The sequence below is a fragment of the Nelumbo nucifera genome, chromosome 1, assembly GCF_055504915.1.
Source record: "Nelumbo nucifera cultivar China Antique chromosome 1, China Antique-T2T, whole genome shotgun sequence".
NCBI classification, from domain to species: domain Eukaryota; kingdom Viridiplantae; phylum Streptophyta; class Magnoliopsida; order Proteales; family Nelumbonaceae; genus Nelumbo; species Nelumbo nucifera.
This window is the reverse complement of record NC_142649.1, coordinates 158,088,107-158,160,195: the sequence shown is the minus strand read 5'-3', so window position 1 is coordinate 158,160,195 and position 72,089 is coordinate 158,088,107. Positions and strand designations below refer to the sequence as shown.

Below are 72,089 nucleotides of genomic sequence, written 5' to 3'. Positions count from 1 at the left end.
CGCTGATCTATGAACCCACTAAAATCCTACCACCCTCCCATTAACTAGTTGCCCAATCCTTCCACGTTGTTCTTTACCTGACCCACTACCATCCTTCAGTCTCCTTCCACCAATAAGCTTTCCAAGTGCTTTGGCCATTTTCAGCCCTTGTAGAATTGCCTCGAATTTCAGCTATTTTTTTCAAGAAAGGTATAGTAAAATGCATTGGTATCAAAGGCATGGTCCTCTACGCAATGAGAGACTGGACATGACATCCAGTCAGGGACCCCCAAAAAAGTCCACCCTCAAAAGGGAAAAGTATCCTTTCTAAATGCACTATGGACAGACAGACAGCCCTTTAAGAATCCTACTGCTGCATTAATCACCACTGATTCTGATGCCACCTGCATTAATCACCATTTCAACTTTCAAAGAGTCACCCTTTTCCTATTGGACCTGAATAAATTGCCAAAATCTCCCTTTTTCATTTCTGAAAATTCCCCCAACATCTGATGGGTCCGAATTCCCTAGGGAACAACCATCAAATTTTAACTTGACTAGATTGGCTGCAGATGGTTGCCATAATGGTTGAGGGATTTCAAGTCTCATAATGCCATCTTAAAACCACCACAAAGAAAAAGATTTTTTTTTGAATAAAGTTAACTAATTTCACCACAAAGAAAAAGATTGCACATCTAGAACTACAATACACATCACAAAATTAAAAAAAAAAAAACAAAGGCTCAATTGCCTTCTTTATGAAGTAGTTTACAAGTAAAAATACAGATAGGGGGCTCACCATTTTTGTAGACAACTCCCCATGCCTTACCATGTCGACCATCCTACAAGAAAGGAAACCACACAATCCTATGATAATGATTCATGAAAAGAAACATAACTGAAAAGGCTCTGAAAAAGGAACCTTGTAGAGATTGATCTTAGTAATCTGGTAAGACACCCCAGTCCAGTGATTCTTTGCCATCTGATATCCAATTCCCCAATTGGGAAGAAACTGAGCAACTTCAAATAGGTTCTTCTTCATTCTGCATTTGAATTTCTTTGCTACACTTGTTGCTGCAGTTGATGAAGGAACAGAAGTACTGAAGCTTCTAATAACAGTGAACGGACGCTTGAAGAGAGCACGTGTTTTCTCCATCTACTCTGGCAATTGTCATTTAAAGGAGTTTGAGACCTTCCCTTTCAAATTTCCCCTTTTTCTAGTTAATTTAATCATGTCATGATCACTAAACACAGACGCATCATGCATGATTGCAAGCATAAACATACACAGAGTAATGCATGCAATACAATGTATTTATGTATTGACATAAACCACTTTCATGTAACCTGTCTATTTACCAAAAAAACCTACACTTAAAAAAGTATTTTACTGTCAAAAAATACTAAGAAGCCGTTTAATTTTTGTCTTATTTCTTGCTTCAGAGTATTAGAAATACGTTCAAAATTAATTTATTTTCTGGATTGACAAAATGAGACCACAAAGAATTACTGCATCTTGTTAGGGAATGCTGGAAGACCACTTGAATTTCTGTTAAGTAATTTTTGGTTTGATTTATAATTCAAATTTCAAAGGACCCTAACAAGTGAGCACATGAGGTTGAATCCACCACTCCAAGGTTCCTACCAATTAGACTCTTATGTAGAGCCTACAATTCAAAAGCTCCAGTGAGTACATTAACCGTCTGCTGTATTCTTATGAAAAAAATATGCCCACTTAATAATTTAACTGGGACATACAGAAGGGTACATCATATAAACTCTATAGGAATATGCATACAATGATAATTTTATGATAGTTTCTTTTTCCCACATGAACTGATATGTACAGGCCAAAGAAAATAAAGCAAGAAACATGGACAAGATAACAGTCAAACCAAGCAATCCACCAAGACCTTGCTGGCCCAAGTTGTTTTAAGGTTTAGTTCAGGAAGTACCTTGGATCCAACCAAACCTCATGCATTTTTTTTTTCTTTTATTTTTCTCCACAGGAGAGGGGGCTACATCTTTTACATGTTTTTTGTAAATAAATATGATCCAGTTGCCAAAAGATGCAGACATACAAAAGCTTCCATATTAATAAGTTGCCAAAGGAGATTTGCATGGGTTGGCAATCAAGAAACAACTTATACATAAAATGAGTACAACAAAGATTAGGATGTTAAGAAAGACAAGTGGAAAACTAGAGTTGATAGAATTAGAATTTAGAAATGAAAGATCCATGGGAACCTACGCGCAGGGCCGGGAATTTCTCTGTAATGTTTTTATAATCTGCTAAAATTTCTAATGTAAATTTCTGATGTTTTGTGTAAAGCCAAGATGACCTTGTATCTTTGATCTGCTACTTCTGTGGGGATAACTTGTTTTTTCCATTAATGAAATTCTGATAATTATTAAAAAAGGGACCTAGGTGCAGTCCCAATAGGTGAAAGGGAAAGCCCACTAAGATTTTTTCTTCTAATTTGGCAATAGAGTCAGAGAATTTCATTGATTATTAATGGTACAAGAATTGACATTCCCCTTTGTCCTTCCACTAAGGTGGAAAAAGGCCACTAACATGATCTCAAATATGTGTAGAAGATCACCAATTGTATCAACAAGAAAGAGCAATCTAATGTAAATTGAGGGCCCAAAAACAGCTAGAGGATACCAGGAGGAACAAAGGTTGAGGTAGTAATGGAGCTAAGAATTCACTATTTAAAAGAAAATATGACTCTTGATAGAGTGGAAATGTGAAGATTCACGTAGCTGAACCCAAATAGTTGGGATTGGGATATGACTTGCTTAAGGTGAATAGAGTCAAAACTGAAGGACAACTAACCCTAAACATCTTAAGCACAAAACAATGAAACCCAAATGTTTAATGCATAAAACATGATGGTTGCATTTGGTTTGACGGGAAATAGCGTGAGTACATTTAACCTTGAAATTTCAGTTTTGTAAGCTTTTTGTTCATGATAAAACACATAAAAAAGTGAAACATAATTCAAAACTTGAGTTAAAACAAAGTGATTGTCAAAAGCAACAAAATACCTGTGCCCATTTTATATGAAACTAATATCAACTTCTTGATTTCTCTCTTCATATATTTTCTGTCATTTAACCTGCTCTCCAAAAAGCTAACAGTGTATCTGTTCTACTCCTGAAATAGCCTTCCAACACTTAATTTCTCAGTCACTTCATACATGATATAACCATTCTTCATCACACTGACCAGCCTTTGCACCTCCTCCTTTCCTCTATTCTTCACCACAATTTTTCCTCTGGACTTCATCATCATCCTAATGAATATTTCATGCATCCAAGGGGCAAGAGCGATATTTAAGATTTTCATAGAACCAATATAATATATTAAATGGGAAACACAACATTGAAAATAAGGATATTTTAATAGTAGTTATCTGACAAAAAAATAGAGTCAGTTTGTCTGCCTATTAAATTTTTGAGAAGTAACTTATGATTCTTTTTTTTTTTTTTTTGATAAACAACAAGAAAATTTTATTAAAAAGGGAAAAAGATGAATACAAACTAAAGGCAGGTGTTAAGATAACATCCCCCAAACCCAACAACTACTTCAGCTAACCGCCTACATCAATGAAGAAACAGGGAGAGAAAACATGAGATTACACTAGCGCAGCAAACACTACTCCAGCCAAGCAGATACTATGCACAGATCAATCTTCCACCTCATCAAACTCATATGGACCTCCTTCCTCATCCCAAATTTCTCCCCCTAACACTTCAGGAGCCTTTTTCATGCTTTCAAGCTTCCTCTTTCTCTCAAATGCTTCAAAAGCTCTTCTAGTAAAGTCCTCTCCTCCTAAAAGAACAAGCCCAAAAACTTGCCGATTTCCACCTCTTTGTCAACTAGAGTCTTCAAGCCCACTCCTCTTTTCTTTATTTCCTTATCTCCCGATGTCACTTCAACAGAGAATCGGTCTGCATTGTTTTTTCTGAACAATCAGACTCTTTCAACTCCACTCTTTGAGAATCCACCAGAGGGGATATCTTTCTAGCCCCTTCAGAAGAGAGCAATGACTCCAGGCACAGATTCTCAAGACTCAGAGGTCCTCTTTTCTTTTGTAAATTCTTCTTTATGATTCATTGAGCATAAAGGTCTACATGAGATAATTTACAAGGGTATACAATATATATTTTGAAGCCCCACCTCTCAACAGCAAAAATTATGTAGGCATAGACCTATGCCCACCTTGGCTAGGTCATCAGCAGTTGGATTACTCTCCATAGTAAAGCATCTAATATCAACAGGAAATGAGGATATCAGACAACACAATCCTGATTATTGGTTGAGAGGTGAAATAGAAAACAGAAAGAAAGTTGTGAAGGTTTGTTTCTCGACCAAGTGTCTAAACTCCTTTATCTTCCCATATTTTCTTAATTTAAACTATAAATAAAAGAGCAATATTGGCACCAACTGATGGTGGTTCAGTTGGTAGAATTGTGACTCGTTAGCAGTGAACTGGGATCAAATCCTGCTGCCACCATGATTGGGTGGTTAAGGGGATGGGGGATGGGCTACCCCACATTGCCCCATGAAGCTAAAAAACACAAAAAAAGGAGCAATATTGCCCACCTAGTGATGAAAAACACTTGAGACTTCTCTCCATAGTAAGAATATCCTTGGAACCACTGTTGGAATTACCAATTCTACATCACAACATGTATTTAAATGGAGCAATACAGAGCACAAACATAGGCATTTTTCAAAGTAAATAGGGCTTCCTCTGAAAAAAATCCATTACCCAGTGTTGGTCCCAGCTATCTAGGGTCTTGGGATGGGTAGACTGGATATGGTCCTAACCTTTGGCATTTTCTCACACTGTAGCCACTCTCAAACTTGAATGCATGTTCTCATGCGTGCCAGCCCAAGATCTTGCCATTACACCAAGTAAGGACCCCTATGCATTGTACTTAAGTGAATAACGAACTGCATACCTATGATGGGAGATATGTTGAGTTCACATTTTTGGTTAAGAAACAATATCCTGAATATATATATCAGTTATAGGGATTAAAGGATGGCCAGTAAAGATTCTACATGCAGGAAGACATAAACAGGGTACCTCAGAGAAATTATTTAATTCCTATTCTATTTTTCTGTTTAAAGATAAATGATTACAATGAGCTAAAGAAACACTCTGCAGTGTGCACCAACCACTTCCACTTCAATAGATAGACCTGATAAAAGCCTCTCTGTTTCCTTGCCCGGGGGAGAGGGGCATAATGAAAATGGGTAAGTTAGCTTTGCTAGAACACACCTTCAATACACCACAGAACAACTAAGCAAAAAAAAAAAAAAAAAAAAAAAATTACATGTGTTGCCTTCAAATCTCTAAACGAGACCACGAGACCACGAGATATACAGCATGGGGAGTCCGTGACCACGAGACATACAGGCCTAATGTTTAGAGGGGCATTGATTCTAAACAGCTTGAAGAAAGTTATGTTTGCTATAGGAAAATTCTAGAATTGCAGCATACCTTTCCAATTCAAGTTTCTTGACGCATCTAAACAAAAGCTTGGGAGTAGAGTTCACTTGAGAGTAGTTGAGTTGACCCTGGAAGTGATGTCATATAGTTTATTTAGTTTGTAATAAATGCAAAACTATTTAAACTAGACTTGATTAATGATATAGTTTTTCTTTTGGTAAATTTCAGTATTTTCCTGATAACCCTTAAACTTCCAACAATTTTGCATCGAAGTTTACATTACAGAATAAACAACATTTAGAAAAATAATTGATACAATGCAACCTGCTCAACGTATTATCCCATAAATTAATTACGTCGATAATATATGAATTTTCAACGATATGCAAGGAAAACCTACTATGAGTTTTCAACAAACAACTTCACTTCAAGGCGCTCGGAAAAGAATTCTATAGTTGAAGATTCCAAGGAAGAAAAGAATATTTCACAACTAAGAACCGGAAATGGTTTGAAAGAGCTCGTATATGAGTAAAATTAACGGTTAAAAAGATCCCACCGCAGCTTCCATGCTTCCAGAGTTGCCCGACAACAAGGTCTGAATTAAACAAAACATACATTTGAAAGGGGTTCATAAGTATTCTGAAAATGAGCTCTCTGTCGAAAACGAAACAATACCTGAAACTGAAATAACCTTCAACTCCACCCGTGCCTTTCCTCTTTGATCTTGGTCTCAATTCTCAAATGCTTCAGGCCCTTGAGGCTTGAGTGAGAGAGATTTGTTGGAGAGCCGCCGGTTAACTTGTCTACAGTCTACAGGCTACACTCTCCTTTCGTTCCTCCACGGGCGGGGTGCCAACCCGACTCCGAACCGCTTGGATTTTCGGTCTTCAGGCTGAGCGGCTGAGCCTCAGCCCAAAACTTCGGACAGTTTTATTTTTCAGACTTGGCCCAACCCGACTTTTCAGGTAATCTGAGCCCAGCCCAATCATATCCAAACCCTAGTCTAATTGCACATCAGGATATATCATAGAACAAACTCAATGTTTGAAGTCAGAAAATTGGACTGATTGATCCATTACCTAGAACATAAACGGTGGGTCCATTTATATACTAACATATATATTATATGTAAATTTATAATTTTTAATTACTAAAATAATGGAACAATTATTAATACTTTTATTTTTATAAATTTTCTGAAATAAGAAATCATTAGTGATATAAATATAAATTAGTATATTTGATAGATTCAATTTAATATTATATTCTTGAATATTTTGTAAATAATAAATATGTTTTTTTAGTGTAAATTAAATTATCAATAAATAATTTATAAAAATATATTAAAATTTTAAGATACATATCATTTACAAATTTATGAATTTTAAATACTAAAGTAATTATTCTTTTGCTAATATTTGTACTTGTATAAATTTTTTGAGATTAAAAATCAATTTTTTATATAAATATAATTTTGATATATTATTTATTTTGTTAGTTTAGAAAATACTCATTTTTAATATTATTCTTTTAATTTTAACTTAAAATTATTGAACACAAACATATGGTATTTGATTAGATTGCATGTTAATAATAAAATTAATAAGCATTTATTTTATTTCACTAAATATCATAAGTTAAAAGGTGACCTAATGGCTCAAAAAGTTACAAAAAATTGTCTTAGGCGTTGGGACTTGAGTAAAAATCACACTACTCACCCTTTTTAATTGGAGATGCATGTGTATCGGTGTATAACGCCATGTATTGGCCCATATCGGTCAATACGATATGCATGACTAGACATATATCGTGCCACTCGTAACATATCTTGTATCTATTCCTTGAGATACCAATACGATACGTTTGATCGTATCAATATTTTAAACCTTCATGTATAAAGGGAAAATCAAGACAGCAAGCAGAGAGCGCGGGGGAGAAACGCTCCATCAAAACTTGTGTCACAGGTCATACATAGTTATGCATACATTATTCTGTGTATGTTTATGCTTGCAACCATATATGCATGATGCGTCTGTGTTTAGTGATCATGACATGATTAATTTAACTAGAAAAAAGGGAACGTCTTTAACTCCTTTAAATGACAATTGACAGAGTAGATGGAGAAAGCACTTGCTCTCTTCAAGCATTCGTTCACTCTTATTAGAAGCTTCAGTACTTGTATTCCTTCGTCAACTGCAGCAACAAGTAAGTGTAGGAAAGAAATTGAAACACAGAAAGAAGAATAGGTTGCTCAGCAGTTTCTTCCCAATTGGGGAATTGGATATCAGATGCTAAAGATTCACTCGACTGGAATGCCTTATTAGATTATTAAGATCAATCATGGTTTTCAAAACTGGATCAGACCGGACGGTTGGACCAGAAAAACTTTTTCCAAAATCGTTTTTTTTCCCTAAAACCGTTGAACCGGCCAGTTAATCGTTCGAACTGTTTGAATGATTTTGACCGTTTCGTTTTTCAAATTTTTGAATTTTTTTGTCAAAACGGCCAACCGTTTGACCCAGTAACCGGACCCCTGACCGGTTCGGTCTCGAGATCGGTTTTAAAAACCATGAGATCAATCTCTATGTTTCTTTTCATGAATCATCATCTTAGGATTGTGTGGTTTCCTTTCTTGTAGGATGGTTGACATGGTAAGGCATTGGGAGCTGTCTACAAAAATGGTGAGCTCCCTATCTGTATTTTTACTTGTAAACTACTTCATAAAGAAGGCTATTGCCTTAACTTGTTTTTTTTTTTTTTGTTAATTTTGTGGTGTGCATTGTAGTTCTAGGTGTGCAACCTTTTCTTTGTGGTGGTTTTAAGATGGCAATATGAGACTTGAAATCCCTCAACCACTATGGCAACCACCAGCAGCCCGATCTAGTCAAGTTCAAATTTGATGGTTGTTCCCTAGGGAATTCGTCGAACCCATCAGATATTGGAGAAAATTTTGAAAATAAAATAAAAAAAAAGAGATTTTAGCAAGGGCAAATTTCTTAAACTACTCCTAAGGCTTAGGTATTTGAGTAACTATACCTATTATTAAAAAGACTATTTTACCTATTATTAAAAAGACTATTTTAATAATGTCTTAAAGACATTAGCAAGGGCAAATGTCTTAAAGTATCTCATTAAAAAGACTATTTTACCTATTATTCATTTTTAAATTTTCAAAATGAAGATGTCCCTTATAAGTCTTTCTCTCTCTCTCCCCTCCCCCCTCCCACTCTTTTTAACCGGATGACACCCCAAATACTCTATTAATGCCGAGTAGAACACCACCAAAGTAGCAGTGGCAGTCGTTCAACTCTCTCTTAACCACATTTTCCCCTCTTTTTTTTTTTTTTATTTACTTCTCTTCTATTTCTTCCTGCATCTCCCGTCTTACCCTATCCTCTGGCTATTTTCTCCACTGTATAACAGAGCTCCAGATCTTCTCACTCTCCCTTCCATTTCACCATTTGTTCCCTTGCACCGTATAACAATAGTCTTGCATGAAACAGGATATGGTTTGTCATGCAAAGTACCAATTGGGGAATCGTGAGAGGGGAAAGAAAGGAGATCATCCATAACTTACCCATTAGATGGCCCTTTTGGGGAAAAATGTTGGGGGCCAACAGTCTTTGCCGTTGAGAGAATTTATAGGAATGTCAGTTATCATGAGAATAGATAAATTAATTTAATTATGTATTAATTTAATTTTACTAAAAAACTAAAGCATGGGTGTGAATAGGTGAATTCCTCAGAACGTACCTAGTCCAAAAACTGTCTCAACAGCCTATGCTGTTGGATCCCCCGCACTTTTGCTATTGTAGATTGTGTGCGTAGCCTAGTAAATAGTGATTTTGGTGGTTTGTTGGATATGTTGTAGTAGCTGAGTGTTGCATGCGGTGGGCCACCCAATAATAAATTGCTTTCAATTGGGCGGGTGGGTTGCATAGTTGCATGCAGCGGAGATTGCTACTACGAACAAGACCACCCAATGATGCCCCACAACCAGTAAATCACTTTTCATTTCTGTTATACCAACAATATCGTGCAGCGCGATTATCGGATATTCGGCAGAGAAGCAGCAGCACCGGCGAGAACGGAGAGAGACATGCAAGACAGCCAATAGGGTAGAGACAGAGAGAGTTACCTTGATGATTTTTACACATGTATAACTTACATCGATTATCATTGTAAAGAGAAATGAAAGTGGAGCTAGTTTTATATCGATTTTCAGCGTAAAACTACATGTTTATCAAACGTATATAAAATTGAACCGAGGCGTAAAGTTTATGCCGGTTAAATTTAGACCAAAGGTGCAGAGATAAGGGGGGGAATTCTCTGGAGATACTCTGTTTAGAAAGAGAAACCCCTTCATCATGTGCTTCTTCTAAAGCGCACCCATCCTCCAAGCATGTCCTAAAACAGCGCCCCTGTACAAGATACCCATAATGAGGCGGCCAGCACTAAGGCCGAGTTTGGAAGGATATAAATGAAAACATGTATATTTTGTATGTACATATTTGCATTTGTCCTCCTTCCAAACTGAGTCTAAAGAACAAAAAAGCCCATAACATAAACTTAAAAGAAATAAAAACACAAAGGCCCATTCGGCCCAATGATTCCAAATCCTGTTTCTTCACAATTTTCACATGTGATATAGCTCAGGCGTTAGCTCCATGTACAAGTGGTTCATTGCATTTCTGTATGACCTTTTTGCACGGCAAGTTTTGGCCCAATAGCCCTCCTAGAAAAGGCAAGGCAAAATAAGATAATTTTACAATGCTTTATCAGTAGAAGAAAACCCAACTAAAGTTGTTCACACTCTGGTTACACACAAAGCCTTAATTAGCTAACAAATGAACTTGTGCAGTGATTATTGAAATCTATTACTGTGTTATCTCCATCCCTACTTCACCCCAACATAAACTATCCCTGGAACACCTTACTATTTGTTTATGGCAGTACCCCTATGCCATGATTCTAGATGCTGATGTGCTGGAAACTTGTGGTTTTCTTGGTGTAATATATCAAGCTTAGAATATTTTAATATTTTCTTGGTAAACTAGGGGCAATGAGGCACCCTTCATTAAAGTAAAAACAACAAAACACTAGCTAGAGAAAGGAAAAGAAATTGCATTTTGGATTCAATATATATATTTGGGGTGATGAAATAAATACATTACTGTTCTGTAATAAAGTATATATGCATGGGATATTGCATCACATCATTCAATGCTAATTTTAGTAATAAGCTTTACATATTTCATGATGTTCCCACTTTTATGCTTCCTTCTATTGATTTGTTTTACACTACTTTGATATATCTTATCTGCTCCTGAAGAATTAATTAATATTGCTTAAGGAGAATTTTAGTGATGAGTTCATCAGATGTATAGCCTCTTAACAATCCTAAGTTGAAAAATTTGGGTAATTGATGTATGACTTTATATATTCTAAATGGGTCTACCATTTTCTAGCTTACTGATCCTGATCAGGTCATGGATTCATAATTTGCACAATTTATATTCCTAGCTAAGAGAATCGATATCCATCAGCACCAATATATTAATGGTAATGACAGCTGCCTCTTAACACCAGATAGCTGGATCTATAATCTTAAATATAACCATGCATGGTCAAAATACAACTGAAACTCAAAATTGGGTTAACCCAATTCCCTAAGCTCAAAATAATCCTGTTTATTCCCATTAATTACCTACTTTAATGCATTTCTGATGGTATATATATGAGTCACCAGTCGTGGAATTGAAAATAGTTTGGCTGTCTACGTTCAAGGTTCAACAACCTGTGCTGTGCTGTGCTGTCCAGCGGCTCTCTCTACTAGGCTCTAGCTATACGAATTCCATGCAACGGTAACAGTGCTAAGTCATCATGGCCGTTTGAATTAACTAAATAATTAACGTGTTGGCTGCATGGAGAGCCTGTGGACAGCACAGGCTGTGTCCACAAAACTAAAGTATTAATTCTCCCAGTACCAGTACTGAACTTGTGATCAAATAAAATGCAAAAGCAAAGCACATACATAAATGAAATTAAAGTTACAGGGGATTCACAAACAAATTTTTTTTGGTCTAAGGCGGCGGTCCTAAGTCCGCCCCCTAAACCTTTGCCGGCTTAGGTCAAGACTGCCGGCTTAGAGCTCCTTGGACCACGCTGCCTTAGGTCCATCGATATAATTTTTCCATTTTTAGGTGGTAGTCAGGACCACTGTCTTAGAGCTCCTTGGACTGCCACCTTAGGTCCATGCTTCCATTTTTAGGTGGCGATCAAGACTGCCACCTTAGGTTCGTCAATATGTTGCCTTTGTAGAGGCAGGTGCTTCAACCTCTAGTAGCGGTTTCGGTCTTCCAGAGGTGCTACGGGCAGTTGGAACTCAGACAAACATCCCATTTTCCTAATTCCCATTTTTTGTGGTCAATTTTACAACTCTATTTAAATGTGTAACACCAAAATGGACCATCTTCCTTGCCTTATTTATTTCCCCTCATGTAGGGAAGAAATCACATCCTTTTGTATCCTATCTTCTAGTTGGTTCTACTGAAGAAGAAGAAGAAGAAGAAGAAGAAGAAGAAGAATTTTTTCCGTCGTTGGTGGCTACCATGTTCACGGACATCAGTGGGTGGTGAGTGGTGAGTGGTTTAGGTTATATCTTCTCTGTGTTAGGGCTCGGAGGAGAGGAAGAAACTGATATGAACCCTTTCCCATTGGTGGAGGAAGGTCATATCTTCCCTCGAGCTATAGTGTTGAAGCACTGCTCATAAAGGGATTACAACAACTACAAGGAAGCCAAATAAGATGAAGGGTTTAGGTTATAATCGATCAATCCTTTATGGATATATCATAGGGTATTTATAGGCTTATAGCCGCTTACAACTCATTATAATTGGCAATGATTACAGGTGATCCTAATGGCATGATTGCCTTGCTAATGAACTACACAGTTGGTTGTAGATTCCCCCAATGACTCGGTTCCCTTGACAATCGGAGACACGTATGTAGCAATGAAGGTAGCTAGCAAACTAAGTCCTCTTGTAAATACTCGTAACATTCATCCTCAAAAATTGACATGTCTTCAAGGCCCATTGGAGAAACTTGCGAGTTAGCAAGTTCCACCCTTGTTGAGACAAGATATCTTTGCTCTATAATTTCTTGGGCTTTGACATTTCCTCCCCCAAGCGTAGCCTTATCCTCAAGATCTATATTAGAAAAACCTATCACCAACTCTTTCCCATATTTCTAGTTGGTATCTTTAACCACCCTTTTACACTTATGTAAGACTATAAAAATGGATGTGCGGCTTTGCAATAACACCATTGCTCCAATTCTTACAAAGCATAGTTAATGCTTTCCCATTTTTGAATTAGACTAACAACCCCATCACTTTTAGTTATTTTGGAACACTGTAAGCAAGATTCCACATCTTTCATATTGTAACCCTTTACGAAATAGGGTCCACCAAGAGTAAAAGCATTATAACTTGGAAAATCTCCCACATAATCACCATAATTATCATGAAAGACGAGAAAGACTAGTATAGGAGTAGTTTGTTTTCTAGTATCTTTCCCTTCTAAAAATGGATGAAGTGAGTCACTGTCGGTTGATGGTGGTTAAAGAAAGGGAATCTGCTACTATTGCCAAAGCCTTGATTCAGCTGAAACATATTCCACTACCCAATAGTTGTTCCCTTGATGAGTTTGGTTTTATCTCGATTAATATTTGCCTACACCCTTTCCATTTGATTAATGTTGATATCACTAAGGGTTTTGGATGTCCATTTATAGTGATTCCCTCACTTGACAATTGCCACTGCCCGCTTGCAGAAATGAGGCTCATGATATTGAATGCAGTTCTGGCTGCTCCAGTGAACCACTACTTCTCACCAAATCCGATGAAGGCATGGGTTTCCCATTTTGGTTCGTCATTAAGAACTACAATCACCCTTTGTTTCCATACAATAGCAACAATACAACCTTCAATTGTGGAATTTGGACCCACACTGCTCATCATCACTAGAACTAACAGTCGATTGATAAAGTTGGCTTGGTGATTGAGCAACTTATAATAGGATACATCCGACTTTATCATCCCAATGCCATTGCCTGTGATCAACAAGGTCTAGTTGGCCTTCTTATGTACAAGTTTAATTAACAGTCATTGTTGTGCAATGAATTCACTCATGTCCATCAATCCCTTCTTGTCCAATGTGTCGGAGGATTTGATGGTGAGTTCTTGAATGAAGATTTTCTTGTTGTTGTAGAGGGCATGGGTAATTAAGCTGAATCGTTGGGGTGGCTCCTCAATGTCCTCATCAAGTGAGTCTTCGTCAACCTCCATCAATGAGGCATTGAAAGATCTGCCACTCCAAATGAAAAGAGAAGTGTTGTGCTTTGAATTTAGAGTTCCTGAAATTGAAAAACATGGTGCCGCAATTGGCTTCCTAGAGCTCTCAATCCGCTTCAAACCTCCATCATCTTTAGGATGAGTGTGGAGGGATGAAGTCTAGCGATTGTGCTCTCCGGAGATCTGACTGGCAGCAAGATGTAGTCGAGCTTACTTATAATCTCTGTCATTTTGGCCAGAACCCTATCCTAAATCCTTTGATTATGTTCAAGACAGCTGAGACGAGCTTCAAAACTTGTCATCCACGCATCCCTGGATGAACCTAGCTCTGATACCAAATGATACGAACCCTTTCCCATTGGTGGAGGAAGGTCATATTTGCCCTCAAGCTATAGTGTTGAAGCACCACTCCAAGAAAGATTACAACAACCACAAAGAAGCTTAAGAAGATGAAGGGTTTAGGTTATAATCGATCAATCCTTATTGATATATCATAGGTATTTTTAGGCTCATAGCCACTTACAACCCATTATGATTGGCAATGATTATAGGTGATCCTAACTGCATGATTGCCTTGCTAATGAACTACACAGCTGTTAGTAGCTTTCCCCAATGACTCAATTCCCTTGATCATTGGAGACATGTATGCAACAATGAAGGCAGCTAGCAAACCAAGTCCTCCTATAAATACTTGTAACAGAAATGGGAGGGAGTTCGAATGAAATCCCTTGAAAGAAATCATTCTATGATTTTTTTTGTCTTTTTGTGGGTGGTTCAATCGGGCTTCTTCAGCTAACGGTTGAACACCCATTAAGTTATCAGAGTTTTGAAATGCTGGCGTATAACATTTTTATTGGTGGGTTCACGCATCCAATGCACCCATGGGTGCACAAAACGTAGACTCAATCTTTTCACTTGTAGATATCAAAGATGAGGTATTTCACCCTTCCAAAATCCAAAGATTTCATCTTGCATGGTCCAATAGACCCATAGGATCCTAGTAGAGAAACTAATTCTGTTATAATGTGCAATATATGCATGTGAATAAGATAAAAGTTTGACTTTTCCTTTCACTATTGTTAGGATTTTTGGCACATAATGATCACTTAATAATCATCTTTCAGATATTTTAGCACTTGTTGTCGCCTGGGGCCTTTGTGCTTGTGGTAATTACAACTTATTCATCTGTCCATTGATAAATACAGAGAGAATATTTATGAGGAAATTGAATGGAACGTATTTTCTTTTCTTATTCCCTGTAGAATGCAGATTTATGTACTAACCATATATATTTTGTTTATTTTTTCTCACAGACTAGGGATCAAGCTGGGTTGTGTCAATAGGGCGAAGAGATGGGCGTGTATCATAGGCTTCTGATACTCTTCTACCAGTTTATACAGATTCCATTGCCGAGCAAAGGAGAAAGTTTGCTGAAAGGGCTCAACACTCAAAATCTGGTTAGCCTTATAGGTATGATACATGCATTATACTTAGATTTCATGCCTAGTACTTCAATTCTCACATAAAAATGTATTTTCGACACTAGGTGCCTACATGATCAGAACTTCAGCTTGTCAATTCTTCAGATACAAAATAACTTTATTACAACAGGAAATGGCATAGACCCAGCAATCGACCTAGACTTCCTCAATTACAAGCTCCTTGCCCTTTTGACAAAAATAGATCCAGATCCAGACGTGTGGGATTAGACAATGGCAGCTCTAATAGATTCTATGAGTCGTCCTTTACAAATTTGAGGAATGGGAAGGAAATACTTGAATATGATGAAAAGCTCTGTATTGACGCTTCAACTAGAACATACATATAATATATTTATTATATAAAAAATATATAAATATATAATAAAAACTAGAAATATATACAAAATATTATATTTTAAATAATAAATAATATATTATACATAATAAATATATAATGCATATTTATTAATTTATAATATATAGAAAATACAATATATAATATATTATATTTAAATATACATAAAATCTATAGAAATATAAGTATATTGGTCAGTTCTGTTAATTGGATTTTTTGTTCAGTTTTGGTTGGTTTTTCGGTTTGGTTCAGTTCGGTTTTTTGGTTTTTCTTGCTCACCCATAGTTTCAACCATTGGACTTAGATCTTGAGTCCAAGCTCATCCCTTATGTGAAGCTCGAAGTCTGGGCCTGAAATTAGGCAAAAATATATATAAGTCTACCACTAAACCCATGGGAAAAATTGGGCCAAAAATTAAAGAAAATGGATTAGAACTTTTAGAGCCATAAATTCTACTCCATACAACAAAACGACACATTTAGGGGGTGATCGAAAGCATGGTTGGTTTTGTTTTTGAAAATGAAAAGGAAAAAAAAAAACAATCCAAAAAAGCATGAATATATAGTTTTGTTAAACTAGGTAGGATACGCTTCCGTATCGGTGCTATCAGAGAGTATCGGACTGTATCCACCAATACAACACAATACGGCCCAATATGGAGGTGTATCATGCCAATACACATAACTCATAGGATATGTACCCAACTATGGCGTATCCCATATCCATGGTCATGGATACGGATACGATACACCCCGTATTGGGAGTATTGTATCAATACTTTAAATCTTGGTGGGGCCACAATACAACAATGAGTAGTACATTTGAAACCATGATTTATAGTTTTAACCCTATGCTAAAACCATGTCAAAGAAAAATTGAACTTCGAAGGGAAGGAGTCCTAAAATCTCTCAATCTTCTACTCCTGATTAATCTTTAAACCTCTATCTTTTTCCTTCCTCTACTAGCTAGTGGGGACCCATGGGATGCATAGGCTTTTGTTAAGTGGAAGTGAAATAATAAAAACACATAAGAGTAAATAAATTGTTTATATTTTTACTTATTTTAGAAATTTAAATAACAATGGTTTAATCTCCAATAATTAATAATTATTAAAAATATTATTAATAAATATTATTTTTCTAAAAAATATTTTTTAGAATTATTAATTATTATAAGTAAAATATTGTTTTTATAATTAGTAAAATAGTAATTGTAATTATTATTTTATGTTTAGTATCTATAAAAATATTTTCTAAAAGGTTTTATTTGAAAGCTTCAATACCTATAAATTATTTAATCTATTTTTCATTATTTCAATAATATTTAATATTTAATTATTAATATTTTATATTCTTATTATGATATATTATAAATATGTTATAATTGATTTTGTGTTTTTGATAAATTTTTTAAACTTATTAATTAGTTTTGTTATTTAATCTATTTTTTGTTATTTAAATAATATTTAAAATTTAGTTATTGAAATAATTTCGTTATTGAAATTTAAGAATGTTAATTATTTATTTAATTGAATAATTTGTACTATTGTTACATAAATTTTTTATTATTTTTGTAAAATATAAAATTATTATTAATTTGAAAATTTTAAAATCCAATATAATTATTTTTCTATTTGTGAGATTTTTCTTAAATTTATTACTTAATTTTGTTATTTTGAATATTTAAAATTTAGTTATGTTAAATATTTAAATATTTAACTTAGTTATATAAATATTATTTAAATTATTTTTCATATTTTTATTTAAGCTTTTATTTATTTTAAAGTTATTACATAATATTAAATTTTTATTATATCATTATTTAGCTATTTTTAGTATTTTTTATTTAAAATATTTATTTGTTGAAGTATATAAATAATTTTGTAGTTTTTAAAATTTTTTATGTTTTAAAAAACTTTTAAAATTTTAAAATGTTATTTAGTTTTTAATTGAAAATTATAATTTATAGTTATTGCATAATTTCGTTATAAATTTCATAAAAATAAAATTATTAATAATTTGAATGTTATTAAATCTATTACTATTATTTTTATGTTTTAATAAATATTTGAAACTGATTACATAATTTTGTTATAATATTTAAATATTTTTAATTCAATATTTCTTTAGATAAATATAGATGAGAAATTGGGGGAAAGGATAAATAAGAATTAGAGATAGGATAAAATAAAACCAAAAATTAAAAAAAAAAAGAGAAAATATGGGCTTCCTTCTTTTACTATATATATAGATATTTCTCCAAAAGATTTAACCCTTTTTTGGGTTTGTATGCCTGTCAGCGGTTGAGCATTTATTACTTCAAGGAGGACAAGCTGGTAAGTTTTTCCTTTGATTTTTCATGTTTAACTTCCCGTCTGTGTTTTTTTTTTTTTTTTGAATGGTGGTCTGCACTTTGTCTGATCCTACTGCTGTATACGTTGTTTTTTTTTATGTGAATGAATGTTGCTTTGAACATTCTTTCTGCAAATCGTAGAAAGATTTGGCAAAGGGTTTCATTTATTTATTCCTAAAGATTTGATCAAAATCAGTAAACTAGGTAGATAAAAGTATTGTTTATATTATGATTTACAGATGTGTTCTTCTTGTTTTATTGTTCTTGAAGGAAAAACATTCTTTGTATCTTGAAGTTGAGAAGATAGAATTGCTTTCTCCTTTTCTTTGTTTCTTTCTTTTTTTGAGATTTGCGGTGAACTTGATTTCTAAGGAACGTTACAGAAAGTTTGGTTCTAGTTGAGTTTCTTATTTTCTATTAATCTTAATCTATTGGTTATAAAATATTAAAATTATATATATAAAGAGACGTGTATACATTCATATTCATTTAAGCACTTCCATATCCATACATATATCAATGTGATGATTGATCAACTTTTTTGGCATAAAAGCTTTGCATCTAACTAAACTAGGAAAACCATAAAATCCTAATTTGTACTATAATTACATAATTTTGTTATTAATTTTGTAATATAATAAGTTATTATTAATTTCAATATTATGTTATAATTATTTTTCTGTTTTAAAGATTTTTTTATTTATTACATAATTTCATTATTTTAACTATTTAAAATCTAGTTATGTTAAATATTTTGCTATTTAAAATATCTAATTTGTACTATTTAAAATCTAACTATGTTAAATATTTAGTTATTACATAAAATCCTAATTTGTACTATTATTACATAATTTCATTATTAATTTTGTAATATATTCAGTTATTACTAATTTCAATATTATGTTATAATTATTTTTTGCTTTAAAGAAATATTAAGTTATTTAAATACTTAAATAATATGTGAAATATTAGTTATTTTATGGAATTTAATTATCCATAAAATCCTAATTTTTACTATTATTACATAATTTCATTATTAATTTTGTAATATATTAGGTTATTATTAATTTCAATATTATGTTATAATTATTTTTCTGCTTTAAGGAAATTGTTTAAATTTATTAGTTAATTTCGTTATTTTAAATATTTAAAATATAGGTATGATAAATATCTAGTTATTTAAATATTTAAATATTTTATAAAATATTTAAAATTTTCTGTTATTTAAAATTTTATTTATTTAATGCTATTACATATTATTAAATGTTTGAAAAACATTTAAATTGATAATCAGAAAAAATATAATTTAAATTGTTAGTAAATAATTTTGTGATATATTTTGTAAAAATATAAAATTATTTATTAGATAATTTCGTTATTTTAACTATTTAAAATATAGTTATGATAAATAATTATTATTAATTTCAATATTATGTTATAATTATTTTTCTAAATTTTAGAATTTTTTTAAATTTATTACATAATTACTTTATTTTAACTATTTAAAATCTAGTTATGTTAAATATTTTGATATTTAAAATACCTAGCTATTTAAATACTTAAATAATATGTAAAATATTTAAATTTTAAAATATTAGTTATTTATGGAATTTAATTATCCGTAAAATCCTAATTTGTACTATTATTACATAATTTCATTATTAATTTTGTAACATATTAAGTTATTATTAGTTTCAATATTATGCTATAATTATGTTTTTTCTTTAAAGAAATTTTTTAAATTTATTACATAATTTCGTTATTTTAACTCTTTAAAATATAGTTATGATAACTATATAGTTATTTAAAACTTTAAATAATCTATAAAATATTTAAAATTTTTTGTTATTTGAATTTTATTTATTTAAAGGTATTACATATTATTAAATGTTTGAAAAACATTTAAATTTATGATCCAAAAAAACATTATTTAAAATGTTAGTACATAATTTTGTGATATATTTTATAAAAATATAAAATTATTTATTAGATAATTTCGTTATTTTGACTATTTAAAATATAGTAATGATAAATATTTAGTTATTTAAATATTTAAATAATCTATAAAATATTTAAATTTTTTTGATATTAGAATTTTATTTATTTAAAGCTATTACATATTATTAAATATTTGAAAAGCATTTAAATTGATAATATGGAAAAAGATAATCTAAATTGTTAGTACAAAATTTCGTGATATATTTTGTAAAAATATAAAAGTATTTTTTGTGTTTTTAATAAATATTTCAAAGTTATTATATAATTTTGTTAGAATATTTAAATAATTCTTAAATTTTTTAATCCAAACTTTCTTTAAATAGATATAGATAAAATGTAGGGAAGAGGATAAATAGGAATTAGAGATAATTTAGGAGAGAAACTCTCTATTAATTAGAGATAATTGTGAAGATAAATAGGAATTAGAGATAGTTTTGGAGAAAGTGGGGGAGGTACTTTAGGATAAATTTTAGGAGAAGAGTAGGTTAATGGGAAAGTGCATTTCATTGGTTATTTCAAAAATGACATGAAATAAAAAAAGTAAAAAATCAAAATATATATATATATATATATATATAGAAAATTTATAGCAAAAATACACTATAATTGAAAATATATTGATAATGAAAAAAAATACAATACTAAAAATATATTAACTTAGTCAATAAATAGTATAATCTCAAATAATAGTTTAATCTCTAATAAATATTAATCAATAAGTTATAACAAAAATACAATAAATTAAATTTAAAATTTCACTAATAGTAATTTAATTTCCAATAATTATTGAAAGTTTTCTATTAAATAACAATCTAAAATAAATTTATACATAATCATTGAAAATACATTTATGACAAAAACGATAAATAATTACTAAAATACATAAATATTAATTTTAGTAAATATAATTATATAATAAATACAGATTAAGAGTTTAAAATTATTATTAATAAATATTATTTTTTTTGAAAGTTACTTTCTCGAATTATTACTTGATATAAGTGAAATTAGTTATTTACAATATTATGTAAAAATATTAAATTATTATTAATTTCAATATTATGTTATAATTATTTTTGTACTTTTTAGAATTTTTTTAAATTTATTACATAATTTCTTTATTTTAACTATTTAAAATCTAGTTATGTTAAATATTTTGTTATTCAAAATACCCATTTATTTAAATACTTAAATAATATGTAAAATATATAGATTTTACAATATTTGTTATTTATGGAATTTAATTATCCATGAAATCATAATTTATACTATTATTACATAATTTCATTATTAATTTTGTAATATATTAAATTATTATTAATTTCAATATTATGTTATGGTTAATTTTTACTTCAAAGAAAATTTTTAAATTTATTACATAATTTCGTTATTTTAAATATTTAAAATCTAGTTATGATAAATATGTAGTTACTTAAATATTTAAATAGTCTATAAAATATTTTAAAAATTTTGTTATTTGAATTTTATTTATTTATAGCTATTACATATTATTAAATGTTTGAAAAACATTTAAATTGATGATCCAAGAAAAACATAATTTAAATTGTTAGTACATAATTTCATGATATGTTTTGTAAAATATAAAATTATTTATTATATAATTTCGTTATTTTAATTATTTAAAATATAGTTATGATAAACTTTTAGTTATTTAAATATCTAAATAATATCTAAAATATGTATTTTCTTTATTTGAATTTTATTTATTTAAAGCTATTATATATTATTAAATAATTGAAAAGCATTTAAATTGATAATCCAGAAAAACATAATTTAAATTGTTAGTACATAATTTCGTGATATGTTTTGTAAAAACATAAAATTATTTTATGTGTTTTTTATAAATATTTTAAAGTTATTATATAATTTTGTTAGAATATTTAAATAGTTCTTAAATTTTTTAATCCAAACTTTCTTTAGATAGATATAGATAAAAATTAGGAGAGAGGATAAATAGGAATTAGATATAATTTAGAAGATAAATAGGAATTAGAGATAATTCTGGAGAAAGTGGGGGAGGTAGTTTAGGATAAATTTTAGGAGAAGAGATTATTTAGGTTATTGGGAAAGTACATCTCATTGGTTGTTTCAAAAATGACATGCAATAAAAAAACAAAAAATTCAAAAAAAGGAGAAAATTTTTGACAACTTTTTTTTAATATATATATATATATATATATTTTTTTTTAAATTTATTTTTTAACAATTGCACTATAATTTTTAAAATTAAAATTTAATTTTTAAGTTTAAATATTTTAAACCAACTTACCAAAGCAAAAAATCGACCCAAATCGATACAACTTGAGTGGGTCGGTTTTCACAAATGGTCAGTTAGTTTTAGCTTTACCAATTCCCCATCCTAACCAATTTAATTTGGCTGGCCAAACAACCTACAATTGAACTGAACCATCTCATGAAAACTCATAATTTTAGCTAAATTAATAGGCTCATCTCTGATAAATAACAATAGTTTAATCTCCAATAATTATTAAAAATTTATAGCAAAAATACACAATAATTGAAAATATATTTATAATGAAAAATACAATAATTACAAAAATACAATAAGTACTAAAAATATATTAAAATAGTCAATAAATAGTATAATCTCAAATAATAGTTTGATCTCTAATAAATATTAATCAATAAGTTATAACAAAATACAATAAGTACAATATAAAAATTTCAATAATAGTAGTTTAATCTCAAATAACTATTGAAAGTTTTCTGTTAAATAACAAAAAAAATAAATTTATACATAATTATTGAAAATACATTTATCACAAAAACAATAAATAATTCTTGAAATTTCTTGAATTATAAATTGATATAAGTGAAATTAGTTATTTACAATATTATGTAAAAATATTAAATTATTACTAAAGTTATTTCATTATTAATTTTGTAAAATATTAAATTATTATTATTTTCAATATTATGATTTAATTATTTTTCTACTTTTCAGATTTTTTTTTTCAAATTTATTACATAACTTCTTTATTTTAACTAATTTAAAATCTAGTTATGTTAAATATTTTTTTATTTAAAATATTTAGTTTTTTCATATTAAATAATATGTAAAATATTTAAATTTTAAAATATTAGTTATTTATTAATTTAATAATCCATAAAATTATAATTTGTACTATTTTTAAATAATTTCATTATTAAATTTTTATGATATTAAATTATTATTAATTTCAATATTATGTTATAATTATTTTTCTATATTTAATAAATTTTTAAAATTTGTTAGATAATTTCATTATTTTAACTATTTAAAATATAGTTATGTTAAATATTTAGTTATTTAAATATTTAAATAATATATAGAATTTTTAAATTTTTGTTATTTACTGATTTTAGTAATCCATAAAATTATAATTCATACTATTATTACATAATTTCACTATTAATTTTTTAAGATATTAAATTATTATTAATTTTAAAATTATTTTATACTTATTATTATTACATTATTTTATACTTATTATTTAAAATCTAGTTATGTTATATAAACAATATGTAAAATATTTAAAATTTTTTTGCTATTTGAATTTTATTTATTTAAATCTATTACATATTACTACATATTTTGTTATATAATTATTTATATATTTATAATATTTTTTAAAATATTTATTTCTTAAATTATTAAAATAAGATTTTATTTTTTAATGTTATATTTTTATTATTTGAATAACATTTAAATTGTTGATCTGGAAAAACAGAATTTAAATTTTTAGTAATTCTTAAAGCTTTTTAATCCAAACTTTCTTTAGATATAGATAAAAAAGTGGGGGAGAGGATTAATAGGAATTAGATATCATTTATATATTTATAATTTTGAAAATATATTTATCACAAAAAAAATAATAAATAATTACTAAAATACAATAAATATTAATTTTAGTATATATAATTATATAATAAATACAGATTAAGAGTTTAAAATCATTATTAATAAATATTAATTTTTTTGAAGGTTATTTTGTCGAATTATTAATTGATATAAGTGAAATTAGTTGTTTACAATATTATGTAAAAATATTAAATTATTATTAACTTCAATATTATGTTATAATTATTTTTCTAATTTTCAGAATTTTTTTAAATTTATTACATAATTTCTTTATTTTAACTATTTAAAATCTAGTTATGTTAAATATTTTGTTATTTAAATACTTAAATAATGTTGAAAATATTAATTATTTATTGAATTTAATTATCCATAAAATCATAATTTATACTATTATTACATAATTTTATTATTAATTTTGTAATATCTTAAATTATTATTAATAATTTCATTATTTTAACTATTTAAATTCCATTTATGATAATTATTTAAATAATCTATAAAATATTTAATTTTTTTTGTTATTTGAATTCTATTTATTTAAAGCTATTACATATTATTAAATATTTGAAAAGCATTTAAATTGATAATTCGGAAAAACATAATTTAAATTTTTAGTACATAATTTCGTGATATATTTTGTAAAAATATAAAATTGTTTTTTGTGTTTTTAATAAATATTTTAAAGTTATTATTTAATTTTGTTAGAATATTTAAATAATTATTAAATTTTTTATCCAAAATTTATTTAGATAGATATAGATAAAAAATAGGGGAGAGGATAAATAGGAATTAGAGATAATTTAGGAGAGAAACTCTCTACTAAATTAGAGATAATTTTGGAGATAAATAGGAATTAGAGATAATTTAGAAGATAAATAGGAGTTAAAGATAATTTTGGAGAAAGTGGGGGAGGTATTTTAGGAGAAATTTTAGGAGAAGAGATTATTTAGGTTCTAGGAAAGTGTATCTCATTGGTTGTTTTAAAAATGACATGGAATAAAAAAAATAAAAAATTCAAAAAAAAGGAAAAAATTTCTTGACTACTTTGTTTTAATATATATATATTTTTATCCAAACTTTCTTTAGATAGATATAGATAAAAAGTAGGGGAGAGGATAAATAGGAATTAGAGATAATTTAGGAGAGAAACTCTCTACTAAATTAGAGATAATTTTGGAGATAAATAGGAATTAGAGATAATTTAGAAGATAAATAGGAATTAGAGATAATTTTGGAAAAAGTGGGGGAGGTAGTTTAGGAGAAATTTTAGGAGAAGAGATTATTTAGGTTTTGGGAAAGTGAATCTCATTGGTTGTTTTAAAAATGATATGGAATAAAAAAAATAAAAAATTCAAAAAAAGGAGAAATGTTCTTGACTGCTTTGTTTTAATATATATATTTTTTATCCAAACTTTCTTTAGATAGATACAAATAAAAAGTAGGAGAGATGATAGATAGGAATTAGAGATAATTTAGGAGAGAAACTCTCTACTAAATTAGAGATAATTTTGGAGATAAATAGGAATTAGAGATAATTTAGAAGATAAATAGGAGTTAGAGATAATTTTGGAGAAAGTGGGGGAGGTAGTTTAGGAAAAATTTTAGCAGAAGAGATTATTTAGGTTATGGGAAAGTGCATCTCATTGGTTGTTTTAAAAATGACATGGAATAAAATAAAATAAAATTCAAAAAAAGGAGAAATTTTCTTGACTACTTTGTTATATATATATATATATATATTACAATTATTTTTATGCTTTTAATAAATATTTGAAACTTATTACATAATTTTGTTATAATATTTAAATATTTTTAAAGTTTTTAATTCAATATTTCTTTAGATAAATATAGATGAGAAAGTGGGGGAAAGGATAAATAAGAATTAGAGATAGGATAAAATAAAACAAAAATTAAAAGAAAAAAGAGAAAAAAATGGACTTCCTTCTTTTACTATATAGATATTTCTCCAAAAGGTTTAACCCTTTTTTGGGTTTGTAGGCCTGTGAGTTATTACTTCAAGGAGGACAAGCTGGTAAGTTTTTCCTTTGATTTTTCATGTTTAACTTCTCGTCTGTGTTTTTTTTTTTTTCGAATGAACCAAACGTGAATGCTGCTTTGAACATTCTTTTGCAAATCGTAGAAAGATTTGGTGAAGGGTTTAGTTTATTTATTCCTAAAGATTTGATCAAAATCAGCAAACTAGGTAGATAAATCTCATGCATTTAATACTGGAAACCTTCGTAATGTATTAACAAAAAGAAAGTTTATATATCACGCATCGTGCATATCTTATTACTATTTTCAGACTATGGAATGGAGAGTTTAGATTATGAATCGTGCATATCTTATTGTTGCAACAGTTTTCCATGATGATGATGATGTTAAATTTGATGAATAAATAACGATATATAATGAGTTTTTTTAGAGCAAAATTTGTTAGATGAGCAAGCTAGCAAAGTATTAACAAGCGACTCTAAGCTGATTCTGTCATCTGGGTTTGCTATTGGTTTATGTCTCATTAGTTCAGAAAAGGACTTAGAGTTGAAAGCGGCCGGTCTCTATAATCAATTCTCTTTAGTTGATTCATCTTTAGATTGTGTTTTTTTTTTTTTTTTGATAATCCATTTTCTCAGTATTTGATTTTCCTTGTTGTCTCATTTCATTGTAGTTGTCCCTTTACTGTGTTTCTTTGGTTGTAAAGTTGCAGATGTATATCCTTCCGAGGATCAAGTCAAGATCTGGTCTCTCTTAGAATGAATACATTAATCTGAACTATGAGAGTTGGATTCTGGGGCAGCTGGGACGCCTGGGACGCGGACGGTATTCCTGCATACCTCCACAAGCTAGTTCTTGCTGGATCTTGCCTTGAAGAGAACCCAGTATTCGACCAAAGTAAGGTTGAAGAGGACTCCAGTATGCAGATATTTGTCAAGCTAACATCAACCAGTAGAACTCTTACTTTTAGCGTAAAGAGTTCTGATACAGTTGGGAACATCAAGTCTATGATTCAATACAAGGAGGGGATAGAACCAGACCGACAGATGATCATCTTCGCTGGGAGACTTCTCCAGGATCATAAGACCCTGAACCATTACAGTATTGAGAAGGATTCCATCCTTCATCTGGTTCTCCGCAGATCAGAGCTGGCAGGTATGCAGATATATGTTGACATGCCTAATGAAGAAAGTTACACTCTTGATGTGATGGTTTCGTCCACCGTCGCAGACATCAAAGCCCTGTTAGAGAGTGTGCTGGGTGTTCCATCATGCCAACAGAAGCTCACTTGTGCTGGAGAGATTCTTGAGGATTGCCAGACCATGGTGGGTTGCAAGGTTGCACTGCAGTCTAAACTTGGTGAAAAGATCCAACTGGAAGATCAGCCCATTCAACTGTACCTCACAGAGATGCCCAGTAAAATTGAGAGGATGACATCTTTTGTAATGCAAGAGAAGCCCACAATCACTGAGAACTTACAGGTCAAAGGAGTGGAAATGCAGATTGTAGTGAGAAGCTTCATTGGAAGTTATGTTCTCAATGTGCTGGCATCGAGTACCATTGAATGTGTCAAGACAGTGATCCAAAGTGTGATAGGAATCCCACAGAAGAAACAGATTCTTTATTATGGTAAATGTAAACTTGAAGATGCTCAAACTCTAGCTGATTATGGCATCAAGGATCAGTCTGAGCTTTTGATGTTAGGTCCATTCCTGAAATTATTCATCAAGATGCCACAGGCAAAAAGTACCATCAGGATCCACGCCTGTAATTTTGAGAAGGTCCATGATATCAAAAGCATAGTTTGGGAGAGAACAGGGATCCCACAAGACAGACATACCTTGGTCTACGCTGGAAGATCACTTGATGATGAAGAGACACTTTCAACTTATGGCATCCAAAACGGTTCTACACTTTATGGGTTCTTTGGTTTAGAAGATGGAAGTCAAGAATTCAAGTTATTTTTCAACAAGAATGCAGCAGACGAGACCTATGAAGTCAGAGTGAAATCATGGTACAGTATCTTGGATGTCAAGACCATCATAGAGAGCATGGTGGGAATCCCTATAGACCTGCAAGAGCTTACATATAACCAAGAGAAACTCAGGGATTGCAGGAAGTTGGCTGATTACAATATCAAGCATGGATGTAATATTTCTCTGTTGGTTTCTAGTTCTCCGGTGCAGTTGTTCATAAAAAGTGGGGAGGAATACTTCATGCTTGAAGTGAAAAACTCTGAGACAATAAATGAAATCATGACCAATATTCTAGTGAAAACAGACAGTACTGGTAAGCTCAATCTTTTCATTGGAGAAACTAAGCTTGAGGAGGATCGGACCTTAGCCCACTATGACATACAATCCTCTGCCTTCCTCCAACTGGAGCGCGCAATTCAAGTGAATGTGACCAGTCCGAGCGGTGAAGTGATTACAGTTGATCTAAAGGCAACCGATGATATTGATGGGGTGAAGGACAAAATTGAGGATATGTGTGGGATTCCATGGGAGATACAGACCATTACTTACCTCGAAGATGAACTTGATGGTCTTTATACGCTGGAAGATTATGAATTTCATTTGGGTGGTCTTTGGGGTTTAAGGTGGTTGTTTGGTGGTACTGCGTGGTCCTTCTTTTGGCCTTCCTATGCGGCAGTTTGAGGCTGAACGAGTGTTACACAAACTCCATTTGTTAGTTTTGGTTTTTTGGCTTGTTTTGAATGTTAATTAGTTTAGTACTTTTCCACTTTTAGTTCGTATGATCAGTTATTAATTTTAGAGAATTACAATTGATGAACATTATTTAGTTTTCCTTTTTTATTTGATCACTTGTACATTTATTATGGTGCTTTTAAACTAATGGGTGTTGATTTAGGCACATAACATTACTGATAAAAAGGTTCTCTCTCTTTTTAGTTTTAACTTTCTATTGTTATAAACATAAGGGTATATCGTATATTTTTGTTTTTCACAGGAATTTATCAAAAATGGGTTATACCCAGTTACCCACAACTTTCCTTCAGTCCTTTGTAAGAGTTTAAATTTCATTGTCGAGACATGAGAATAACCACAAATCTGAGAAAAGAAAAAAAAAAAAAAATTCTTTGTGATAACTAGCTAGGTAGTAAATTTTCAAATTTCAACACCTATAAGATGGAATTAGACCACCACAACACTTATAATGGCTATTGATTAACAGAGGATATGTTCACCAGATCTCTAGGGACTCGTTCATTTCTTGGGATTTGGCCATACGTCATTGGTCTGGTCATTAGCGACGGATATTGATATTTGATAATGTCTTCCATGTTGCACCTGCGACTTTGCCATTGCACAACTCACAAAAATAGGATGTTACCCACACCAATCTCCTTTTGTAAAAAATTCAAGTTCTATTATCGAGACTTTAGAATAACTACAACTCTGAAATAGTAAAAAAAAAGGGTTCTTTGCGTGGTGGAAGTAGTAATTTTTCAAAACCTATAGAGTGTAGACCCACCATCACCCATTACTTGCAGGGATATGTCCCCCATATCTCTAGGGACTGCTCCTGGTAATACTTTATTCTCTTTCAGATTGCACGGTTGCATCTTACCCAAGATGCCACTTACCACAGCCATTCACATTCATTAAGTAGTGAAAAGTACTTTTCACTATTGCTTGCAACTTACAAGATGCTGTTGCTTCATCATTATTGCTTGCAACTTAGAAGTACTCTGTAATCAGCTGGGACTATTTCAGACCTCTATAAATACCCATTAGAGAATAATGGCAAGTACTTTGTAAGAGGAAGTTAAAAGAAACAATTCCAAATTACCATTACTTCATTCAGATAGTCTAGATTTCTTCTATATTTGCAGATGGAGCAAGTGGCGTAGTATTAAAACAAATCATGTTTAGAGAAGTTTCAAATAAAAGAACAAAAGTCAAAATAAACAGGAAGAAAAATTTTTTACTGAATAATTAAGAGAAAATCAATCCAAAACTCTCCTAGCTTACTCATTATATAGACTTACACCCTTATGCCTCCTACAAAGAAGTTTCATAATCTAATAAAACACTCATTATAATCCTAATAAATCTCTTCAAAAAAGAAAGTCCTAATTGAACAATTGAATATAAATTCAGAAATATTGTTGTAATGCTTAGCTTAGTAAATATGAACTAAGATAAAAATCCTGCAATGGTGCTAAGTTGGTAAAAATGAATTAAGATAGAAATTTCATGATGATGTTATTTTGATAATTTTACTAAGTTGGATTGGTGTCATCATCTCTGCTTTTTGCATGTCTTGTAATGGTCCTAACTTACATAGAACTTATTAGTTTCCTTCTGTACTGTATCATTCTCCCCCTTTAAGATGGGTATTCAAAAACCAACTTTGTAAATGCTTATTCAGTTTGTCCAAATCCCGTACAAGCCATCAAGATTATTAAAGTTTTCACCCTGGAACTAGATAGTTTGAACACACTGCCGAGGGCACCAAAGCTAAGATTGGTTACAAGGAAGGAATTCCCACAGACCAGTATGAGCTTTATGATGGGCATCATCTTGACGCAGCCAGTGGTACGACTATACAAGATTGCAACATGGAAGAGGGATCCACGGTTTTCCTCATGACATATCCGGTGGAAATCTTCGTTGAAATGGAGGACGGATGATGGGCAACGCATATCGATGCAAGTTGAGAGCTACAATACTGTATACAGTGTTAAGGTAAAGATACAGGAGATGTATGGTGTCCTCCAAAGCGCCAGAAGCTCAACTTTGGAGGGAAGGAGCTTGAAAATAACATGGCTCTTTTGTTTTATGGCATCCACAAGGATTGCACCCTTAGCCTTACCATTTGATCTCAGTGGAGATGTGTGATAGTAGGCTTAGTAGCTTGATTCCATTATTTTTAAGTTATTCTGGGTTAGGTGCAAAAATCAGCATAAAGAAATTCAATTTTCTTATTTTGAGGAACAATATATATGCTAGTAAACATTAAATTAGTAAATTAAAGAAACACTGTTGACATATTACATAGCCTTCGCTTCAAGTAGGCCTTTTCCTTATTTCTTTTGTTATTGGTAGGCAACACTGTAGAGGGCTCAAAAGCTTGACAATTATGCCTTCATCCAATGTATGCACATATTTCTGATAAACTGCTCATTTTCACAACATTCTAAGCTTTCAGAGGAGTCTTAATCTTTGAAGAGTAATATAAATGCTTAGCAGGAAGAAGATGCACGAATATCTGTCATGAGGAAATGGAACTGTTGTCTCAGGTGCAGTACCTGCCATGACCATGTGTTATTAACAATCTGTGAATTACTGAAAACTATTTGCTAGGACATAATCTTTTCAAGTTCATTAATGTAGAAAATGAAGATAACTTTCTGAAGATGCATCATCGGATGATATAGATATTGAAGCATAGATATTATTTTGCATTGATGCATTGGGCATTCACTTGTTGAGAAAAGAATGGTGACAATTGGCAACCCAGGAATGGAGGGCTGACAAGAAAGAGCAAGGTTTAGCTGAATTTATTACTGGCGTGGAACCTCATAATTGGTTCCACAGCCCGCTGAACAGCTAAAGCGTTCAGCTAATCCGAATTCGACAAGAAAATGCTATCTTAAAGATAATTGCTTCTCTGGGCAACTTATTATTAATATGGAGCAAAATAATGCATGGCAAATATCCTCAAGGTACAATTTCAGGTAAAGTTCTAGTATGAACATCTTAGAGGACAGAAAGCATAATGAAAGAGAATAAAGACATGGCCATTAGGGAAGAGCAGTGCTGCAAACAATCAGTTTGAATTAGGATAGGGGTAATATCCAAATTAGATACAGAAAGAATCCAGGATAAATCCAATTAAGATATGTGTCTGAATATAATCAGAGTGGGTTGGATCAAGCAATATCTGAATTTCATACGATTAGTAATAATAATAAGCAGATTCCATTTTCAGATATGACCCAATCCAATTATGGTTAAATGGATATCCAAATCCAACTTAAATGAACCAGATACAAATTTGAATTGGATTAAATCTGATCCACTTGCAGCCCCAGGGAGAAATATTGGATGCACAGAAGGTAGTATCAAGAAAGATCTTCATGTTGAACTTTTCAGAGTTGCAATGATTTTTTCCCTTGTTTTGGTGGGGTAAATTGGTGGTGGTGATTAAGGGGACTGGCATCTCATAACAGAGAGAGAGAGAGAGAGAGAGAGAGAGAGAGAGTAAGCTACCTCTTCTTGGAGTAAAGGGGGCAAATTTTCAGCTGATACAAGGCTACATATTTCTTTCTGCAGCTTCTCATCTCTGATGCCAGACCATGTATTTTGAGGTAAGGCCAATAATAGTGCTGTTAATACATCATTGCTCCCTGGGTGCATTGCAATGCTTTTACATGGCCCAAAATTAGAGCAATTCCTAAGTGTTGTTTGAGATGAAGGGACCAGCATATCAATCCCTTGCTTGCTGTTACCAGTAACAACTGACCCTGAGACAACTGTAGCAGGCAGGTCACCTGTAACTGTCAAGCATTTAACACATGTTTCTCTACAGCAAAACTCATCTAAGGTGCTGGCCTTCCCAGCCAGAAGCTCTGCTCCTTGGCAACAAACATCTGCTGCTATTTCAGGCAGAGTATCTTTGTGACTTGATGGTAAGATAGAACTTGTAGACAACAAATCTGCGACATGTTTATATAGTTGAGTCTCTTGTACCTGCTTCAATATTTCTTCCTGAAAGACAATAAAAAGAAAAAAGATGGAACTTCAAGATATATAGTCCAGTCCGATAAACTCCATATGTAAATTCATGGATCAACATTGAAACAAGAAATGTGATTAAAAATGATGTACAACCTTGAGAGAAAGCCTCCCATTCTCCTCTTCACTTAAACTTGAACACCCATCCTCTTGTCTCCGAACTTCTGCAACCCACTTGATGAACTCCCTAAAGTTGATTGGAAGTGACTTAAACACAACAGAGAGTACTTTCTGGACATCTTTTATATCCTCTGACTTTAAAAGAAGAGGAACATCATCTATCAAATACTTTGCAGCACTAACCCAACTCTCGTGTCTACAACTCTGCAAGAAGTTTCACAGTTACATTATTCAGCTATTAGCTTACTGCTTGGATGCAACTCATAGGAACTTTAAATGGTCACTGATGCATTAATCGTGCATAGTTGAGGAGTTTGAGGATGTGATATACATATTATTTTTTATTTGAAAACATGTAATTCTTGGAGATTCCTCGGTTTTCTTCTCTAGTTTCATCTCCCTGGCTGAAATATGTTGTATACTTTTCTTTATACATGTTTTATGCAATTTTTCAAATCCAATATCTTTACTTATAACTTTATAAGAAAGAAAATGCATCATGCATGTCACTCACAACTTTAGCTTCAACACTGTAACTATTACATAATGAAGAAATTATCTTGTTATCCAAAAGTACTACACTATTTACTAAATGGGTAGTATGTGATGTGTACAAAAAAAGATAAAAAGTGCATACTGCACAAAGGTAGGAATACAGACTTGTTCTTAAGGGTTAATCAAAATAAATAGATAAAAGCATTCCCACCCAAGCCCTTCTGACCTTTTCTAAATCCTTTGTTCTTTATTCTCCTGAAACCATCGAACCAACTCAGAAATGTAATTTGGATTTGGTTTCTTCTCTTGGGGAAGAAAGTTTCCATCCAATATATCATACTTCAATACCAACATTATAAGAGAAATTGATTATCTGACTACCATTAAACATCTAACCTCAATCTCTTGAAGAACAAAAGTTGTTATTCAATGCATAATTGTTGGGTAAGAAAACAGTGCGTGAATTGCATAATAGCAGGGGAAGATAACAACTGAAGCATATTTTCTAGAGATAAGGAATCAAAATGAATATGCCATCAGGAAAGAAAAAGTTGACCAAGTCATTCCACAAGATGCATGATGATAATGACTTCCAAGGAAGTTAAGGGAAAACAAAATGATCTACTTTTCTACAGAAGTTCTACCCATTCTCTCATTTGAGAACCTTTCTCCAACTGTATCTGTAGTACGTATTTCTTTTTATGTTTCTAAATTAGTTAAGGAAAAAATGGCAAAAGAAAGATATATGAACTGGAGGAAATGCACGTGTATGTGTAGTTTTACATATGACCAAAATCATACCAAAGTGTAAAGCAAAGATGGTCCTCTCTGAAGCTTTGAGATAAGCATAAACCTGAAATTTTGTTTAAAGTAAACAGCCAAAAAATAATTAATTTTCTCCTGTTGGAGGAAAAGACAAGATGATAACACGCAGAGAAGTGGCACTAATTCCAACAAGATGTATGCTAAGGAATGTCAGAACACAGTCAATTTTGGGAAATGAAGAATTGCAGAAATATGATGTTTTCAAGATGAAATAAGTGCTTATTCAAGAAGCCCAAAATTTGACCTTATTTTTAAGTCTTTATTTCCTTTCTGGCCTGTCTTGGCCTGCCACACCATTTTGAAAATACCTATACTACCCTGTTTGAAATAAGTGCTTCTTCGCTAAATGCTCATGAACGCTTATTAGAATAAGCACTAATTTTTCAAATAAGCACTCCCAAACTATAATCCTTTTTTAATTAAAAACAATTTTTATTAATGCAAAAAATGGAACTTAATCATGCAGAGCAAAAGTTTTCCACAGCATTATCTGCGCATGCTTTGGCAATATTGTTTCCCATTTTTATTTCGACACTCAATATGTACTGGGTTTGCTAGGTAAACATGGTATAATATGCTTTTCAGCATCTTTTATAGTCATTTTGTGTCTTTTATGAACTCATAAACAGTGTTGCATGGACTCTCCTAAATGGATGAAGGGTCTATGTTGGACATACATCAGATTCCAACAGTTAATGGATTTTTGAATGACACTTCTATGTGACATTTTTTCTTTTTCTCCTAGTTTATTCAACATAAATGAACAGATAAAATGCAGATGGATGTTACTTTTCCTATAAAATGTTATTAAGAAAAAAGATGATCCTTTATACCTTTTTCTATAGGTTTATAATGTTAAAATTAAACAAACTAAGGACTACTTATACTTTTCTGTAGACATGTATACGAGTCCTTGATTCTTTGTTTTGCTGAGTCAGACTCAAGGACATGCATCTGAATCTGATTCCTGCGTTATGTGTCCATGCATCTGAATCTGATTTCTTCAAGAGAATATCATCATATATCCAACAATCCATAATCAACAAAAAATTAATTTCCCATTTAACTTATAAAGTATATAGTTATATACTTAAAATGAAAGATTGAGAAGAAATTTTTACCCCCTATGATGTCCAGTTGCTTCATCAATGGTACTCATGGCTTCCCAAAGAAGCGTAAGTGGAGCCCAGTGAGGAGGATACTTAAAGCGGGCAACATCCAAAATAAGTGCCATATCCCTTCCAGCATGATACCCACCAATAGGTGAAAAATGACCAGTTCCTGTCTAAAACCAAATACTAATGAAAGATAATATTATCTGTTGAAGATTAATTAGTTTTATGATGTTTTTCTGAGTAGATGTTTTATGTTAGTTGTTAGATAAGAGGTGGGGACCATAGTAGTTATGTGAGTCCAAATTTTATTATGTTTTTTGAGTGTTATATATGATGTTTTATGTTTTGCCGCCCTATAAGGGCATAGTTGTCTTTGTACTGTTCTATTATTTTAGTATAAATAATAAGTGAAGGGGGCGGCCAGATTATTGCTCTCTTTTCTTTCAACTTCTCTTCTTCTCTTCTTCTCCTTCTCTCTTCCTTCTCTCTTCAAGAAACTACTTTCTTTCATATTTTTTAATTCAGCAGATTTCTACTTGGTGTCAGAGCATTGGCTAGGGTTTCTTGAAGCATTATCATGCAGCCTAGATCAGCCGACTGCATGAAGTAGTAAAGGGCTGATCGATCTGCTATAGATTGCCCAGTTCTTGGAGTTTTTGGTGGGATCTAGACATCGGGAAGGTGATCTACTGTTCGGCATCAAAATCATGAAGAACTGGAGTACGGGGAAGAGTCCCAGAAAAGTTGGACTCTTTGTTTTTTATCTGATCTTGGGCGCCCAGGTATTGTTAGTTTTCTTTTGATTTTCTGAAGAGGGCGGTTTGGTTTCTGAAATTTTCTAGGCCTCCCGGAGTGATCGATTCACTTTTCTCTCTATTGGGAGGCGTGGGGAGGAGAAAGATTTCCCTCCAGCTAGGGTTTTCTTCTTCCGGAAGGGTTGGTTTCTGTGTGTGTGGTATTAAATTGTTTTTTGAAGGTCTCCAATCTATTTTTTCTTACTGTTGAATTGTTTGAAGTAAAATGGAGAGTTGGAATACCGAGATGAAATCTACTGGTACTGTGGGACTAGGTGTTGGAGGTAGTAGTGATATTTTTAGGTCTAGGATCAAATTACTTGATGGTACAAATTACTTGGAGTGGGCACAATCAGCTAAGATGGCTATTGGTGCCAGTGGAAAATTAGGGTATCTCACTGGGGAGGAGAAGAAACCTGATACAAACTCTTCCCAATGGGTGCAAGAGAATTACATGGTAATGTCTTGGCTGTGTAATTCTATGTTACCTCATATTGCAAAAAAATTTCTATAGGCTAATACTGCTAAGGAGATTTGGGATGGAGTGACTGAAACCTACTCTCAGAAGCAAAATGAAGTCAGAGCCTATCAGTTAAGAAATCAGGTGATAAGTATGAAACAGGGAGAAAAACCTCTTGCTGTGTATTTCTCCATGCTGAAAACCCTATGGCAGGAAATAGATCGCTTAGAAACTATGGTATGGGAAAGTGTAAATGATGCAGCAACTTGTCACAAACTGGTAGAGAGGAATAGGGTTTTTGAGTTCTTGGCAGGGCTGAACCTTGAATTTGACATTGCTAGGCAACATATTTTTTCTAGGGAGGGTGTGACACTCTCTCAGGCCTTTGCTTTTGTCTCTGGAGAGGAGAGTAGGAGGAATGTAATGCTGAGACAGCCTGGGATTGACCAGTCGGCTATGGTTGGTACAACAAAACCTAAGCCGAATGGAGACATGGGAAGTAGTGAGACTAGAAGGGAAGATAAGGACTTGGTGTGTGATTATTGCAAGAAGTCTAAGCATACCAAGGACACTTGTTGGAAGCTTCATCGAAATCTTATGCATGCTCGGATAAGAAACAAGAAGGGAAATGCAAATGTAGCCACTACAGGAGACTCTTCAGCCCCTCTTTCCCAAACTGATTGGGAATCCGTTGCAGTAGCAGCAGTGAGAATAGAATTGGAGAGGTTTGGACAGCTTATGAATAAGAAAGATTCACCCAGCTCTAGCCTTCCAGATGGACATCAGAATGCAGGAGCCAACTACACCACTTCCTTTGCACATATAGGTAGTTCATATGCAACTGCGAATCTTGCATCCACTTCAGGTAAGGAGGGACCTCCTTGGATTATAGACTCAGGAGCATCTGAGCATATGACTAATGCCCCTACCATTTTCAGTTCCTATCAGTTGTGCTCTGGTAGAGACAGAGTCTCTATAGAAAATGGTTCACATATGCCCATTGCTGGGAAGGGGGCAGTTAGAGTGACCAATGATATAACTCTGTCCTCTGTTTTACATGTCCCTAGACTTCATACCAACCTACTGTCTGTTAGTTCTTTGACAAAAAATTTGAATTGTTCTGTGACCTTTCTTCCTGGTAATTGTGTTTTGCAGGATTTGGAGTCAAAGAAGATGAATTGAGAGTGGTCGTGAGGTGAATGGAGTCTACCTTCTGGATGAGATTCCGAGACATCAGGGCCATCATGGTAGCAACAGCAGTAGTAGTGGGTCAGAGTCAGTAAACCAGATTATGCTTTGGCACAATCGCTTGGGACATCTTTCTTTTAGTTCTTTGAAATGTCTTTTTCCAAAGTTGTTCGAGTCTGTTCAATTATCTACTTTGGAGTGTGAGAGTTGTCAGTTAGGAAAGCATTGTAGACAGTCTTTTAAACCAAGTAATAAAAGAAGTATTTCTGCTTTTAATATTGTTCACACTGATGTATGGGGGCCATATCAAATCCCTTCCATGGGAGGATTCCATTACTTTCTCTTGTTTGTGGATGATTATACACGATATTCTTGGATATATTTGATGAGATCACGTGATAAGGTTCCTAACTTAGTACGAAAATTCCACCAGATGGTTCTCACACAATTTGGAGTGAGAACTAAGGCTTTTAGATCAGGTAATGCCAGAGAGTACTTTGAGAAGGACCTAACCACGTATCTCTTAGAACATGGTGTAGTTCATCAAAGCAGTTGTGCATATACACCGCAACAGAATGGAGTTGCTGAGAGGAAAAACAAACACATTGTGGAGGTGGCAAGGAGTCTTATGGTGTGTGCTTCAATTCCTATGCAGTTCTGGGGAGATGCAGTTCTTACAGCCGTACATGTGATTAACCGTGTTCCTTCACGGACTTTGGGGTTTAAGGTGCCATTTAGCCTCATTTTTCCAGATGGAGAGATATTTCATATACCTCTGAGGGTTTTTGGTTGTGTTTCTTTTGTTCACATTCTTGGCCCTCATCACAAGAAATTGGATCCTAAGGCCAAGAAATGTGTTTTTCTTGGGTATGCTCAGAACCAAAAGGGGTATTGTTGTTATGACCCAGTGTCGAGAAGCATATTTGTCACTATGGATGTTACCTTTTTTGAATCCACATTCTTCTTCTCGAGTGGTTCTCCTCAGGGGGAGAGTTTTGGGGAGGAGAACTCACAATCTGTTCCTCTTCCTGTTTCTGTGGTGCCTCCATCAATTCAGCCAGCATCTACATCAGTTCAACCACCACCTGCACCATCAGTTCGGCCAGCATCGGTTCAGCCAGCACCTGCACCTCCAGTTTCATTACCTGAGCCACTACGGGCAGCCTCACAGCAATATCAGCGCCAGCAGATGATGGTTGACTCCACACATCCTCGACCTACACACTCTCTGTCAGTCCTTCTGAAACTCCAAATTCGGCAGATACAGTTCTAGGTATTCCTCTTGAGCCTGAGCTTGTTATGTTTTCTGATGATAATGTTTTTGTCCCTAACACCATTGTTGCAACTGATCCCACTGACCTTGATCTTCCCATTGCACTTCGTAAGGGGAAGAGAAAGTGTACAACCCACTGCATTTCACACCATCTTTCCTACAGTGCCTTATCACCCTCCTACCGTGCTTTTCTTTCTTCCCTGAATTCTATGTCTCTACCTAGGAATGTTACTGCGGCTCTCTCCAAACCTGAGTGGAAAACAACCATGCAAGATGAGATGGATGCTTTGGTCAAAAACCAAACTTGGGAAATAGTTGATCTCCCCCCAGACAAGGAGACAGTCGGATGTCGATGGGTATTCACAGTGAAGTATAAGGCCGATGGCAAGATAGAGAGGTACAAGGCAAGGTTGGTAGCAAAAGGGTATACTCAGACCTATGGTGTTGATTATCTAGAAACCTTTGCACCAGTAGCTAAGATGAATTCAGTTTGTATCTTTTTATCTCTAGCAGCCACCTTTTCATGGCCCTTGTTCCAGCTTGATGTCAAAAATGCTTTCCTCAATGGTGACTTACAAGAGGAGGTATATATGGACATTCCAGCAGGTTTTTATGAAAATGTTGGTAAAGGAAATGTGTGCAGACTCAGAAAATCTTTGTATGAACTGAAACAGTCACCTAGGGCTTGGTTTGACAGGTTCAGAGGGGCACTCATCCGTTTTGGATACACACAAACACAGTCTGATCACACCCTCTTTGTGAAGAGGAGAGATGCTTTGGTGTCAATTCTGATTGTGTATGTGGATGATATAGTGGTGACAGGAAATGATCTGGAGGAGATTGATGATCTCAAAAAATCATTGCAGCAATAATTTGAGATCAAAGATCTTGGTGAGCTCAAATACTTCTTAGGGATTGAAGTTGCAAGATGCAAGCATGGGATCTTCATTTCACAAAGAAAGTATGCACTTGACCTACTGCGAGAGACTGAGAAGTTGGGGACTAAACCAACAGACACTCCTATTGATCCAAATCACAGAATTAATGGTGTGGATGGTGAATTGGTAAAGGATGTGGGGAGATACCAAAGAATGGTGGGCCGACTGCTGTATTTGTGTATGACACGACCAGATATTTCTTATGCTGTCAGTGTTGTGAGTCAGTACATGCATGCACCTCGGGTTCAACACTGGGAAGCTATTGAGAGAATACTTGCATATCTGAAAAAGCACCCTGGCAGAGGCATTCTTTTCTCAAATCATGAGAATCTGAAGCTAGAATCCTATACAGATGCAGACTGGGCAGGATGCTTAGATGACAGAGGTCTACATCAGGAGTGTGTACCTTTGTAGGTGGAAACTTGATCTCCTGGAAGAGTAAGAAGTAAGCGGTTGTGGCAAGGTCAAGTGCAGATGCTGAGTATAGATCCATGGCTCATGGTGTCTCAGAACTTCTTTGGGTTAGATCTCTTTTGAGTGAGATTGGGGTGAAAGCAAAGGAACCTATGATGTTATACTGTGACAATCAGGCTGCAATCAATATTGCCCACAATCCAATTCAGCATGATAGGACAAAACACATTGAAGTTGATAGACACTTTATAAGAGAAAGGATAACAACTGGAGAAGTTTGTTTGCCTTATGTCTCTTCAGAGTTGCAGCTGGCTGATGTTCTCACTAAAGGGGTGGCAAGGAACAAGCTTGAACATGATCTACACAAATTGGGAATGTGTGAGATTTACTTCCAACTTGAGGGGGAGTGTTGAAGATTAATTAGTTTTATGATGTTTTTCTAAGTAGATGTTTTGTGTTAGTTGTTAGATAGGAGGTGGGGACCATAGTAGTTATGTGAGTCCAAATTTTATTATGTTTTTTTGAGTATTATATATGCTGTTTTATGTTTTGCCGCCCTATGAGGGCATAGTTGTCTTTGTACTGTTCTATTATTTTAGTATAAATAATAAGTGAAGGGGGCGGCCAGATTATTGCTCTCTTTTCTTTCAACTTCTCTTCTTCTCTTCTTCTCCTTCTCTCTTCCTTCTCTCTTCAAGAAACTACTTTCTTTCATATTTTTTAATACAGCAGATTTCTACTTTATCATCTCCCAAAATATAACATAAACAATTATAAGACAAGAATTTGAAAGCCATTTAAACAATACAGAACTTCAAAATGACAAATTTAACCCTTCATATATATATATATATACACACACACATTGGAATAGAACAACAAATACACGACACATTATAATGACTAATTTGTCAATACACTGCTATGATTGAAGTCCACTACGCATAGAATTTTGTGATTTATTTTAAAACTCTATCATAAAGTGTAATTAAGGATCAAAATATTTCTTGAATTCTAAGCTTCCACTCTAGATACTTGGGTATCTAGGAAAATCAAAAGTCAGATCAATAGCAACATCTGCTGGTTTTCCTACTCTGAAACCAAATAAGAGATGCTAATAGGACAAAAAAATAGTTGACTCCGGACTAGGAATAAGAAAATCTTGGCTTAGATCTATAAATCTGACTTTTTTATCAGTAACTGTTAAATTTTATTAATACAAGCAGAATGTACAAGGTGCACATGTAGAGTTACAAAACAAATAAATTAATAATAATAATAATAATAATAATAATAAATTACAGCCACTCAAAAAAAACTCCACTCCCTTGACAGTCCTATAAGAAGAAGATTGAGACAACCCCCCCAAACCCTCACACATTCCTTTTTTACATTACATCTTCCAAGTGTAACTTATTTGTCCCCAAAAAGTCTTATTCCTGTCAACTCCTTGTCTAGCCATTGCATCTTTAACCACTTGGTTGATTCTCTTAACTCCCTCATAAGGCTTCTTCTTATCTCTTTCAGTATGTATCTATACTGCAAGGCACCCAGTTCACTATGGTTAGCCATTATATAATGGTTTTTGATTCGCCTTTCCAGAATCATGTCTTTTAGTTTTCAGCTTTCCCAAATCTCAACCCTTGAACTATAACTCTGACTTGCTAAGATAACTCCTAACAGATTAGGAAAACTTACTCCTAGTATAATTAGGAGAGGTTACTCCTAATTAAATTAAAAACAAACTCCTAATGCAATTAGGAAATCTACCAATGACTCAAATAAAGAAAACATAGCTTCTTGAAAACCATGACAGTACTGTTGCCATCCAAAAATACATAAAAAATCAGAAAAAAAACTCATATTTGGCTTCTTAGCTTCTCCATCAAAGAGTGGTACCATAGGATGAAGAATTGGAACCAGAAAGCTAGTAAATCGTTCAAATTACTAACCAAGAAAAGGTCCACATTATTAATGATGAAGGGGAATTTGGCCCGACCTCGCAGTTACCCGACACGTGGCAGAAACAAGCAGCTCGGGACAGTAGAGCGCCCGAAGCAAGCACCGAGAGCAAAGTCCAAGCTCGCTACTAAGCCCGAGCTCCCTACTGGGAGTCCGAGCTCCCTGTTAAAAGCACGAGCTCCCCGCCAAGAGCCCGAGCTCCCTACCACGAGTCCGAGCTCCCTGTTAAGAGCCCGAGTTCCCCGCCAAGAGCCCGAGCTCCCTACCAAGAGCCCGAGCTCCCTATCTAAGAACTCGGAGCTCCCTACTGAGAACCCGAGCTCCCTACAAGGAGCACGAACTATACTGGGCCCCAAGCCTCACAAAGCTGACCCGAGCTGGCCCATGGCAGCTCGGAACACTCCAAACCGAACTCAAGACAACTCGCTCGCCAACTCCAACACTTCGCTTCCGAAACACCAGGCTGACCAAACGTACCTGACACCAAGGACGTCCGTATCCAAGGGCGGCGCACCTGACTGATTTGGGATCTGACGCCTGACAGCCGCACTTCAAACGGCTTCCTGCTACCGCCACCTGCAACCGTCGTCACTAGCCGTAGAGACGGCTCCGACAAAAGGAGCAGTGGCGGTTCTGTCCGGCCAGAGGAAATGACACCCGAACTGGCAGGGGTTCAGAAGTAATCATGCCCGATCTGACGAAAGCCTGGAAGTGAGTGCGCGAGGTGGTTATAAAAGGCTCCTACCCCCCAGGAACGAGGTATGCTAACTTTTGCGCTATCTGGTTTATCTTGCCTTTGAAGGATTCTAACTTGAGCTTCGGAGCCCTTACGCCGGGTTCTCCCCGGAGCTTCTCTTCTCCTTCCGTTTCAGGTCCCTGTTACTCAGTTCAGAGGCAAGATCATTGACAGCTAAGACCGGCCAGATTGTGCATCATCAATTGGCGCCGTCTGTGGGAACGCTTCAAAAGGCCTCCCTCCAAAACTTCCATACCCTTTCCTTCTTCTCTGAAAAACTCAATACTCATGGCCTCATCCAGCAACGCCGGACGCGGCACAGAGACAAACACCACCGGGGAACAGCCCCAAGTTCCCGTGGTGTGTGTTGGGCAGTTCACCTTCCCGCTCTCGGTGGATGGAATCCCCAATTTGACTATGCCACAAGCAGTGGCGCCTGTAAGCCTACCTGCCGCAAACATCCCCTTCCCTCTTCCCATCGAGACTACCTTCACTGAACCAACCGCCGTCCCCCTGGTAGCCAGCCAAAATCGGTTGGACGGCCTAATGCAGTGCATGCGGGCAATGCAAGCCCAGATGCAACAGTTCCAGCAACACCAGCTTCACCAGCACCAAGTGTTGCACAACCTCTCGCAATACCACTATCAATAGCAGTTCCCCCAACTGACACCGAACCAACCACTACTTCCACCTCGCCACCCTGCCCCGAAGCCAGTCAAGGCCTCTCCGCAGGATGGGCGCCTCCACCAAGGAAAGGCCTCTAGGCCCCAGAATCCCCCAAACAGCCAGGCCTCGTCCCCAGGCCGGAGAGAGAGAAAAGTCATCCCCGCCTCGCGGCTCGCAGGCGGATCGGGGACCTCGCCCGCGAGATCGGCACCTCGGGGCTCCAAACCGGAGTCCCCATTGGTGGAAAACCGATTCGGCGCACTGGCAGCAGCGGACTACCAGCACTCCAGGCCCATCGAGCTCGGCAACACGGAGGCCAGCAGCGCCAGTACAAGGCCCACTCGGCAGCGAAGGCGCCGTCGAGGTCGACGAACCGCCACCCGCGTCCTGTCAGAGCTCAGAGGCAAAGGCGAGACGAGCTCGGACGAGGTAGGAGTTGCCCCGATTCTCTCAGTTCCTTCCCCCCTCGCATCGGAACTCCTGGCAGTCCCCTTGCCCAGAGATTTCAAGCTCCCGCCCCTAGACAAGTATGACGGGTCCTTCGACCCCAACGACCACGTGGACGCTTTCCAGTCCCAAATGCACCTCGCCAGAGCCAGCGAATCATGCATGTGCGTGGCTTTCACCACCACCCTCAAGGGGGTAGCCCGCACTTGGTACAGGAACCTGGCCCCCGGATCGATAAAGTGTTGGGCTCAGTTCGTGTAGGTCTTCACCACACACTTTGTCACCAGCAAGCGGTGCTCCAGAGCAGAGGAAAGCATCTTCGGGGTAGTCCAAAGGGAAGGAGAACCCATACGGGGCTACATCAAACGATTCAATGAGGCATGCTTACAGATACCGCGGTTAGACCCCGCGGTGCAGCTCGCCGCAGCAAAAAGAGGGGTGACGCACAAGGAATTCAAGTGGCACATGGTAGCTAACCAGCCCGCGACCGTGGCCGAGTTCCTCAAGCTCGCGGACAAGTTCATGAGGACTGAGGAGGAAATCAACCAAAGAACCGAGGGCGGAAACGAGAAAAGAAAGAGGGACGGCGAGCCCTCTAGCTCGGCCGACCGAAAAAACCCGGCCCGGGACCCAAAACCGAACCAGTCGTTCCGAGCTCCCCTACCAGTTCGGATGGATTACACGCCCCTGAACACGAGGCGGACCGAGATCCTAATGACGATCAAGGACGCCCCATACGTGAAATGGCCACCTCGCCTAAAGGGAAATCCGAACGAAAGAAACAAGAATTTGTATTGTAGTTCCCATAGGGACCATGGTCACAGCACCGAGCAGTGCAATAACCTCCGAGACGAGATAGAGGGGCTCATCCGTCGCGGATACTTAAGAAACTTTGTACAGCACAACAATAATAGCAATAAAGCGGATCGGCCAGGCGAGCACGAAAAGGACGCCCCCGAAACCAGCAGCAGGCCTGCCGAACCGATGCGACAACCTCCGGCAGAAAGGCCAATTCGGGGAACCATCCATGTAATCGTGGGAGGTTCGGTGGTAGCGGGGTGTACATCAGCGACAGCCCGGACTTCAGTTCGCGAAGCGGTCCTCGAGGAGCGGAACCCTCCGAAAAGGCCAAAGACCGAGGAGCCGATCCTCTTCACAGAAGACGACGCGCGAGGAGTTCGCTACCCTCACGACGACACACTTGTCATTAAACTCAGGATCAGCGACTTCAAGGTTAGGCGCGTACTTGTAGATTCAGGCAGCTCGGCGGACATCCTCTTCAAATCGGCGTTTGATCAGCTACAGCTGCCGAGGAGCGAACTAAAGCCCGCAAGCACTCCCCTGGTGGGCTTCAGCGGAGAGGAAGTCAGGCCCCTTGGAAAAATAACGGTGCCTGTGGAAGTCGGCACGTGGCCTTGTGCGGTCAGACTCAACCACGACTTCCTGGTGGTCGCAACCCCCTCCCCATACAATGCCATAGTAGGGCGGCCGATCACGCATATTCTGCGGGCGGTGGTCTCCACCTACCATTTGGCCATGAAGTTCCCTACGGACGTCGGTGTGGGGGTAGCGCGGGGCGACCAGCTCGAGTCCCGCAAGTGCTACGTTGCCGCCCTAAAGGGAAAGACCAAGGCAGCCGGCGACCTCGATCTGGAGCGGCCCACGGAACAAGGCGAAGAACGAGCCTCGCCCACAGAAGAAACAGTCGCGATCCCAACCTCGCCTGCGGACCCAGCTCGCGCACTCCAGATCGGTGCTTCCGTCAAAGAGCCCCTACGGACCGAACTGGTAAGTTTTTTACTCCAAAATTTAGATATTTTTGCATGGTCTGCAGCCGATATGCCCGGTATTGACCCTAGTCTAATAACTCACAAACTCAACACTGATCCTTTAGTCAGACCCGTTAGACAGAAGAAACGGAACTTAGCCCCGGAGCGCTGGAAGGCGGTCGACGAGGAAGTCGAGAAGCTCCTCGCGGCGGACTTCATAAGGGAAGTCCATTACCCGAGCTGGGTGGCCAACCCTGTGCTAGTGAAAAAGGCGAACGGCAAGTGGCGCATGTGTGTCGACTACACCGACCTAAACCGAGCTTGCCCGAAAGACTGCTTCCCCCTTCCTAGGATCGACCGCCTGGTGGACGCAACCTCGGGACATGAACTACTAAGCTTCCTGGATGCCTACTCAGGCTACAACCAGATCCGGATGGACCAATCCGACGAGGAAAAAACCAGCTTCATAACTGAGTTCGGTCTATACTGTTACAAAGTCATGCCCTTCGGATTAAAAAATGCCGGGGCGACCTTCCAAAGACTTGTAAATAGGCTGTTTCGGCCCCTGATCGGCACAAAGATAGAGTGCTATGTAGACGACATGGTCGTCAAAACACAGTTTTCACAAGAATTAATACAAGACTTAGATTCTGTCTTCCAAATCCTGCATCAGTATAACATGAAGTTAAACCCCAACAAGTGTGTCTTTGGCGTCACCTCGGGCAAATTCCTGGGCTACGTTGTCAATCGACGCGGTATCGAGGCCAACCCGGACAAAATAAAAGCCATCCTAGATATGAGACCACCTCGGAAAATAAAAGAAGTCTAGAGGCTAAACGGCCGCATAGCCGCTCTAAGCCGCTTCATGTCCAAGTCGGCAGATCGCTGCCTACCCTTCTTCAAAGCAATAAAAGGCAAAGGGTTCGAATGGACCCAAGACTGTCAGCTCGCGTTTGACGAGCTAAAAGGCTACCTCGTCAGTGTGCCAACCTTAGCTAGGCCCGAGGAAGGCGAAATCTTAGAACTGTACCTCTCGGCTAGCGATGAGGTGGTCAGTTCGGTACTAGTAAAGGAAGCAGACCGGGTCCAACGACCCATATATTATGTTAGCAAAATCTTGCAGGGAGCAGAGACAAGGTACCCACAGATAGAAAAGCTAGCGTATGCCCTGGTGGTAGCAGCACGGAAACTCCGCCCGTACTTCCAGGCTCACACCGTCATCGTCCTGACCGACAAACCTCTGAGACAAGTTTTACTCAAACCTGAGGTCTCCGGCCGGCTGACGAAGTGGGCCATCGAACTCAGCGAGTACGATCTCCAGTACAAGCCAAGAACTGCCATTAAGGCCCAAGCCTTGGCAGATTTTATCGCAGAATGTACGTTTAGCTTTGAAACCTCCGAGCCGGTCGAGCCCGAGATCCCCAGTTCGGGCGAACTCGGAGCTCCCAAGCCAAACGAGTCCGAACCCCGTGAAGTAGCAGCCAGTGTGGCATCCCTCCTGGTTAGACCAAGTGCGAACTGGGATGAGGACCCATGGATCCTTCACGTAGATGGCTCCTCGAACCAACAAGGCAGCGGGGCTGGAATAGTGCTACGCGGCCCGAGCGGAACAAAACTAAAATACGCACTACGCTTTGAGTTCGCGGCGTCCAACAACGAGGCGGAATACGAGGCACTGATAGCCGGGATAAACCTAGCGCACAAGGTCGGAGCAAAGCACATGGTTATCTGCAGTGATTCCCAGCTCGTGGTCAACCAAGTTACAGGCGAATACGAAGCACGCAAGCTCACTATGATTGCGTACTTGGCAAAAGTAAAGGAAGCTCTGCTCAACTTCCAGTCACACTTCATCAAGCAAATCCCGAGGTCAGAGAACGCTGAGGCCGACACCCTGTCCCGACTGGCTAGCACGAGCCACAACGCCAGGAGAACCGTGTACGTAGAGGACTTACCTTGACCCAGCATTCTCGGTGGGGCAGAAGAGGTCGCTCCCGTCACCGAAGCAGAGCCGAGCTGGATCGACCCACTCGCGAGCTTCCTGTTAGACGGAACCCTCCCCGCGGACCGCAACGCAGCCAAGAGGGTGCAGCGCCAGGCAGCCAAATACGTCATGATAGACGAACGGTTGTACCAACGATCCTACACGCTCCCTTATCTGCGATGCTTGCGCCCAGCCGAATCCGAGCTGGTACTCCGCGACATCCATGAAGGCTTGTGCGGCGGACACCTGGAGGGCAGAGCCCTCGCCCAAAAGGCACTTCGATAAGGATACTACTGGCCAACGATGAAGACAGAGGCAATCGAGCTCGTCAGAAAATGCGACAAGTGTCAGAAGCATGCCAGCATCCACCATCAGCCCGCTGCCGACCTCAAATACCTCACCAGCCCATGGCCCTTCGCCCAATGGGGGATCGACCTCCTGGGGCCATTCCCACCAGCGACAAGTGGGAGAAAATTCCTAGTGGTGGCAGTAGATTATTTCACAAAGTGGATAGAAGCCGAACCCCTGGCAATAGTTACAGCCCGAAACATACAAAACTTCTTTTGGAAGAACATTGTATGTCGCTTCGGGCTACCTCGGGTACTGATCTCCGACAACGGCAAACAGTTCGAAGATATCAAGTTCCAAGAATGGTGCCGAAGTATGGGAATTAGTCAGAACTTCACATCGGTCGCACACCCGCAGGCGAATGGCCAAACAGAAGTAATGAATAGAGCCATCCTCCGCGGACTGAAAGCGCGATTGGACCGAGCCAAAGGTTTGTGGGCAGACGAACTACCAAGTGTTCTATGGGCACACCGAACCACGGAAAAAACCGCCACAGGTGAGACCCCCTTTAACCTCACATACGGCACCGAGGCAGTAATCCCGGCGGAAATCGAAGTACCTACGTTGCGACTAGAAGTGTACGACGAACAAACAAACGAGGGCGAGTTACGCACCAACCTCGACCTACTGGACGAAGTGAGAGACCTCGCGCACATCCGAACTGCGGCCTACCAACAAAAGGTAGCTCGGTATTATAACGCGCGAGTAAAAAAGAGGAACTTCCGCGTCGGCGACCTGGTTCTCCGTAAGGTCATGGTGCCTGAACCCGGCGTAGGGAAACATGGACCGAACTGGGAAGGTCCCTACAGAGTAAAGAAAGCACTCGGTGGGGGAGCATACGAGCTCGGAACCCTAGAAGGAAAACAAGTACCCCGAGCATGGAACGTTGTCAACTTAAGAAGGTACTACCTATAGGCCACCAAGTACCCCGAAGCCACTTCATGTCAGAAAACGAACTGAAGGACCGAAATGGTCAGTTCGGCAAAAAACATAGCTCGAAGACAGGACAACCAGTACATGAACAAAAAGCCATTTCATTTCAGAATAGATGTGTACATTCAAAAAAAAAAAAAATGTGTACATTTCATTTCACAAGCCAGGGGCTACTTCATCGTTATCAGAAGCCACTTCAACAACACCCGAAGGACCTGCCTCCCCCTCGGAGTCCGGTTCGGCATCCGCAGCATTAGCCATTTCTTGAGTAATGCGCGAAGTGGATATGGCGCTAGTGTCGAGCTCGGGGTACGTATTCTGGATCATCCACCGGCTTAGCTTGAAACCCCTCCTGTAGGAGTCTACCATCAGATCATCGAAATCCGACGAAGCAATGTAATCACTTACAGCTTTCTTCTTCGCGTCCTCGATGCCTTGAGAGAAGATCTGAGTCCTCTCCCTGATATCCTCCTGAAGATACTCGACCTGGTGCTCCAGGTCCAGCTTTAATTCTGCCATATGCTTCACCACCACTCCCATGGCCTCGGCATCTCTTTGAGACCTCACCTGCCTAGACCGCGCGCGGCGAGCAGCAGCCTCAGCAGCACGAGCATTCTCCTCGGCAGTTCGAGCAGCCTCCTCGGCAGCTCGCGCCTGCCTCGAGCATCTCTCCACCTGGTTCGCCAAGGCGTGAATGGAAGAGTTCACCTATCAAAGGAAAACGAGATCAAAGGAACGAATAGAAGAATGAAAGCCGAACTCTAAAGAAGGGAGCACTTACCACCATGGCATGAGTAACAGCACGACAGGCCACTTGGTGCAGAGGGAGCTCGGTCCACGCCGCAACTTCCTCGGGAAACATCGCCTCCTTACTCCGTTGAAGAGCATGAACAGGCGACAGCACGCTCCTGAAGTCCCCCGGGGCCTCCGAGCCCGACGGTCCAGCTCGCGTATGGGCAAACTCGGAGTAGGCAGGAGCCCCCGTGTGTGTGGTTTCGGCATAAGGAGCCCCCGCCGGCTCCTGCATAGGAGGAACCATCTCGGGCTCCTCTGCCGGATAGTCCGGCACCTCGGGCTCCGCACCCTGGGATGGCTCGGCGCGAGCTCGCTTAGCCACCCGTTTTCTCTTCTTCATGCCCTGGAACAAGTGCCCACCTCGGGTCCCTCGAGAGTCCATCGTACCTGCGAAAAAGAGTTCGGCATCAGTAAGACACGTAAAAGAAGAGCAAGACAGGATCACTAGGGAAAGAACCTACCCGAACTCAGGCCCGCAGCAATAAGCTTGGCCTCCGTCAGATACCATTGACAATCCAGCCCAAGCCGCGCCCATTGCCGGAGGCCCTTCGCCGTCTCCTTATCAAGTGTGATGCCGGAATCGGGAGCAACCATCCCCCAGCCGGTCTGAAACGGCCACCCCAGCGCACTTCGCACCCCGAAATAGTCCCGCTTCCACGCCGGGACCTTATTGGGGAGTCCGTGTAAGAGCTTGAAGCCCGGGCGAGGAGACAGGTAGTATGCCCGCCTACGCCCAGGAAGGGGACCCGCTTGTTTTTTCAGCATTAAAATAGAGGAGAAAATCTCCAGATCCAAAGGAAAGTTCTCGTCACAAAATAAGGAGATCGTCCCCACTAAATTTCTAATAGAGTTCGGGTGAAGCTGGCCGACTGTCACACCGAAGTGGTTTAGAACCTCGACGAGAAGAGGATGAAAGGGCAGTCACAGCCCCGCAGCAAGCTGTTCCCGGAAAATCACGATCTCATTAGGACCATGCTCTCAAGGGAAGCTTCCCGTAGGGATGAAGTAACCGTGCTCCCCGGGCAAGTCGTAGTAGTCTACGAGGGAATGAAGTTCCTCAGGCGTCATAGTCGAAGGGCCGAACTGATCTACAACCCGGCCACGACGGGAGGTGGACGCCGACCTACCCGAAAAACTTCGGGCTGTAGGCCCGACCCCTTCCTCAGGACCTACATCGGGCTCACTTGAACTACCGGGGAACGCAAACTGGTTCGTAGAACCTACATCAGACCCGCTTGAACAGTCTGAACCCTCCAAACTAGACATCGGGAAACGGAACGGGATTCCAAAAGCACTCACTCGGGAAGAAGACTGAAGCAGACCACGAAAGCTCGAACAAGCAAGGAACCTGGGACGCGAGCTGAAAAGCTTGGGCGCGAGCTGAAACTTAGGCGCGACCTCAAGATGTACAACAGTAGCAGGACGGGGCCCCCCCCGCGCGCTATTTATATCCACAGCGGCCGGAAAGCGACGGCCCAGATCGAAGCCAATCCAACGGCCCACAGCCGCGGTAAACCGCACGTCTTCCAAAACCAATCAACGCACGTCTCCCCGAAACCAACAAGGCGTCGCACACGTCTTGTTAGAGGACAGGTGTCGGCACGCGTCTTCCCGAAATTGACGGGGTGTCGACGCACGTCTCCTCGCAATAAAAGCGTCTGCAGCGCAACTCCCGAACAACTGCCGTCACGACTCCCAGACGCGCGCCCTTTTTTGAAAATCAAATTAGAGCAAGCGCGCTCAGCACGGACCAAAACCCTCCTGCTACCTTGCAAACTCCCCGCGCCAAGACGGGACCCTTGTCGCAGGGAGTGGGGGGCAATTGATGAAGGGGAATTTGGCCCGACCTCGCAGTTACCCGACACGTGGCAGAAACAAGCAGCTCGGGACAGTAGAGCGCCCGAAGCAAGCACTGAGAGCAAAGTCCAAGCTCGCTACTGAGCCCGAGCTCCCTACAACGAGTCCGAGCTCCCTGTTAAAAGCACGAGCTCCCCGCCAAGAGCCCAAGCTCCCTACCACGAGTCCGAGCTCCCTGTTAAGAGCCCGAGTTCCCCGCCAAGAGCCCGAGCTCCCTATCTAAGAACTCGGAGCTCCCTACTAAGAACCTGAGCTCCCTACAAGGAGCACAAACTATACTGGGCCCCAAGCCTCACAAAGCTGACCCGAGCTGGCCCATGGCAGCTCGGAACACTCCAAACCGAACTCAAGACACCTCGCTCGCCAACTCCAACACTTCGCTTCCGAAACACCAGGCTGACCAAACGTACCCGACACCAAGGACGTCCGTATCCAAGGGCGGCGCACCTGACTGATTTGGGATCTGACGCCTGACAGCCGCACTTCAAACGGCTTCCTGCTACCGCCACCTGCAACCGTCGTCACTAGCCACAGAGACGGCTCCGACAAAAGGAGCAGTGGCGGTTCTGTCCGGCCAGAGGAAATGACACCCGAACTGGCAGGGGTTCAGAAGTAACCATGCCCGATCTGACGAAAGCCTGGAAGTGAGTGCGCGAGGTGGTTATAAAAGGCTCCTACCCCCCAGGAACGAGGTATGCTAACTTTTGCGCTATCTGGTTTATCTTGCCTTTGAAGGATTCTAACTTGAGCTTCGGAGCCCTTACGCCGGGTTCTCCCCGGAGCTTCTCTTCTCCTTCCGTTTCAGGTCCCTATTACTCAGTTCAGAAGCAAGATCATTGACAGCTAAGACCGGCCAGATTGTGCATCATCAATTAACAAAATCAATTAATGAACAACTCAACAAACCGAGTAATTGAGCGCAAGTCTTCTGAGCAGTATTTTACTTTGATAATCACAGAGGTTGATGTAACCAACAAGCCTGTCTAGAAACTATAATTTAACAGAAGGTAAAATTAAGAAAAAGAGTATGAGTAATTGAACTGATATACACAATTATTACCTGCTTAAAAGGTCTTCTATGGTATGATGTAATAACATGGCAGTCCTCGGATGAAGTACAAGCTATGACATATTTACGGAAATCATCAAGGTTGCTCTGGCTTGTACGAAAAGCTTCAACTTTAGCTCCAGCACAGTGAGCCAAACATGCAACCTTTCCAAACGTGATGCCTTCAGCTTTAACTTTTTCCAAAGGTTCACAGCAATCCAACATGGATTCATCAAACCATCTCCAAGGGCCTGTGAATAAAATAAAAAAATCATTAAATAACAACAATGCAAAATGCAATTGGGAAAATATCACTATAATTGGATCAACTATCTTAATGATTCAGTTTAGAGTTGAGAAATAAGGCTGAAACATGTAGACATACATTTGCATACATCATCATCATCATCTAAGCCTTGCCCCAACTATATTGGGTCAGCTACATGAATTCTGTTTCTCCATTCCATTCTGTTCAGTGTCATATCCATTGTTAAATTATGAGCTCTTAAATAACTTCTTACTACTTCCACCCATGTCCTTTTTGGTTGCCCCTAGCTCTTCTAGCCCCTTGAACTTATATCAGATCACTTCTTACAGGTGTTGTAGATGGTCTTCTCTGTATGTGAACAGTCCGTCTTAGTCTACTTTCCCTCATTTTATCACCCATTGGAACTCACTTTGGTTTTGTTCTTCTTTATTCTTTAGTAAATTTTAATTTTCCATCAAAAGAAAATAATAATACACAAAGTGTAGACTTAAAATAGTATCAACTTGATCTTTAATTAAAACAAACGCCCATAACTCAAGACTTACCTTTCCATTTTCTTCCAGGATCAATTGCAAGGGCATTCAAGACGACAGAAAGGCTGGCCAGTCCACAATATGCAGGCTCTGACTGGGTTTGGAAGTAACAAATTAACTTGAAGAATCCTTCCATGTTTCCATTATGAAGAGCTTCAGTGAAAAGATGCTGCTCCAAAACCATGATAGGAGCAACAGATGGTAGTTAATAAAGTAAGAATAAATAAGTACAAATAACCACTACAAAACCGTGCCTTTGGTATTCAATACACTAAATACCAATAGAAAGAGCAAATTAACCTGAATAAAGCCAGGTTCAACCAGTACATTTAGGGAACTGATTATACATTGTACCCAATTCAAAAGATATGGTGATCAGCGTATACTGACCCTATAACCCTATAACCCTATATCTGGCATCAGTCCAGATATGCATGTTGAACTTGTTATGTTCTGTATGTGTAGCTCAATCTAATTTTGACTTACTTTTGCACCCAATGCTGCTTTGTGCATAATTATCAGATTGACTATTGCCCAACTAATCTATTGTGTATGATCTGGCTCAGATTGGATCTTCAATTATATATCTTCTTGTTTAAGGATGTTTCACCTTTTTCATGTTTACGGATGTTTCACCCTATGACAAACTACCCTGCCTCCGGAAAAATCAATATAGTAGTTCAAAGGTGAACTGCTCATTTTGACAACTATTGCTAAAGCATTAGACACGTCTCTGATAGCTGGGGAGTGGAATCACTTTAAAACTTCACTTCATAACCCCAACTCAAACAGATTATAATCCACCCGCAATATAATGAACATCCATCAAATTGAACAACAAGAATTGAGAGAGAGAGAGAGAGAAATCAGAAAAGTAAGAAGTAAGAACTGGAGAATGGAGAGGTTTACCTTCCCTTCGGACGAGGAGAACTCGATTGCAGGAGGTGATGGAAGAAGTCTCCTATACAGACCCGCCACCGCCATTTTCGATCAGAACTTCTTCAATTAATTCTTTCTGTTGCCTCTCTTATTTGGGTATTCCTTCTCGGTGTTTCTCCTCTTAGTAGACTACCAACCTCACAACCAAGGAATCTCTCATCAAGGCAACTCACTGTCATGTCATCTTCCACTATAATGTCCAATTACGATAATACCCCTGTTAGTTGACCGTTTACCCGTTTGAGGCGGGTATGAACGTGTTTGACCATTTTATAAATCGTAAGTCCTGATTACGTCCTGAATTTGCTCTCCGTTGGATTCGCAGATCTATATACCTGGCTTGGTTTCGTTCTTTATCTCACCATCCAATTGTTTAGTGGGTCCCTATTTCGTCGCACTAAAGTCAAGGATGATCATGGACGGGCCGGGCTGAGTTGTTATATGCTTAATAAAGAATTTTGAGCTGCCTAGGCTCGGCCCACAGAGCGACACCCGGGGCTGATAGACCGAACCATGAGCCTATTTTTTAAGTCGAACCGATATCATCGGTTTTTGAAAAATCGTGAACCTAATTTGAACCGATTGATTGGTTGGTCGGTTTTGTTCTTTGGTTTTTCGGTTTTTTGATATTTATAATATATTATAAATATATATAATAGAAATAATAGAAATACATATAATATATTATATACTATAAATATATAGATAATATAAAGTATATATGAGAAATATATATATATATATATATAATATATATATATATATATATATATAATATACATAAGGGTTCCACTATGATATAGGAAAGACATGATATCTAAAAAACTTGTGACAAATCAACTGGTATGATAAACATGGTAACCAATCAGGTGGTATTATTAAAATTCAGGGTTAACTTTGGCTGTTGGGACCCAACAGCATAGGCTGTTGAGACAGTTTTTGGGCTGGGCATGTTCTAGGCATTGGACAGTTCACCTATTCATGCCCATGCCTTGGTTTTTAGTCAAAATAAATTAGGATGTAATTGCTAATTTACCCATTCTTATGGTAACGTGGCATTTCCAGAAATTCTCTCAATAGCTGGCTCCCAACACCTAAAGTTTTTCCCAAAATTCATGGGTGGGTTTCAATCAATTTAGTTAATTGCTGATTTTTCAGAATGGTTAACCGAAATTGAATCAACTAATTCGGTTAATCAGAATTTTCAATTCAGTTTTATTGGTTTGATTCAGTTTTTTCTATTTTTTAATGAACGCTAAGGCTGATAATAGATGTTTAATATATGGCCCCTAAAATTTTTAGGGAAAATTCCCAATTAATATCCTGTACTTTGGGCTTAGTTCCATTTTGGTCCCCAAACTTTAAAATGCAACAATTTAGTACTCAAACTTTCAAAATGTGTCAATTTAGTATTTAGCATTAACTAGTCATTAAGTGTTATTTGAAAAGACAAAAATGCCCTACAAGTATCATCTAATTCTCTTTATAAACCATCTAAACATTGATAAAAATGAACGGTCCCAAATTCTTGCCTCTTCTATTCAAGAAAGTTGGAATCATATGCAGATACTGGATTGACACGTTTTGAAAGTTTGGGTATTGAATTGTCGCGTTTTAAAGTTTGGAGACCAAAGTGGCACTAGCCCAAATTACAAGGTACTAATCGAGAAAATTCCCAAATTTTTAATTTTTAATACCGGGTCCATGTTAGGAAATTTTTTGGGCTGGATAAGGTGGGCAATGCAGGCCTAGGAGAAAAAAAAAATGATCCCTAACTGAAATGTCACCAATCATTCATGGGTCATTTGGGAACAAGGTTTTTAAAACCGACCAGGAGAGCAAACTGGTCAAGGGTCTGGTTCCAGGTCGAACGGTCCGGCCATTCGAACCAAACAGTCGTCCCGTTCTAACAAAAAAATAAAAAATTAAAAAATGGTCAAAACCGTTCAAACGGTTAACCGCCCGGGTCAACGATTTGCTGACCAAAATCAATGGTTTTTGAGAAAAATCCAATTTTGGGGAAAAACGAAACCGATCACCTGACCGATTTCCAATTTTTCTGGTCTGACCGTCCAGTCCAGTCCGGTTTTGAAAACCATGTTTGGGAACCACCAAAGTGGCTGAGTTCAATGACTCAAGCGCAGCACCTGTTAGGGTCATATGCAATAATTGTTTCAGTTTCAAGTCTGTTATCACAGACCTTATAGGGTCTGGTCTGGTTTGGATTGATTTTGCACATTTGTTCATCGGGTCTGGACTGGATCTACCCCGACCAAACCAACCCATTGGCAAAAGTAAATGCCACTAAATATAAGTAACAGAAAAATGGTGATCGTGCTTGATTTGGTCGATGTTAATAACACCATTTTTAGAACTAAAACAACAGTTGTCCAAATTCGAATTCAAATTTGATCCCATCAATGGTGATCTAAGTCTATCCTTTTTTAATCGAATCAAATATAGATACACTTCTATCTGATCTGATAAAATCTGACTCAATTTAAATATATATATACTCACATATACTAGAAATTTATATTGTATTGATATAGTTGAATATTGTATTTTTAATAAATTTTTATAAATTTAAGTTTGGGATTACACAAGTAATTTTCAATTCAAATATAAACAAATCAAATTGGAATGATTCAATTCAATCTATTTTAGGCTGCGTTTGGAAATGGTGCAAATGGAGTGTAAATCCCGGCTCAGGGTAAATTTGTATTATGGTTCACTTTTGCCTGTATTTGACAATTTTATATTTATGCATTGACAAAGAAGTAAATTTACATTCAAATGGGCTTTTGATAAAAAAGGTATATGCTTTATTGGAATTTGTGTTTGCATCTATTACAACTAAAAGTCTGTTTGGTATGAAGATAAATTTGTGAGTGCAAAACTAACCCAACTTTGTAATTTATATGAACCGTTTTACACTCTACATATTTGCATTCACACTTATTTGCATTATTTCCAAACGCAAACTTACCATTTTATTGGTTTTTATTAGGTGTCGTCCTCTTCATTGATCTATTCCATTCACTTTGTTGGTTTTTTAAACCTTTGTTGTATTTATTTTCTCAAAAAAAAGTGAAAAATAAAAAGTTGTGAAATTGTTTTCCAGGAATTTCATAAAATACCTTAGGACATTCCCACAACTTTTCGTTTCTTCAAAAATTTGTTTTTTTTTTTTTTCAGAAACCAAATCAGCCTTGGTTTCCTCTCTCCTGATTGACTGTGGTTGTCACCATGTGATCTATAGAACAGTTATTTTTTATTTTTTATTTTTGGGTAGGAAAACAGATTTCTTCAAAAGGAAAAAAATCACAATTCCCAAGAATGAGTAAAAGGATATTCTGAAACCAATGGCCATGAATTTAGAATTATATATTCGATTTAACATTAGGGATAGAATTATCATCAAGCAGCAATATATGACGCCATTTGAAGGGTCTCATCCACAAAGGTGGATTGAATTGTCAATGGGTTGGATCTGGTTGGGGACAAGGTGGACCCATCCTAAATCAATTTATTAATTAATTTCTATGAAATAGATCTAGAACCAAACCAATTATTATTAACGGGGATAGTTGGCTTGACCTCATTAGACCCGATTATGCTTGACATTGTTAACTATATAATTACATTTTCTAAAAAACAAATAACTATAATTACATATAAAAGTACAATTAAAATCTTCATTTTTTTGGATTTTATAGATTTCTCCACCTCATAAAATTTTGTAAGTTTTGTACAAGAAACAAGTGAAGGAATTTATCACAATAGAAGGAAGGTAATGTCACATAGGTAGGGATTTGGAAAGAGGAACAATTTTCTATAATATAACTTCAATAAAAAGGACAGTAAATAGTAAACTGTTTATATGTTAATAAAGCTAGTGTTTAAACAAATATTATCTTATATGTTGCCCATGAAATTTATTCTAACATAAAATATAACAAACAAATTTAAAAAAAAAAAAACCAGGATACCTTTGTATATCGTTCATAGGGATGGAAATGAAGAGGCTTTTGTAAATTCTAGACCCTCCCCACCTTCCCAAACCTCCCAATTTATAGCTTTTCCAAAACCTATAGTAGCTTGGATTTTCAAAATCCAAACACTCCTCACACAAGAAAATGCAAAATCCTTTATCCATTTGAGAGTGGGTCAAGTCAAGTTTAGAACCTGCATCTAATTTTCTGTTATATATAAGCAATAAACAAGAAAAATTACATGAACGGATATTGAATTTTCTAATTATTTTATTGCAACATATAAACAATACAAACTATCAACTATCAACCGCCTAAGCATAGGGGGGAATGCAAATAAATTCAACAAACAAATTGGGTACCCTACTATGCAGGTTGTAAAATCCCAAAATCTGTCTCTACTCCAAAATCCATTTTTCAAAAAAAGTAAAAAATAAAAATAAAAAACACCCCTTCAATAGGATGTAAATTGACATCCCTAATTATTCACTGTATAACTGATTCAGGTCAATTGGTTTGTGATGAAAGAAGATTTGGCCCAACCTCGCAAATCACGGCACGTGGCAAAAAAGGCAAGCAGCTCGGAACTCAAGACCATACCGAGGGTACAAACGCCAAAGGGAAGGGACCAGCAGGCCCGAGCTCCCTACTTAGAGCTCGGACTCCCTAGCAAGAGGCCCGAGCTCCCTACTTAGAGCTCGAACTCCCTAGCAAGAGGCCCGAGCTCCCTACTTAGTGCCCGAGCTCCCTACCTAGAGTTCGAACTCCCTAGCAAGAGGCCCGAACTCCCTACTTAGTGATCGGACTCCCTGCGAGGAGCCCGAACTCTCCCTTTTGACCCCGTCACACAAAGCAGAGACCCGAATGGGCCCGTCTTATGACAATTCGGGGCCTCCCCTTCTCCAAACTCGAGACTTCGCCTTACGCATCACTCCAGGTACGTCGAACTGGACGAACCACGCCGTACCTGACACCGAGGGAGTCCGTATCCAGGAGCGGCGCACTGACTGACTTGGGATCTGACGCTTGACGGCCGCATTCCCAACGGCCACCTACCACCGTCACCTGTCACCACTACCTCCAGTTACAGAGACGGCTCCGACAAAAGGAGCAGCGACAGTTCTGCCTCAGCAGAGGCGATGGCGCCCAAACTGGCAGAAGCACGGAAATACTCATTCCCGACCTGACAGGAGTCTAGGAGTGAGTGCGCGAGGTGGTTATAAAAGGCACTCCACCCCTAAAGAGGAGGTATGCAAAACCTTGCGCTATCTGGTTTATCTTGCCTTTGAAAGATCCTAACTTAAGCTTCGGAGCCTTTACACCGGGTTCTCCCCGGAGCTTCTTCGTCTCCTACGTTTCAGGTCCCCGCTACTCGATTCAGAGGCAAGGTCATTGACAGCTAAGACCGGCCGGATTGCGCATCATCAATTGGCGCCGTCTGTGGGAAAGCTTAAAAAATCCTCCCTCCAAATTCTCATACCCCCTTTTTTCCTTCAAAAAACCCAACACTCATGGCCTCTTCCAGCAACGCCGGACGCGGCACAGAGACAAACACCACCGGGGAACAGCTTCAAGTTCCCGTGGTGTGCGTTGGACAGTTCACCATCCCCCTTTCGGTGGATGGAATCCCCAGTTTGAACGCGCCACAAGCGGTGGCGCCCGTAAATCTTCCTGCCACAAGCATCTCCTTCCCTCCCTCTATTGAGACAACCTTCACTGAACCGACTGCCGTCCCCCTGGCAGCCAGCCAAAACCGGTTGGACGACCTGATGCAGTGCATGCGGGCAATGCAAGCCCAAATGCAACAGTTCCAACAACACCAGCTTCACCAGCACCAAGTGTTGCACAACATCTCCCAGTATCATTATCAACAGCAGTTCCCCCAACTGCCACTGAACCAATCACTGCTTCCACCTTGCCACCCTGCTCCGAGACCGGTCAAGGCCTCCCCGCAGGATGGGCGCCCCCACAAAGGAAAGGCCCCCGGGCCCCAGAACCCCCCTAACAGCCAAGCCTCGTCCCCAGGCCGAAGAGAGAAAAAAGTCATCCCCGCCTCGCAGCTCACAAGCGGGTCAGGAACCTCGCCCGCGAGGTCGGCACCTCGGCGCTCCAAGCCCGAGTTCCCCCTTACGGAAAACCGATTCGGCGCACTGGCAGCAGCAGACTACCAGCATTCCGGGCCCATCGAGCTCAGCAACACGGAGGCCAGTAGCGCCAATACAAGGCCCACTCAACAGCGGAGGTGCCGACGAAGTCGCCGAAACGCCACTCGTGTCCTGTCAAAGCTCAAAGGCAAAGAAGAGACGAGCTCGGACGAGATAGGAGTTGCCCCGATTCTCTCAGTTCCTTCCCCCCTCGCACCAGAACTCTTAGCGGTCCCCTTGCCCAGAGATTTCAAGCTCCCACCTCTGGACAAGTATGACGGGTCCTTCGACCCCAACGACCACATTGACGCCTTCCAGTCCCAAATGCACCTCGCCAGAGCTAGCGAATCGTGCATGTGCGTGGCCTTCACCACCACCCTCCGGGGGGTAGCCCGCACTTGGTACAGGAACCTGCCCCCGGGTCGATAAAGTGCTGGGCTCAGTTCGTGCAGGTCTTCACCGCACACTTTGTCACCAGCAAACGGTGCCCCAGAGCAGAGGAAAGCATCTTCGGAGTAGTCCAAAGGGAAGGAGAATCCATACGAGGCTACATCAAGCGATTCAACGAAGCATGCTTGCAGACACCGCGGTTAGACCCCGCGGTGCAGCTCGCGGCGGCAAAAAGAGGGGTAACGCACAAAGAATTCAAATGGCACATGGTAGCTAACCAGCCTGCAACCGTGGCCGAATTCCTCAAGCTCGCGGACAAGTTCATGAGGACGGAGGAAGAAATCAACCAACGAACCGAGGGCGGAAACGAGAAAAGAAAGAGGGAAGGTGATCCCTCTAACCCAATCGATCGGAAAAACCCAGCCCGAGAGCCGAAGTCGAACCAGTCGTTCCGAGCTCCCCTAGCAGTTCGGATAGATTACATGCCACTGAACACAAGGCGGACCGAGATCTTAATGACGATCAAGGACGCCCCATACGTGAAGTGGCCACCTTGCCTGAAGGGAAATCCGAACGAAAGAAATAAGAATTTGTACTGTAGTTTTCATAGAGACCATGGTCACAGTACCGAGCAGTGTAATAATCTCCGAGACGAGATAGAGGGGCTCATCCGTCGCGGATACTTGAGAAACTTTGTACAACACAACAATAACAGCAATAAGGCAGATCAGCCAGGGGAGCATGAAAAGGATGCCCCCGAATCTAGCAGCAGGCCTGCCGAACCGTTACAGCGACAGCCTCCGGTGGAGAGGCCAGTTCGGGGAACCATCCATGTAATTGTGAGAGGTTCGGTGGTAGCAGGGTGTACCTTGGCAGCAGCCCGAACTTCAGTCCGCGAAGCGGCCCTCGAGAAGCGGAACCCTCCAAAGAGACCAAAGACCGAAGAACCAATCTTCTTCACGGAGGACGACGCGCGGGGAGTCCGCTACCCCCACGATGACGCGCTTGTCATTAAACTAAGGATCAGCGACTTCGAGGTCCGACGTGTACTCGTAGATTTGGGCAACTCGACAGACATCCTCTTCAAATCAGCGTTTGACCAGCTACAGCTACGGAGGAGCGAACTGAAGCCCGCAAACACTCCCCTGGTGGGTTTCAGCGGAGAGGAAGTCAAGCCCCTCGGAAAAATAACAGTACTTGTGGAAGTCGGCACATGGCCTTGTGCGGTCAGACTCAACCACGACTTCCTGGTGGTCGCGACCCCCTCCCCATACAATGCCATAATAGGACGGCCGATCACGCATATCTTACGGGCGGTGGTCTCCACCTACTATTTGGCCATGAAGTTCCCTATGGACTTCGGTGTGGGGGTAGCGCGGGGCGACCAGCTCGAGTCCCGCAAGTGTTATGTTGCCGCCCTGAAGGGAAAAACCAAGGCAGTTGGCAACCTCGATTTGGAGCGGCCTGCGGAGCAAGGCGAGGAACAAGCTTCACCCATAGAAGAAACAGTCGCAATCCCGACTTCGCTTGCGGACCCGGCTCGCACACTCCAGATCGGTGCTTCCGTCGAAGACCCCTACGGACCAAACTGGTGAGTTTTTTACTTCAAAATTTAGATATTTTTGCATGGTCTGCGACCGTTATGCCCGGTATTGACCCTGTCCTTATAACTCACAAACTTAACACTGACCCTGTACTCAGACCCGTTAGATAGAAAAAACGCAACTTAGCCCCAGAACGCTGGAGGGCGGTCGACGAGGAGGTCGAGAAGCTTCTCGCAGCAGACTTCATAAGGGAAGTCCATTACCCGAGCTGGGTGGCCAACCCTGTGCTGGTAAAAAAGGCGAACGGCAAGTGGCGCATGTGCGTCGACTACACCGACCTGAACCGAGCCTGCCCGAAAGATTGCTTCCCTCTCCCCAGAATTGATCACCTAGTGGACGCGACCTCGGGACATGAGTTGCTGAGCTTCCTAGACGCCTACTCAGGCTACAACCAAATCCGGATGGACCAGTCCAATGAGGAAAAAACCAGCTTCATAACTGAGTTCGGTCTATACTGTTACAAGGTCATGCCCTTCGGATTAAAGAATGCCGGGGCGACCTTCCAAAGACTTGTAAATAGGCTATTTCGGCCCCTGATTGGCACGAAGATAGAGTGTTATGTAGACGACATGGTCATCAAGACGCAATTTTCACAAGAATTAATACAAGACTTAGATTCTGTCTTCCAAATCCTGCGTCAATTTAGCATGAAACTGAACCCTAACAAATGTGTCTTCGGTGTCACCTCGGGCAAATTCCTAAGCTACATTGTCAATCGGCACGGTATTGAGGCCAACCCGGACAAGATAAAAGCCATCCTAGATATGAGACCACCTCGGAAAGTAAAAGAAGTTCAGAGGTTAAACGGCCGCATAGCCGCCCTAAGCCGCTTCATGTCCAAATCGGCAGACCGCTGCCTACCTTTCTTCAAAGCAATCAAAGGCAAAGGGTTCGAGTGGACCCAAGACTGCCAGCTCGCGTTTGACGAGCTAAAAGGTTACCTCGCCAGTGTGCCAACCTTAGCTCGGCCCGAAGAGGGCGAGGTCTTAGAACTGTACCTCTCGGCAAGCGACAAGGTGGTCAGTTCGGTACTAATAAAGGAAACAGACCGGGTCCAGCGACCCATATATTATGTTAGTAAAATTTTGGAGGGAGCAAAGACAAGATACCCGTAGATAGAAAAGCTAGCCTATGCACTGGTGATAGTAGCTCAGAAACTCCGCCCATACTTCCAGGTTCACACCGTCATTGTCCTGACCGACAAACCTCTGAGACAAGTTTTACTCAAACCTGAGGTTTCCGGTCGACTGACGAAATGGGCCATCGAACTCAGCGAGTACGATCTCCAGTACAAGCCAAGAACTGCCATTAAGGCCCAAGCCTTGGCAGATTTTATTGCAGAATGCACATTTAGCCTCGAAGCCCCCGAGCCAGTCGAGCCTGAGATCCCTAGTTCGGGCGAGCTCGGAGCTCCCAAGCCAATCGAGTCCGAACCCCGTGAAGTAGCAGCCAGTGTAGCATCCCTCCTGGTTAGACCAAGCGTGAACTGGGATGAGGAGCCCTGGATCCTTCACGTAGATGGCTCCTCGAACCAGCAAGGCAGCGGAGCTAGAATAGTGCTACGCGGGCCGAGCGGAACAAAGTTGGAATACGCACTACGCTTTGAGTTCGCGGCATCCAACAACGAGGCGGAGTACGAGGCACTGATAGCCGGGCTGAACCTAGTGCACAAGGTTGGAGCAAAGCACATAGTTATTTGCAGTGATTCCTAGCTCGTGGTCAACCAAGTTACAGGCGAATACGAAGCGCGCAAGCTCACAATGATTGCATACTTGGCAAAGGTAAAGGAAGTTCTGCTCAACTTCCAGTCACACTTAATCAAGCAAATCCCGAGGTCGGAGAACACTGAGGCCGACGCCCTGTCCCGACTAGCCAACACGAGCCACAACGTCATGAGGAACGTGTATGTAGAGGACTTACCTCGGCCCAGCATTCTCGGTGGGGCAGAAGAGGTCATTCCCGTCACTGAAGCAGAGCCGAGCTGGATCGACCCACTCGCGAGCTTCCTGTTAGATGGAACCCTCCCCGCGGACCGCAACGCAGCCAAGAGGGTGCAGCGCCAGACAGCCAAATATGTCATGATAGACGAACGGTTGTACCGACGATCCTACACGCTCCCCTACCTGCGATGCTTGCGCCTAGCCGAAGTCGAGCTGGTACTCCGCGACACTCATGGAGGCTTGTGCGGCGGACACCTGGGGGGCAGAGCCCTCGCCCAAAAGGCACTTCGACAAGGATACTACTGGCCAACGACGAAGACAGAGGCCATCGAGCTCGTCAGAAAATGCGACAAGTGTCAGAAGCACGCCAATATCCACCACCAGCCTGCTGCTGACCTCAAATACCTCACCAGTCCATGGCCCTTCGCCCAATGGGGCATCGACCTTCTGGGACCATTCCCACCAGCGACAGGCGGGAGAAAATTCCTAGTGGTGGCAGTAGATTACTTCACAAAGTGGATAGAAGCTGAACCTCTGGCAATGGTTACAGCCCGGAACGTACAGAAATTCTTTTGGAAGAACATAGTATGTCGCTTACCTCGGGTACTGATCTCCGACAATGGCAAACAGTTCGAGGATATCAAGTTCCAAGAATGGTGCCAAAATATGGGAATTCGTTAGAACTTCACGTCGGTCGCACACCCGCAGGCAAACGGTCAGACAGAAGTAATGAACAGAGCCATCCTCCGCGGACTGAAAGCACGACTAGACCGAGCTAAAGGGTTGTGGGCAGACGAGCTACCAAGTGTTCTATGGGCTCACCGAACCACAGAAAAAACCACCACAGGAGAGACCCCCTTTAACCTCACCTACGGCACCGAGGCGGTAATCCCGGCGGAAATCGAAGTACCTACGCTACAACTAGAAGCATACGACGAACAGACAAGCGAAGGCGAGTTACGCACCAACCTCGACCTACTGGACGAGGTGAGAGACCTCGCGCACATCCGAGCTGCGGCCTACCAGCAAAAGGTAGCTCGGTATTATAACGCGCGAGTAAAGAAGAGGAACTTCCACATCGGCGACCTGGTTCTCCGTAAGGTCATGGTGCCCGAACCCAGCATAGGGAAACTTGGGCCAAATTGGGAAGGACCCTACAGAGTAAAGAAAGCACTCGGGGGGGGCATACGAGCTTGAAACCCTAGAAGGAAAACAAGTACCCCGAGCATGGAACATTGTCAACCTAAGGCGATACTACCTATAGAACGCCAAGCGAAATGGGTAAAATCACCACCAAAGCCTACGGGCTAGGATGCCGAGCTAACGAAGGAATCTCGGCACAAGCAAAGAAAACAGACCGGACGTATAGTCAACTCGGCAAATACATTCAGTTCGGCAAATATGCTCAATTCGGGAGAGAACAACAAGCACTTAAACAAATCATTCTATTCCAAAAATAGGGTAATACAAAAAAAAAAATTTACAAGCCATGAGCTATTTCATCATCGTCTGAAGGCACTTCGACAAAACCCGAAGGCCCCGCCTCACCCTCGGAGTCTGGCTTGGCGTCAGCAGCATTAGCCATCTCCTGAGTTATGCGCGAAGTGGATATGGCGCTAACATCGAGCTCGGGGTATGTATTCCGGATCATCCACCGGCTTAGCTTAAAACCCCTCCTATATGAATCCACCATTAGATCGTCAAAACCCGGCGAAGCAATGTACTCTTCGATGGCCTTCTTCTTGGCATCTTCGATACCTTGGGAGAAGATCTGCGTCCTCTCCCTAATGTCCTCCTGAAGATACTCAACCTGATGTTGCAGATCCAGCCTCAAGTCCGCCATGTGCTTCACCACCACTCCCATGGCCTCGGCATCTCTCTAAGACCTCGCCTGCCTAATCCGGGAAAAACGAGCCGTCTCTTCGGCAGCACGTGCAATCTCTTCAGCAGCACGAGCAGTCTCTTCAGCAGCACGAGCAGTAGCTTCAGCAGCACGAGCGGCTTCCTCGGCCGCACGACGAGCCTCTTCGGCAACTCACGCCTGCCTCGAGCTCCTCTCCACCTGAGCCACCAAGGTGTGAATGGAAGAATTTACCTGCCAAAAGAGAGACCGAATGATCAAAAGAACCAACAAAACAAAAGCCAAAGAGCTAAAAAAGGAGAACACTTACCACCATAGCGTGGGTAACGGCACGACAGACCACTTGGTGCAGAGGGAGATCAGTCCATGCCACGACCTCCTCGGGGAAGATGGCCTCTTTACTCTTTTGAAGAGCATAGGTCGGCGTCAGCACGCTCCTGAAATCCCCTGGGGCCCCCAAGCCCGAAGGACCAGCTCGCGTATGAGCAAACCCGGAGTAAGCAGGAGCACCAAAGTATGTAGGAGCCCCTGTGTATGTAGTCTCAGCATAAGGGCCCCCCGCTGGCTCCTGCATCGGAGGGACCATCTCAGGCCCCCCGTGCGGATCTTCTAGCTGGTAGCCCGGCACCTCGGGCTCCGCATCCTGAGGCACCTCGGCGCGAGTTCGCTTGGCAACCCGCTTTCTCCTCTTCATACCTTGAAACAAGTATCCACCTCGGGTCCCTCGCGAATCCATCACACCTGTGAAAAGAGGTTCACCATTAGTAAAAAGCAAGAAAGACGACAAGATAAGAGTCTCTAAGTGAAGGACCTACCCGAGCTCAGGCCGGCCGCAATAAGCTTGGCCTCCGTCAGATACTATTCACACTTCAGCCCAAGCCGCGCCCATTGCCGGAGGCCCTTTGCCGTCTCCTTGTCAAGCGTAACCCCGGAGTCGGGAGCGGCCATTCCCCACCCGGTCTGAAAAGGCCACCCTAGCACACTTCGCACCCCGAAATAGTCCCGCTTCCATGCTGGGACCTTGTTGGGGAGCTCGTGTAAAAGCTTAAAACCCAGGCGAAGAGACAGGTAGTAAGCCCGCCTGCGCCCGGGGAGAGGACTCGCTTGCTTCTTGAGCATCAAGATTGAAGAAAAAATCTCCAAGTCCAACGGAAAGCTCTCGTCACAGAAAAGGGAGATTGTTCCCACCAAGTTCCGAATAGAGTTCGGGTGAAGCTGGCCGACTGTCACGCCGAAGTGGTTCAAGACTTCGACGAAGAGGGGGTGGAAAGGCAATCGCAGCCCCGCGACGAGCTGCTCCCGGAAAATTATGATCTCATCAGGACCATGTTCCTAAGGAAAGCTACCCGATGGTATGAAATAAGCATACTCCTCGGGCAAGTTATAGTAAGTAATGAGGGATTGGAGCCCTTCGGGCGTCATGGTCGAAGGGCCGAACTTGTCTAACATCCGACCCCGGCGAGAGGTGGACGCCAAACTACCCGAAGCACCACGGCCTACAGGCTCGAACTCTTCCTCGAGCTCTACCTCTGGCTCGCTAAGGCTATTGGGGGATGCAACTTGGTTCGTAGAACCTGCATCAGACCCGCTGAAATGACTATCTGAGCCATCCGAGCTAGACATTGGGAGTAGACCAGGAAAGTACTCACCTGGACGAAAGCTGTAAACCACAAGAGCTCGGACGAACGGAAGACCTTGAGCGCGAACTGGAAAAACTTGGACGCGAACTGGATGCGAGCTGAAACTCAGACGCGAGCTCGAGGGATACAAAAGCGACAACGAAACGGGGTCCCCCCCCCCGCTATTTATGCACGCAGAAACCAAAAGGCAACGGCTCAGATCAAAGCCAATCCGACGGCCTACGACCGTCCTGACCGCACGTCGCCCGAAACCGAGACGTGATTGGCGCACGTCTTTCTGAAATTGACAGCGACGGCGCGCACCTTTTCGAAACTGACGGAACGTCAGCACACGTCTCAAAAAAGACGGCAGTGGCATGTCTTTTTCAAATTTGAAAAAGCGCGCGCACCGCCACATCTAGCAACATTCAGGTAGGCCAACACGCTTCTCGCATAAATGGACGCTCGAAGAAACCCAAGAAACCTTGACAAAGGTGCCTCGCGCCAGCAGAACCAAGGTTCAGAGTGTAGAACAAATCTACCTGACACCTTGCGAACTCCCCGCGCCAGGGCAAGACCTAAGCACGAAGAGTGGGGGGCAATTGATGAAGGAAGATTTGGCCCGACCTCGCAAATCACGGCACGTGGCAAAAAAGGCAAGCAGCTCGGAACTCAATACCATACCGAAGGTACAAACGCCAAAGGGAAGGGACCAGCAGGCCCGAGCTCCCTACTTAGAGCTCGAACTCCCTAGCAAGAGGCCCGAGGCCCGAGCTCCCTACCTAGAGCTCGGACTCCCTAGCAAGACGCCCGAGCTCCCTACTTAGAGCTCGAACTCCCTAGCAAGAGGCCCGAGCTCCCTACTTAGTGCCCGAGCTCCCTACCTAGAGTTCGAACTCCCTAGCAAGAGGCTCGAACTCCCTACTTAGTGATCGGACTCCCTGCGAGGAGCCTGAACTCTCCCTTTTGACCCCGTCACACAAAGCAGAGACCCGAACGGGCCCGTCTTATGACAATTCGGGGCCTCCCCTTCTCCAAACTCGAGACTTCACCTTACGCATCACTCCAGGTACGTCGAACTGGACGAACCACGCCGTACCTGACACCGAGGGAGTTCGTATCCAGGGGCGGCGCACTGACTGACTTGAGATCTAACGCTTGACGGCCGCATTCCCAACGGCCACCTGCCACCGTCACCTGTCACCACTGCCTCCAGTTACAGAGACGGCTCCGACAAAAGGAGCAGTGACGGTTCTGCCTCAGCAGAGGCGATGGCGCCCGGACTGGCAGAAGCACGGAAATACTCATTCCCGACCTGACAGGAGTCTAGGAGTGAGTGCGCGAGGTGGTTATAAAAGGCGCTCCACCCCCAAAGAGGAGGTATGCAAAACCTTACGCTATCTGGTTTATCTTGCCTTTGAAAGATCCTAACTTAAGCTTCGGAGCCTTTACACCGGGTTCTCCCTGGAGCTTCTTCGTCTCCTACGTTTCGGGTCCCCGCTACTCGATTCAAGGTCATTGACAGCTAAGACCGGTCGGATTGCGCATCATCAGTTTGGAATAGTAAGAACCATTCTGTCCATTCCCAACCCAATTGGACACAAATTAGAGAACCAAAACCACCATAATTGATTCCACCAATTGACATCTCTATGTTTGGTATTTGGATGACCATCCAAATACAATTTTTTTTTTTTTATTGATTGATTCCATCCGGCTACACAAGGGGTGCTCATCTCTCAAACCCATAATCGATGAAGTTAGGATTTGATCCAAAGTCTCCACTACGACCAGTTAGGGGTGCTCATGATTCGATTAACCCAACTGTGGGCCTATTTTTAAAATTGAATCAATACTATCAATATTTGAAAAACTGGTAACCGATATCAAACCAAAGTTGATCGATTAACCAGTTGACCGGTTCGGTTAATTGTTAGTTTGGTTTGTCAGTTTTTTGGTTTTTATATATTTATAGTATATATTATAAATAAATATATAATAAAAAGCTAGAAATATACATATATAATATTATATTTTAAATAATAATTCGTTCGATTTTTCTTACTCATCCCTACGACCAGCCGTAGAACTTACCAACTGAACCAGGTCGCAACTTCCAATACAGTATCTATCGCATTCTTCCACGGTTGCACCCACACAATTGTCCAACGAGTTACAGATAAGACAAATGTCTAATTCCGGGCCAGTTCCGTCACAGATCCTCTTGAACTGGTCCCGCCCTTGCCAATCTACGGGACTGTCAATTCTGTCCACCATGATATGAAAACAGGGTAACCAAGACCAAGAACCAACAAACCTTGTCTTTGAGAGGTTGAAACGGGGGGGAACAACGAACGAACAACCAGTACAGTTTGATGACTCTCACCTTGTCTCATTTCCGTTGTGGGTGAGTCCTTTTTGCATCAGAGCCTTTGCACTCCACCCCAAGAAAGCTCCACCACTATCACTCTTTTAGGACCCAAAAGAATTCCCCCAAAACAAACAACAGAGCAACAAACTCTGCCAACAGATGCTGTCACCTTTCACTTCAAGTACACAATAATATTTTACTTCCCTTGTGGGCCACCACCTACTTCCTAGCATTCTGCCTCTAATAACGCATCCACCTAGGATCTATAACACTTCGTATCGACTCCCGGTCCAAAGGACAACTCTTCACCTGATCAAGATCAACCTCTTTTGTGACCATTAGATTAGTATCCATCTCTATAACCATTACCATAAGATATTCCAATCTGATGTCCACCAAGAAATCACATTTTAAAATGCAAGGTTAATGATGGGTGTTTCACTTTTTCAGTCATATCAACTTAAAGGCATCATTGTACATTTAGTGACCCATCCAATCCCAGCAGTCCTAACTGCTATAAAGTTTGATCTGCTCTTTCTAGATCAACCCTAATTACAGCCGGTGAATCCTCACAGCTGGCTCACTTTATCAAATCGTCTCCCAGGCCTAGATTCTAATACTTCGGCCAATGAGAATGTAGTTCCATGTAGGTTAGAAGCATATTAGATTTTCCACCTGTGGGTGGTTTCTTCTCCAGTCACCAGTCTTACCGATCCTACGCCAGATGCCAGTGATTCCCGAAATATTACCCGAAACGATCCACCGTACAAAGCGACGGGGTCCCACAAAAGCGATATTGAAAACGGAGGAGCACTGGCCACGTACGCATCGTACTCACTGGTCGGCGGCTGCATGCAGACGTGGTCGGCTACGCCGGCTCCCTCCTCCGCCAGACTGCCACCTCCGGGTCACGCTCCCCGACATTGGTTTGTAGGTTCACTCCCCCCAGGCCCCATCTCTGATCTCCCTCCCCGCCCTTATCGTCCCACCCATCTTCTAATCACATCTCACGATCCTCACCGTTCATTTGTCTTACGTGTTTTGCGTTGATTAAAATGCGTTCGACGTTTAAACCAACCTGTTTCTTCTGTTGTCTTCCAGTCCCAGGTCCCAACAACACACCAACAGCTTCGTCCCTTTACGAGAAATGCAACCCCCCCCCCCCACGACAGGTCGCAAAAGACCAAAACACCCTTCTATATCTTTTATCAAATTTGACCAATTTTAAGTGTAATATAAGGAACCACAACGGCTTAATTTGGTCAATTAGCAAAAATGGTGGCAGCCTTGTAAATAACCTGATCATCTTTCTGCCTTTTTTAGCTTATTTATATATAAATAGAAGGCTCAGAGCTCGGCAGTTACGTTGTCTCTTCCACTTCCTTAATGTCTGGTTTTTATCTCTTTCTCTGGTTCGAGATCTTCGCATACTGATTTTCTCCATTTAGGAAAAAGCTCACTACTGTCTCTAATGGCTGTTTCTTCTCGTATAACCCTTTATGTTTTATTCTTTCTTGTCTTCTTAGCACAGAACATTGTTTCTCAACGTCCATCGGCTTTAAGCTCCGACGAGCAGGAATCGGTCTACGAAGTACTTGAGGCGATTAACTCCGCGGTTCAGTGGCGATACGTCT

The 72,089-nt window shown here is 39.7% G+C and overlaps 5 protein-coding genes across 15 annotated transcripts in view; 2 read left to right on the top strand and 3 right to left on the bottom strand.

The window, feature by feature from the left end:
* The window catches only part of LOC104602829 (uncharacterized), a 9,892-nt gene extending 3,442 nt beyond the window's left edge, over positions 1-6,450 (bottom strand). Inside the window, exons 1-4 of one of the 11 annotated variants that reach the window (XM_088894939.1) lie at positions 6,123-6,450; positions 5,499-5,575; positions 902-1,140; positions 779-821 (exon numbers count right to left, since the gene is read on the bottom strand). In XM_088894939.1, the coding sequence (XP_088751065.1) occupies positions 779-821; positions 902-1,135 (277 nt within the window). In that variant the 5' untranslated portion in view covers positions 1,136-1,140; positions 5,499-5,575; positions 6,123-6,450. Of the gene's footprint in view, positions 1-778; positions 822-901; positions 1,141-5,498; positions 5,576-5,847; positions 6,043-6,122 lie in introns of those variants that run through there. The other 10 variants (XM_088894938.1, XM_010266674.3, XM_010266672.3 and 7 more) reach the window with 10 other exon arrangements.
* Positions 6,451-26,585: 20,135 nt separating this feature from the next.
* Positions 26,586-28,702, top strand: LOC104602828 (polyubiquitin-like). The gene has a single exon (XM_010266669.2). The coding sequence runs from the start codon at positions 26,643-26,645 to the stop codon at positions 28,518-28,520; it is 1,878 nt and encodes a 625-aa protein (XP_010264971.2). The 5' UTR covers positions 26,586-26,642; the 3' UTR covers positions 28,521-28,702.
* Positions 28,703-30,793: 2,091 nt separating this feature from the next.
* Positions 30,794-54,675, bottom strand: LOC104602827 (glutathione gamma-glutamylcysteinyltransferase 1-like). Its single transcript, XM_010266667.3, has 8 exons — positions 54,502-54,675; positions 53,605-53,761; positions 52,804-53,042; positions 35,189-35,352; positions 34,044-34,095; positions 32,724-32,951; positions 32,103-32,600; positions 30,794-31,138 (listed from the first exon to the last, which is right to left on the bottom strand). The coding sequence occupies exons 1-8, from the start codon at positions 54,574-54,576 to the stop codon at positions 31,073-31,075; spliced, it is 1,479 nt and encodes a 492-aa protein (XP_010264969.2). The 5' UTR covers positions 54,577-54,675; the 3' UTR covers positions 30,794-31,072.
* Positions 35,975-50,651, bottom strand: LOC148804043 (uncharacterized). The gene is made up of 3 exons (XM_088894935.1): positions 50,348-50,651; positions 49,873-50,273; positions 35,975-49,799 (listed from the first exon to the last, which is right to left on the bottom strand). Exons 1-3 carry the CDS (start codon positions 50,649-50,651, stop codon positions 49,248-49,250), a joined length of 1,257 nt encoding a protein of 418 aa, XP_088751061.1. The 3' UTR covers positions 35,975-49,247.
* Positions 54,676-71,771: 17,096 nt separating the features above from the next.
* The window catches only part of LOC104602826 (uncharacterized), a 1,739-nt gene continuing 1,421 nt past the window's right edge, over positions 71,772-72,089 (top strand). Inside the window, exon 1 of the mRNA XM_010266666.3 lies at positions 71,772-72,089. This exon is cut by the window's right edge and continues 1,421 nt beyond it. Coding sequence (XP_010264968.1) covers positions 71,927-72,089 — 163 coding nt within the window. The 5' untranslated portion in view covers positions 71,772-71,926.

What these genes read in the sequence shown, in the direction of transcription:
- LOC104602827 (XM_010266667.3), bottom strand. Translation starts at nt 54,576, where the DNA reads ATGGCGGTGGCGGGTCTGTATAGGAGACTTCTTCCATCACCTCCTGCA. An exon ending in TCTCCTCGTCCGAAGGGAAG is followed by an intron (nt 53,762 to 54,501) that starts GTAAACCTCTCC and finishes GTTTTGGAGCAG; the next exon opens with CATCTTTTCACTGAAGCTCT. An exon ending in ATGGGAGGCTTTCTCTCAAG is followed by an intron (nt 32,601 to 32,723) that starts GTTGTACATCAT and finishes ATTGTCTTTCAG; the next exon opens with GAAGAAATATTGAAGCAGGT.
- LOC104602828 (XM_010266669.2), top strand. Translation starts at nt 26,643, where the DNA reads ATGAGAGTTGGATTCTGGGGCAGCTGGGACGCCTGGGACGCGGACGGT.
- LOC148804043 (XM_088894935.1), bottom strand. Translation starts at nt 50,651, where the DNA reads ATGCTGAAAAAACAAGCGGGTCCCCTTCCTGGGCGTAGGCGGGCATAC. An exon ending in TGCTGCGGGCCTGAGTTCGG is followed by an intron (nt 50,274 to 50,347) that starts GTAGGTTCTTTC and finishes TCTTTTTCGCAG; the next exon opens with GTACGATGGACTCTCGAGGG. An exon ending in CTGTTACTCATGCCATGGTG is followed by an intron (nt 49,800 to 49,872) that starts GTAAGTGCTCCC and finishes TTCCTTTGATAG; the next exon opens with GTGAACTCTTCCATTCACGC.